This window comes from Lathyrus oleraceus, chromosome 2, assembly GCF_024323335.1.
Source record: "Lathyrus oleraceus cultivar Zhongwan6 chromosome 2, CAAS_Psat_ZW6_1.0, whole genome shotgun sequence".
Lineage (NCBI taxonomy): Eukaryota > Viridiplantae > Streptophyta > Magnoliopsida > Fabales > Fabaceae > Lathyrus > Lathyrus oleraceus.
In genome coordinates, this window is record NC_066580.1 from 176,885,753 (window position 1) to 176,951,845 (window position 66,093).

General features: G+C 35.6%; 1 protein-coding gene and 1 pseudogene across 1 annotated transcript; both read right to left on the reverse strand.

Moving 5' to 3' along the window:
* Positions 1-36,401: 36,401 nt before the first annotated feature.
* LOC127122499 (uncharacterized) lies at positions 36,402-37,503 on the reverse strand (annotated as a pseudogene).
* Positions 37,504-43,681: 6,178 nt separating this feature from the next.
* On the reverse strand, positions 43,682-44,595 carry LOC127121283 (uncharacterized). The gene has a single exon (XM_051051827.1). The coding sequence runs from the start codon at positions 44,507-44,509 to the stop codon at positions 44,036-44,038; it is 474 nt and encodes a 157-aa protein (XP_050907784.1). The 5' UTR covers positions 44,510-44,595; the 3' UTR covers positions 43,682-44,035.
* Positions 44,596-66,093: the final 21,498 nt, after the last annotated feature.

Consider the following 66,093-nt stretch of genomic DNA (forward strand, 5'->3'; position numbering starts at 1 on the left):
ATAGTCTATCAACCCAATCTTGTTGCTAGACAGTTTGGTTTGACCCAAATAAAACCTCGACCCCTATTCCCCAAGAAAGGATCCATCATTTTTTACAACTCCCTTCATACTGAAGATGAGAGCAAAGAATTATCGAAGAAGCTGACTGATGACTCTCTTGACATTCGACCAGTGATCTTTCGACCATCTTTTCTATGTACTCCTGAGTTTGATGAGTGGTGGAAGGATTATTGTTCTACCAGATTTTTTGATGTAGCAGCCTTCACTACACATTTAACAAATGCTTTTGCTTTTGTGCAGGATCAGACCAAAAAAGGTATTCAAAGACACATTAGAGAAATACAAAAATTTCAAAAATATTTCGAAACTGCGTATAGACCTGATGATCTTAGTCGAACCATACACGAAGCAGCAGCAGAATTAAAACGTAAATTGACGGAGAATTTTGAAAAATTGTCATTGCCTTCAAATGTTCGACCAGAGGCGCGCTATGACCTGACTTTCAATTGTCATCCACCAAAATTTCCTCCACTGCCAACTGCTGAATTTGGCGTGGCATTTAGCCCTCCATTTCCAGATTGGTTCGTTTGTGGGGACTATATGAAAATTCTTCGTCAACAGTACAAAAAACCTGCTGAGCGTGTGGTTCCGACTAAGTATCATCTGGACGAATACCAAGGACACCTTCATATTGGAATAGAACACGTTCGCATGGAAGATCCCATTCTTGAAGGTATTCACAGAAAACATGATTTTCCTTTGTTATTCTAACTGTATTATCATGTATCTCTTATATCCGTTTCTGAATCTCCTTTCTTTCCTTAGCCGTAAGGATTCCCACCAAGAAAACTTTTGTCAAAGCGTCACCAAGTGCTGCTAAGAAATATTCGACAAAGGTACAAAACTTTACTCTTCTCATTTATTCTTTTTTCTTTTTAAGAAACTAACTGGCTTTGGTCTGCATGACTAGGTAAGTCGAAAACCCCCATCAGTCCAAAAAAGAAAAAGTGAAGAGGAGAAAGAAGAGGATAAAGTTCCTAATGAAGAATCTGGTGACGAATCTCCAGAGCTAATCCCCCCTCCTCCTCAGAAGAAGAAAATCAAGAAGGTCTCTTCCCAAAGATCCATTGTTAAATCAGCTGGAAAGGATTCTGCAAGTACTCCCACTGCTAACCTTCAGTCGAAGGATACGGAGAATGGGAAATCTAGTTTTAACACTGAGATTCCTGAGGTAAATCTTTATTTCGACTGTATATATTCATCCTCTTTACCTCTTTTTCTTCTAACTTAGAATTATTTTCAGAAACAATTGGCTGTCAAAAGAACACCTGAGAAAACTCTAGAGGAAACAGTCCAAGAAGAAGATATCCCCACAAGTGATCACGACAGGCAAACTGTATCAGAATTCGACGCTACAATGGGTGAAGCTTCTGAAGACGAATCTCCTCCTCATCCAGGATTAAATCCTGGAAATCAGGGTGACGATACTGACATGGAAGCTGGGGTCGAAGATGATCATGAAGACGAAACTGCCAAAGATAGGGATGACCAGTCGAAACAAACAGAGGCTGGGCAAACTTTAGGGCGAAACACTCCGCCCGCTCCTGACCAGACCCAAGGAAGTGGAAAATCAACTGGTTCGACTGGTTTCTCTCGCGAAGAGCTTGAGAGTCTCAAAGTGCAGAAACCCTTATAATATCTGAAGGTTATGCTTAACGCTCGTTTTAATTTTCAAGATTCTTCGCAGAGCAGTTCGACTACTTCTGGGGCCACTTCTGAAGCACCATCTCTTGACAACATTCTGACCAAGATTAAGACGAAAATCCTTGATGTTGATTTGTTCAAAATTTTGGAAGAAAACGCCCTTGCTCATATTGAACTTAAGAAAATTTTGAAACAAATAAACGTCTTGGAAACTTCTGCTGAGGTTGGCAGTTTTGTGATGGAGCTGATGACCCTTATTGTCTTGGCGAATGCAGACCTTCATCGTCAAAGAGATCTTTCCCAGCAAATCTCCTCAAAATCTGAAACTCAAACTGCTTAATGGGATGCTGTTGCAACTTCGACTGACAAAGTTTCAAAGTTGCAGCAGCTTTCTGAAACTTATATCAAAGAAGTTGCTGCTTGTGATGATAATATCCAGAAATGGGAGAAACAAATAGCAGCACTTCAAGAAAAAATCTCCCAAGAGAAAAGACGCAAAGCATCCATATATCAACCTAAGCAGAATGAGATCGATGACGAACTGAAGGTAGGTATTCGACTTGCAGAAAAAGCTCAGCAACTTAGTCAAGAGATTGAGACTCTCTCTACTCATAAAAGTCTTTGTGACCATCGACTCCAGTTTCAGAGGAAGAAATTCGCCACATTGAAGGAAACTTTTGCTATTATCAATTTGTAGTCGAATTAATTTAACAATTCTCAGCCCTTTGAGGCTTTCTCTGTAATAACTTTAGTGCCATTTTCATTTGGCAAAGCTATCACAATTATGTTTACAATTATTCTACTGTTATTTTTACTTCCTGCAATATTGGCTTATATTTTTTTAAATACTTGCCATTTATCTTTAAGATTCTCTCATCTTTCCCTATTTCTTCAATCTCATACGCGCCATTTGAAAAACTTTTCAAAATCTGGAAAGGTCCTTCCCACTTAGGAGACCATTTTCCCATTAACCTATCTTTTCTATCCATAGGAAGGATCACTTTCCAAACAAGATCACCAATTAAGAAGGTCTTGAATTTTACTTTCTTATTGTAAAACTTTTCGACTCTTTCTTTTTGTCTCTTTATTAGATCTAGCGCACGCAGCCTTTCTTTGCCTAGATCAACTAATTCGTCCATCATCATACTCCAATATATATCTGATGGGATTTCATGATGCCTTTGCACTCTAACTGACTGCAAATATATTTCGACTGGTAAAACTGCATCATGTCCATAAGTCAACTTAAATGGAGTCGAATTTGTTGCTTCTTTTGGAGACGTTCGACAAGCCCACAAAACTTGATCTAAAGTTTTATGCCAGTTTCTAGGTTTTATCCCTACATGCTTCTTGATCAAATTTATCACTACCTTGTTGGCTGCTTCAACTTGCCTGTTGGCTTGAGCATAGTAAGGTGTCGAAGTAAGGAGTTTAAAACCTGTTTCTTGTGCAAATTTCTGCATATTTTTACCAGTGAACACAAATCCTTGATCTGTTGTTATTGTTTCAGGTATCCCAAATCTGTAAATTATGTACTTTTGGATAAAATCTATGACTGCTTCTTGATCCACATTTACCAATGGTATAGCTTCAATCCACTTAGTGAAGTAGTCTATCCCAACCAAAATATACTTTTGCCCTTTTGAAGAGGCTGGTCGAATTTCATCAATCAAGTCTAAAGCCCAACCTCTAAATGGCCAAGGCTTTATAATTGAATCCAACTCACTTGCAGGAACGTGGGGTATGCCTGCATGTACTTGACATTCCTGACATCCTTTTGCAAATTCGACACAGTCCTTCAGCATTGTTGGCCAATACATTCCTTGTCGAAATAATAACCACTTCATTTTATGACCTGCTTGGTGTGCGCCACACGCTCCACTGTGCACATTTGACACTGCTATGTAAGCTTCATCTTCACCTAAGCATTTCAACAAGACTCCTTCTACAGTCTTTTTGAACAATTCGTTTCCAAAAAGTACATAACTTAAAGCTCTGTATTTTATCTTTCTTTCTGCTTTCTGATTTGGGTTTTGTAGATAATTCTTGATGGGCTTTCTCCAGTCTGCAATTCCTGAATCATCTATATTGAATATCTCAAAATTCGTCACCGTATCCTAATCTTATTGACTCCAAATCTGATGGGGACAACTTGGTGGATACGACTCTTCCTCTGACTTCAATAGCCTCTTCTAACTTTTCCTTCGACACTTTGTATCCAGACGCCAGTTGAGCAAGGTCATTCGCCTCTTGATTCTCCACCCTGGGAATGTGCCTAAAGGCCACATTGTTGAATTCCTTGAGAAGTCTATTGGCTATTACAAAGTACATGATTAAGTTTTCTTTCACACATTTATATTCTTTAGTCAACTGCTTTATCACCAGTTCAAAGTCACCCATTATTTCGACTCTTGTTGCCCCCAATTTCAACAATATTTCAAGTCCAGCAATCAAAGCTTCATATTCTGCTTCATTATTTGAACACGGGCTTTCAACTTTGTACTTGAATTTTGTTGGAATTTTGTCAGGAGAAATAATCAGCATCCCAACACCAGTTCCATTTTTATGACTGGAACCGTCGAAATACAGTTTCCATGGTTCTAATTCGACATACTCTACATATTCATCTATAGAGTGGTCAGCTATAAAATCAGCAACCACTTGTCCTTTCACAGCCTTTAAAGGCAGATATTTCAAGGAATATTCTGTTAATGCTAAAGCCCATTTCCAATTCGACTATGTAAAATAGATTTAGATAATATATATTTTATTACGTCGAAATGGGAAGAAATGTATACATCAACAGGCTTTATATAATGCTTTAACTTCATACAAGAAAAATATACACATAAACATAATTTTTCTATAATACTATATCTAGTTTCAGCATCATTCAGGATTCTACTAAGATAGTAGATGGCCCTTTCGACGCCATTCTCATCTTCTTGACACAGCATACTTCCTAATGTTTTGTCTGATGCCGAAATGTAGAATCTCATACTTCTTTTTCTACAAGGAGACATTAGAATTGGAGGACTAGCCAGGTATTCTTTGATTTTGTCAAAGGCAGCTTGTTGTTCCTTCCCGCATGCAAAGTCTTCCTTCTTTAGTCGAAGTAGAGGAGAGAAAACTTGCGTTTTTCCACTAAGGTTTGAGATAAATCTTCTGAGAAAGTTGATTTTTCCTAGCAGAGACTGCAACCCTTTTTTCGTTGATGGCGCTCTCGCCTCCATTACGGCTTTGGCTTTGTTTTCATTTATTTTGATCCCCTTCTTGTGGACCACAAAACCTAAGAAATCACCCGCCTGCACACCAAAGGCACATTTAAGTGGATTCATTTTCAAACCAAACTTCCTCATCCTTTCAAAGGATTGTCGAAGATGGTCTATATGACTTTTTCCTGAAACAGACTTGATCACAATATCGTCAATGTACACTTGCATGAAAGTTTCAATAAAGTCATGAAAAATGGAATTCATAGCCCGTTGGTAAGTGGCTCCAGCGTTCTTTAAACCAAAAGGCATTACTACCCATTCGTACGTCCCTATTGCTCCGGGACAACGGAAAGATGTTTTAGGAACATCTTCTTCAACGATAAAAATTTGATTATAGCCAGAGTATCCGTCTAGCATACTTAGATACTCATGGCCTGCTGCAGAATCTATAAGCATTTCTGCCACTAGCATGGGATATTCATCCTTTGGGGTAGCCGAATTTAAGTCTCGAAAATCAATGCATACCCTAAGTTTGCCATTTTTGTTAACTACAGGAACAATATTTGCAATCCATTCGACATACCTGGTTGTACGGATCAACTTGCATTTTAGAAGTCTTTCGACCTCTTCTTTTATTTTCGACAGAATTTCTGGTGCGAAGCGTCGTGGAGTCTGCTTTACTGGCTTCTTTCCTTCCATTATTGGCAACTGCAGTTCGACCAAACTTCTGTCTAGCCCAGGCATCTCGTCGTAATCCCATGTGAAGCAGTCTTTGAACTCTTTCAGCAACTGGACTATTTCGACCTTGAACTGGGGGTCCATTTTTGCGCTTATGTAGGTTGGTCTATTTTCTGCCCCCACTCCTAAATTTATTTCTTCTAATGGATCATGCGCCACCATCTTCTCGTTAGTTGACACTGGATCTTTTTCGAATCCCAGAGGTTCGTCATCATAAATGGCGTCGAGTTTTTGGTGTTGCCATTCGCCCATTTGGTTGTTATCATAATCTTCTGCAACGTCTCTTTGGGGACATTGTTCGTTGGAATTTTCTTTGTTGGCTTCGACAGCCATATATTTTACTTCAGCCTCAAGGGCCTATTTGAGTTTGTTTTCGGCTATGTAAGTCGTAATTCTTTCGAGCGCTGATTCTTTACTCGTCATCGTCAAATTCGCTTCCCCATCCTGTTGGCGCTATATGAGTAGTTCTCCACATGTAAGATTCGCCAATTACTTCTTTGTCCCACTGAAAACCATGTGTAGGATGAAGGTACATGGAGCAGTAGGCGTTGTCTGTTGCTTTTAGGTCGAACTCAGCTGGGCTGCACGGAGGTATGTGAGCCAGGTTCTTGTCGAAACTTTGACTATTGACATTGTTTACTTCTGTCATGAAATAGCTTTGGTCAGCCTCAATATTTTCGACAATCCCGTCTGGCCTCCAAATGGCTATTCGCTGATGCATTGAAGAAGGTACGGCTCCTACACCATGAATCCACTCCCTTCCAAGCAGTAGGTTGTAATTCGCCCTTGAAGCAATGACCATGAACATTGTTGGCCTTGTTATGGTTCCAACAGTCAAATTCACCTGGATAACGCCCATAGTGGTTCCTACTTTTCCTTCGTAGTTCGACAACACCATGTTGTGAGGTTTTGCGTCTGAATCATCCTTCCCAATCTTCTTTAGCATGAAATGAGGCATCAAGTTTACTGCTGCTCCGCCATCTACCAGTATCTTGTTTATACCAACATTCTCAACCTTTCCTTTTACGAACAAAGGCTTCAAATGTGCCTTCATGGAATCATTTGGCCTTTCGAAGAAAGCATTCTGTTCTTCGACGCAACCATTGTTCATGACGTAGTAGCAAACGGGCCTATGTACCATTGTTTCCTCTTCCATCTCATCTTCCTCGTCTTCGACCTCCATGACTCTATCATAATCTCTAGGGAGGACAGAAACCACATTGCAGATCACATTAAAGGACGCTTCTGAGTCAGATTCGAAGTTGTCCGTTATTTCATCGTCTTCTTGCATCTTCTCTTTCGACGCCACTGGTTCGACAATGCTGCCAGGATTGATCTGGTGGGAAGTCTCTTTTCTGCTTACTATTTGAAGATTGTTACTAGATTTTGCTTTGTCTTTGCTGTCAGTGTCTTTTCCATTCACGCTCTTTTCTGCGACCTCTTTTTCTGCCCTCTTCTGCCTCTGGAATCTTCTCCATTGGGATCTTGACATAGGGTTTTTTCCCTTGTAGTTTTCTGAAGGATATGGTCTTGGCTTGTGCTTTTCCACTTCCTCCTTGCCTTCCATCGAAGCGCCTCTCTGAACCTCAAAATTTCTCCATTTTTTCTGCCCTTGGGCATCTCTAATGGGTTGAACCCATTTGTCATTCGTTGCTTTGTTAGATGGTTTGTAAGTGTTATGGTGTCTTTCTCCACGCCTCCATTGGTGATGATCACTTCTCCTTGGGTCATATCTTTTTGTCCCCCAATTTTCTTTCCTCTTGGCTTTATCTAATGCTTCCAGATTGGTTGTTGCCTTCCTGTCGAAGATTGCACTGCAGCGTGGGCATAACATCACTTCAGTCCTCATCTTTTGGCACCTCTCGATGAATGCCACTAGATTTTCCTCTTCTTTAGGATACGCCAGCCTTTGGTACTCCTTTCGACGACGATCTTCACCCACTTCAACTTGGTCTCTCTGAGATACTTCCACCATATTTATCCCAACATTTCGTTCGTCAGCAATGCTTAATTCGTTCATTTTTTTAATGAGTCTTTCTTCTTCGACTTCGACACCTCTTGGTATCTGGTTAAACTCCTTTTCTGGACAGCAATACCAAGACATGTTCCTGGGACCATGTTTGCAACAACACTTGTTCCAACTTCTTTTGGGGTCCTCCATTATCCTGTGCAGGATTCCACTGGTCACAGGCTTCATAGGACCATTCGCAACTTCTGCTTTAATTCTCGTGACCTCTTCACTGAAAGGTCCCATAGTGTTGACGCAGTTTGCGACATCACCTGTCTTCATTTGATCAGGATCAAGGCCCTCAGCAACCTTGTTTTCAATAGTGAGGTCTTCAGTAACCTTCTTTTTGATAATAGGGAGATTCTCAATTGTCTCGATTGTTTTTTCATTGTTGCTTAAAGGTACATCTCCCTAACCAGTTGGTTGGATTGTGTTGATGTCGATATGAGAGCTTGCCGGCGTATTGTATTTCACGAGATAATCGTACTTCCCACTTGGCTGTCAAAAGCAGTCCCAATTTCCTTCTTGTCGAACCATAACATCTTCAGCAATATTGTCATTGTCCTTTTTGTCGAAACCTTCAGTAATTTCCATCTTTTTCTGGTCGTCAAAGCCTTCAGTAACTTCAACTTTGTTCTGGTTTGTGAGATCATCAGCAATCTCAACCATGTTGATATTTGTGTCGAAACCTCCAGCGGCTTCCAACATTTCAAAATTGCCATTAGGAGCAACTTCAACCTCTACCATGTTCACAATGGATGGTTCACCATAATGGGCTTCGACTGGCTGCATGGGATTCGAATAAATCCTCATCTGTTGTTTTGGCTTATCACCAAAATTCAGCCTTCCGTCACGGATAGCATTTTGAGCGAGATCCCTGAAAAGGAAACAACGAGACGTTTTATGGCCTAGAAAGTTATGGTATTTACAAAAAGCTCTCTTTTTCTGTTGTTCCACAGGCGGTTCTTTAGCGCCTGGTGGTTTTATTAATTGACCATCTTTAACCAATAAGTCAAAAATCTCGTCACATTTGGTGATGTCGAAGGTATAAGTTCTTTTAGGAAACTTATCATTAGTTTCGACTGGGTTTCCGTTTGACGGAGTTAGTACTTTACACGAATAAGGTGGACCTTGCTTTAGTTCTACTAAGTCAATCTCTGGTTCGTCGAAGTGGCTTGGTTCATTTTCGTCGAATTCATCATCTTGACAAACCCCTACATAGGCCACCCTTTCTTTTTTATTTTTATTTGCTCTGAATTTTTCGTCTCTTAACCTTTACACTTGTCTCACCCTATCTGCTAATTGCGCCATATCCCTTAGATACTGGGTGTCTAGTTTCTTTCTTATAGAATAATCTAGTCCCCTGCGGCCATTTCGACTAACTCATGTTCTGGCACCGAAGTGAAACATCTAGCCTTTAGCAATCTGAACCTATTTAAATAATCATCTATTGGTTCTGAGTGTTTTCTCTTAACACTGGCTAATTCCTTCAGACTTATTTTGGTTTGTCCCATGTACAATTGTTCATGGAATATCCTTTCTAATTAGGTCCACGTATACACTAAGTTTGCAGGCAAAGATGTAAACCAAGTAAATGCGTTTTTTGTCAAGGAACTAGGGAAATATTTTATTTTCAAATTTTCATTACGGGCTATCTCCCCCGCTTCGATCAGATAACGTGCTACATGTTCTATAGTGGACTCACTAGTATCCCCTGAGAACTTGGTGAACTTAGGAACTTTCCACCTTGGGGGCAATTCCTCCTGCAGGATATACTCCGACAGAGAGGAAGCGTAACTGGGCCTCTGTAATCCCATGTTTACCCCATTTTGCGCCATTATCGTGTCGACCATGGCCGCTAAATTGTTTTCGACAGGCAAGTTATTATGCTGGATTCGCTGTTGCAACGCAGCATCCGCGTCTTGGCCTCTCTGGATTACTATCCTTCTAGGCTCTTGTGGAACAGGGATTTCGACACGAGGCTGTTCGACCACATCCTCTTGGTTTCTGACGTTTAACTGAGGATTGTCTAAAGGTATTTGGTTTATTGTAGGCTCTTTTTGGACCGCTACCACTGGGTTCTGAACCACTTGTTCTCTGTGTCGAGTTTGAGGGACCCCAAAAAAGTCAGCAATGCGCGTCATTTGCACTACCAACAATTGGTTTGTTTGGGTGGTGTTTTGTATTAGAGGGTTAAACACCGCCCCCATTTGTTGCGTCAACATTTGGACCATATCATGATTGCTCTCGTCCATTTATTGTCTAATTACTTGCGCAGATTTATTTGTTATCGCTGGCATGTAAAGTGGTTGTTGGTTTAGTCTATTCACGTTTCCGCCATATCCCGAACCTTGTAGTGGTGAAGACATATTGGCCATAGAATCAGAATACAATGTTGGCGAATTGTGTAAGTTTGCCATTACCGAAGTTGGCATTCCAAATGGTTGTTCCCTACCAGGCGGAGGCATGGTGAAATTTGTCACAAAGGGCCTAGAAGTGTTTCCTATAGGAGGAGGCATCCCAACAGGCATTTGTTGCACCCTAATGAACGAACTAGGCGCATTTTGCGAAATTGAAACCGCCAGTATTGATCCTGTTGACGGAGGTACAGCCTCTGACACAGGGACTGATCCCACATTTCCTCCTGTCGAAGGGATAGGGTTGGATACTGGGATGGCTTCATTTGGGTTAGGATTATTTGGATTATTTGGCTGACTCGCCATTTTTCTTACTATCGTTCTTTTAGGTCTTTCTACGTCAAATACGGCTAATTTACCGCTTCTTAGTCTCATACAACAAAGAAGAAACCTTGACTAACGATTATTTAAGTTTTAGATTTTTGCACTGTCCCACTAGACGTGCCAATTTGTTCGTAGTTGATTTTGGCGAACAACCTTTGGTTTTCCAAAACTTGTCGAATTGGGTTACTTGCAGGATCAACCACACAAATCCTAGGACATGTGAAAATCTAAATAACTTTGTAAATCTCTAGAACAACTTTTGTATCTTTCATTTGGTTCACTAAGTCTTTCATGTCGAAAGATATTGATTACGAATGCTTAAATAAAAGCAAACTTAACAAAATTAAGATAAAATGGCGGAATATAACTGGCGAAACATAAAGTGTCGAAAAGAAAATGCAAAAAAGATAAATGACCGGTAAATGTAAAGGAAAATTGGTAAAGAACTTTGAATTTTATAAAGTAAAACTTTTAAAGAAATGGTGTTCGTTTACACGTACATGTTCCAAATATGACTATTTTCTCTCACACGGGTACTTTGAGTATTTTGCAGGAATTTTGTACAAGTTTTCACACACTTTTTCTGATAACAACTATCCTATTTATATACAAACAAAATAACTATTACTAACGAACAAATCCTAAAACTGTGACACTTGGCTTTCTTCCTTTCGCCAGATGCTTCCACGCGTCTTCTGCCAAACGTCACAACTCTTTTGAATTTGAAATTTCACTTTACGTCGAAATGACGTCTCTCTCCAGACTTTGTCGAATTTTCGAAATACCATAACATCATCCATGTCTGTCAAAGACGTCTTTTCATCTGCAAACATCTTGTCGAAATGTCGAACCACCAATCTGTCGAAGTGTCGAAAACACTTGTCAACTAAACTGTTAATCTCATGGCGTCATTTGTCGAAAGAACCATTCTGCATACTAATCTCATGGCGTCGAAAACCCATGTATACAAAGGTAAAGGAAAAAAAATCAAAATCAATTATCTTCTCTCTTTCAACTCTACTCTAAAACACACCCAACCAATAACTAACCGAATCAGAAGTAACTAATGGAAATCAAATTGAAGAATCTATCGGCGGTGTATCAGAACTAAGGTATGGCGAATTCGGCTGACAGTTGCTTCCTTAAGGCACTGACAACCACCAGAGATGCATATCATGGAGGTCCAAGATTTGAAACAAACATTGATGCAAATATCTTTCTAACCACTGAGCTTGTTGATGAAAGGTGATAAAGAGCGATTTAGGTGGGGAAGGCGACTTCGATCAGGTCGATATCGACATCCAGCAACATAACATAAACGCAATATCAGTACAAACAATTCTCCCACACAAAATGATTTAACAACAACAACAATTATCCAACGCGAAACAAAAATTTGTGAAGATTGAAGTCGAAACGTTCAAAAATCAAAATTCGATGAATGACATTAATTTGTAGAATCGATTGCCTCGTGTACTGCTTGAAGTGTTAAACGTTGTTGCGAATCGGATCTGTTTGTTGTTGTTGCAAAACTTTGTGCTGCCTTGCTACGAGTTATGGTAATGACCACCAATTTGTGTAAGGTTTTGCAGGTAATGTGGTCGTTTGTTGAGATTGTTATGGCCGTGACTTAAAAATGACGAGGAAAGCGAGAGATGAGAAGATATCGAGAGTGATTCATTGTCAGAGTCTCTCAATAGAGGAAGACTAAGAGTACTGTTGTCTGGTGACGATGTCGCTTTAGAGATACGGTTGAGGAGAGATTCACTGCAAGATTCGGTGGTTATGGTGTAGATCAGTAAACAGTTTTTTATAGGAGGGAGAGTAAAGTTGAAGGGGTTATGCAGTTTGCGGTGATGGTTTGTGAAGCTTTGGCGTGGCGGTGATGTGGTATGTTGAAGGTTGGAGTGGATTTTGTGGTGGCGAGTGAAGATGCTGGTTGTCGGAGTGAAGTTGCAAATTGGAGGAAATATGTGTGGAAGGAGAAAGGGGTCGAAGACGTTGAGGAAAAAGAGAAAATATCTTCCTCTCTTTTTTTATTACTTTTTTAGTATCAGAGATCGGTCCATCCTACTTTGGGAATCTGGGAAAAAAACCAAGTGTAATCCCCCTCCTTCCTCTAAGGTCGCATTTGGGGTTCGATAAAAAACCACTTTTTAATTTTGGACACGTGGCTCCTTGTGATTGGTGGACTCTTTTCCTTTACTTAATGAACCAATAAAATGGAAATTATGACAAAAGGTCTCCAACCAAATGAGGACACGTGGCATGTCCTTAATGGAGAGAGAGAGATATATTATGGATTTTTCTAATTTTATTTATTTAACTATTTATACTAGTTATTATTTGATTGGATGAAATGAAGTGGATAAAAAATGCAACTATGGACCATTTATTAATTTGAATCGACGATCCCTGTTAAATCAAAGAAGCGAAAATAATTTAAGATGTCAATGTTGCCCCTTCTAGATGATTTAATTGATTTTAAAAACATTAAATCAATTCAATCAAATAAAATTCACATCTTTCTAAATACACATGATAAAATTAAAATAAAAGCATGAAAAATTTTATTTTATTTTTCGGAATACTTTGACGAAAGAATAAAAATAAAATGACTGATTATGAATAAAAATCGGGCAAAAAAGTGTTTGAAAAATTAAATCGAGTGCACCACAATGATTAGTGTGAAATAAACTTCTCAGAAACATACAGGTTTTGATCAGATTTTGAAATAAATTGTGACCGGTAAAATAGGCATATGCTGATCAAAAAGCGATTGAAAAAGTCGTCGAAAAGTAAAACGAGCACACCAGATTAAACTACGCGGACCGTGGATTAGTAATACCGACGTCTGCAAGCTCGATGTCAAAACTTTTTACCCGCTGATTTTTCATGTATTTGAGAAATAATTCAACCAATCTACCTGTAGATCCGGAAATTTATTATGACCAATATTTTAGGCGTTATTCATGATGAAATGCATGTATTCTATTGTAAGACCCCAACTTTGACCATAAGATCCCTCATGCTATCTCACCATTTGCATTGACTTTGGGATCACACATTGGCATCCTCCTTACCCCTCATTTATTGGGTTTGCATTGGGAGAGATCACCAAATATATTTGATTGTATCATACTTTATTTTCCTTTGTTTACTAACCAAAATACCAAAAATATGTCTATGTATGTCTTTGTTCCTTTTGTAGGTGCGTGTGTGTCCACATGTGCCTCACCAAGCTCATAACTAAGGTTTAAGACCCTCAATGCAAAGAGATCAATCCAACAATGGTTCAATTGAGTCCTAAGCATCATATATGGACCCCCATGTTATTTATTTGTCAATTTGATCAATAATTCACCAAGAGATTGAAGCTTGTTTGCCTTGGAAGGCCTAATTCATTTGGGTATCTTGTGTGACTTCCTTAGCAAGTTTCTTCAACAATTGATAAAATATATTAAGGGATACTTCAAAGAAGTTGGTTCAGAGAAGTTGACCAGGACTAATTCATTTGGGTATCTTGTGTGACTTCCATGAGCCCTAAAGATTAAAATAAGTTCAAGTTTGCAAGTTGGTTCAAAGAAGTTGACCAGAGAAAGTCAATTGGTCAAAACTAGGGTTCCCTAGACCCTATCTCCTATAGTTTTTGTGATATGAAAATTATTCTAAGCATAAACTTACTCCTTATGACATTACAAACAACTTTCATGTTTGTATCAAGAGCTAATTTTTCTTGGAAAGCTATTTTTTATGGTGAAATATTATAGGTCATTTTGTCTGTGCCCTAGTTAGGAGGTCAAATTCCAAGGACCATAACTTGCTCAAATTTTATGATATGAAGACCATCCAAGTTTCATGATTAATTTCAAGATGTCTTATCCAACTTTGATTCTTTAAGAAATATCAAATTTAAATTGCAAGGGCATGTACAAAGAGGAAACATTATAGGTCATTTTTGGCCATTACCATTGGACAAGCAATTTTTCTCAACTTCTAAAATCCATAACTCCCTCATGACAAATCCAAATGGTGTAAAATTTGTGACCAAATTGATAGGTATGGAAGAACTACAACTTTTGTTAAGAAACCATTTTCATTTGAAGCTCATAGCAAAAGTTATTCAAGGTGGAAGAAGTGGTCGTTTGAATTTATACTTAGAAAATTTTCAACCATGTTTGATTTCTCCAACTTCCACTTTAAAATTTATCATGATCCAAGTTCTAAATGGAAAAGTGTTCAACATCAAAGTTGTTCCCCATGATGTCACCTTTCCAAATCATCCAAGATCACTTCACTTTGACAAGAATTGAGGGACTTGCACATGGTTCCTTTGTTGGGTTTTTTTTGGCAACTTTTGCACTCAAATGATTAATTCTTTTTGCACGCTTCCATATGATGACTTCAATATCAAATGTGCACGAATTGGAAGTGGATTATATCATTGGTTGGGACTAATTCAATGCCCTTGAAACCATGCACAACATTGCTATTTTTGACATTTTTTGAATTGGTGTAGAAATGAATCATGTAGTCTATAAATACAAGTGCATTGCTTCAAAAATGACACACACCCTGCCCAAGCCTTGCCGAGCCAACTCAGAACCCTACTCCATAGAATTTCTTGAAGATTTCATTGAAATCAAGTTTGAATTCTCCCTTATGGCTTGGGATTTAAACTCCAAGGAGAACCAAGTGGAATTGCATCAAGATCCAATCAAATCACTACTACCCGAAGGTGAATTTTCCAAAACTTCAAGCCTTCGATTCTCACTCAATTCTCCATCATTCTTCTTATTTATTGGTTGTATGAAGTTCTACCAATGTAGGCAACAAGATTGATTAGATTTGAGGTCAAATCGAAGCAACTCAATTCGTGTACCTCAAAATTCAATCCCTCATATCTCTCGATATATTTGGAATTAAATAAAATTGAGGCCAGATTCGAGCGCCTGAGCTTTTTCTCTTTAAAGTAATGTCCTTACTTTTCATTTTCTTGATGGTTGATGGTGGACCGGTCCGGTGAAGTCCACCAGAGAAGACAACCGGGGCTAGGGCTCCGGTGATGTGTTAGCAGTGTTCCAACCATTTGATCTTGAGTCCACGTTCTAATGAGAGCCCTTCCTTTTGAATATTATCCTTGCGCGCGCATTGACTAAGGCACATGGTGGATGATACGCGCTTGACCATTAGATCTTCCACCTCAATTAAGGAGGGAGATCTGATGGCCCTCGTTTTTTCTATTTTTCTTTTTAATTCTGATTTTTCATTTAATCCCTTTATTTTGTTTAATTCATATTAATTTCATTTTTAATCCAAAAAATATGGGACTTTTATCAAAAATCTTTAAATATTTTCCTCTTTCATATTTTAAATTAAAATCATTTTTTGGATTAATTTTGATATTTTTCATGAATTAAATGATTTTCAACTTATTTTAAATATTTTTTAAATACTTTTGACTTTCCAAAAATCATGAAATTTTTTGTCTAAGGTCCGTTGACCTTGTTTGAACTAGGATAAATCACTTGCCATTTATTTGGTGTTTTGAAGGGATTTGAGGTGTTATCCATTTTAAAATGCATTTTAATTCATTTTTTTATTTAATTTTTAATTGAATAATTGCTTCAAAATTATGTTGAGCCATTTTTATGGTCTTGTGATGTTTGAATTTCTATTTGACCTTGATCATGGTTGATTTGACTTTTGTTTGACCAATACTATTGGATTTAGGGGATTGATGAAATGTACATTTCATCTCCCAAAATGAATGGATAATATTGATCAGATGAATTTCCTTCTATGATCAATTTGGGTTTCTATTTCCCCTTCCCTCTTCATCTTCATCCCAATTCTTCCCCAATCCATCATTGACTAATGAATTCTCTTCATGTATAATGCTAGTTGATTCACCAATAACCTTGTGTCAGATGAATTAACATGAGCCAAACTGAGATAGGTCCCTCCCATTTCTTTTAGTGTGTGGTATGTTTTAGGAGTTTGGTTCTTTGTACAAAATCTCTAACATGCATTAACACCTGCATTTTATTGCCCGACCTCAGATGGTTTTGACTTCTACATAAGTCCAATTACAATTGCTTGACATAGAGCTAAATTTTATCAAGAAGGCATAACATTCTTGTAAGTGAGATTGTAAGTCTCCCATTCTTCATGGCATTGTGTGGAGACTTGACCTTTTTCCTTTCATGAGAGCTAGTGGCATACTTGTTGATTTATCCAAGTTTGAGCCCTTCTCATGGATGATGTCTTGGTTCAAGGATTCATACTTGTGAATGAATGGTTGAGTGTTCTCCAAAGAATGACTTAATAATTAAAACTCTTCACTAACATTTGACTAATACTTTATTAATTTTGGCTTTACTTTCAAGTCATTTACTTAATGCAATTTAAATTTCAGTACATTTATCATTCATCTGCCATTTACATTTCATGCAACTTGTTTATGTTTCAGTCCTTTTCACTTTTCTCACTTGAGCAATATCTTGTGATTGTATATATTGTTTGTTTGGTTTGATTTTGATTGTGGCCTTAGGACCTTAAAACACCTAATAACAACAAAAAAAACCCTAAAAAATATGGTGGTGGACTGTTGGACTTGATCTGAACTTTTGGACTTAGGATAGACAATTTTCCTATGCTTTGAGGACTTGGTCAATACCATTATCTGAGACTGAGTTATCCTTGCATGTATCTTTCATCTGATGTAAGAGCCTTGGTTGACTTTGACTCATCTGTCACTTTGACTTTGTGCTTATTTATTATACTGTCATTATTGTTGATGTCTGATGATTGTTTTGAGTTGACCAATGAATATTTTCATCTGATACATTAGAAGAAATTGAAGACTACTAGCTATTAGATTGCTTGCTTGGATATTCTGGCTATCTTTATTTGATGTCATGGTCTTCATATGGTTTGCTTGGATATTTCTTATGCTTGTTCCTTGCTAAAAGTCTAAAGGGAAATTGGGTTTCTATATGACATTCTTGTCTGTTGGATTGCATCCCATGGGTCAGATCTTTTCAATCCTTAACTCTTAATTTTGTCCAAGATAGTCTCTTTATCTCCTCCCACTTCTTAAGTTTCAAAATCTCTTCCTCTTTTCAGAAACCTTCTTTGTTTTTTTTTTAAATTGGACATGTTTTAGTGATTAGAAACTTTGGCCTTATGCCATTGAATTTTTAAACTTTTTCTTAAATCAAACATGTGAATGAACTTAACCATATTGACTTTAATTTCAAAAAGACAAAAAAAGAACTAACAACCCAATTTAAATTTGTGGCCTTTTGTGCCCTTTTTCTATTAAACTTTTGATTAAAATAAATTCACCAACTTCTTTGAAATTTTTACCACGAACTACGGGGTTTTGATCCCTCATTTTTATATTGGTACGTAGGCATAAGATCGAAGGTCTTGTCAAACACAAAAAAATATAAATTAATGAATTCTTTTCTCATCCCCTCACTCTATATATTTTATCAGACATCATTTTGACCAAATCACTTGCACACTAAAAAAGGCTCCCTAGAAGTACCTAGGACACTTTGGGTGCTAACACTTTCCCTCTGTGTAACTAACCCCCCTACCTGTAATCTCTGACATTTTATTAGTTTTGATTTTAAAACTTCTTATCTTTGGGTTTTGTTCGTACTTTCCCCTTTTTCCTTTGGAAACAATAAGAGCGCGGTGGCGACTCTAGTTTTATTTACGTCAAGTTTATCCATAGCTTGATGGTCATGAATTTATCGCTACAGAAATTAAGTGGCGTCTCTGTTGTGGAGTAGTCCTCAGTGGGTTTAGCCTACTTTTGTGTGTGTATCTATTTGTATATTTGATGTTTATTTGTATATATTGTTGTGTGATACTCTGTCTGTTGTGTTTGGTGATCTCTGTGTGGTGAGATAAGTTATAACCCGAACTTAAGTGGAATCTAAGATATGAGGGTGGTATAGTCATGTTGACTTTGAAGGAGTAGTCCTGAAAGATTTAACATGAGATCCCCCACTCAACGGAGACCTCTTTGGAGTTACTGATGTCACACGAGTAAGTCGTGGATAGACATTACTTTCTCTAAATCTGGGGTCTGAGAAGCTGAGGATCATAGAACATTTAACCCAACTTGGCCTATTTAGGACGTAGTGTGGAGAATGTTCAAGTGTAGACTTGATAACAGTTGTTACGTGATACTACACTCATACGAGTTTCTCTTGAGAATACTATGGGTGGATGAGTTAGTCATCCTAGCCTATAGTACCTGATAGATGGGATCAAGACTCTGGGAACTTTTGTAGAACATGATCTACAGGTTTTTACCCTTAGTACACTCATTTGGGATGGTTCTTAACCTGACTCCATGCTTGTGACTTACAACAAACCCTTTGATTCTTGATTGATTTGATCAAGTATTGTCAATATCAATGGAACTTGGGTGTTGATATGGTGAAATCCATAATCCACCAAAATGGATGATTGATCTTGATGATGACTTTATCCATCCCTTGACCTTTATTTATGGTTTCCTTGTGTGTGATCCCTTGTGTGTGATTGTTGCATTCATGCATACATGGATTATGGACGAAGGAACACTAAGAAGTACAGTTTCAGATGTCCTGATTTGAAAGAGCTAAGGAAGTTGTCATCCTTTGTACTAGATCCCTCGGACTTCAAGCAACGTCATGGGAAGCTCTTATCTGTATTATCTACTAATGTGGTTGAAGGACTTCTAAGTGTCTTGGTTCAGTTCTATGATCCTTTTTATCGGTGCTTCACTTTTCCCGACTATCAGCTTGTACCCACGTTGGAGGAGTATGCCCATCTCTTGGGTATACTTGTATCTGACAAAGCACAGTTTAGTGGATCGGAAGAGATCCCGAGATCTCATGTCATAACTAAAGCTCTTCATATGAAGAAATATGAGATTGATGCTCATTTGGTGAAGAAAGGAGGAATTCTTGGGTTGACTTCTGAGTTTCTCATTGGTAGAGCTATTGTTTTTTCTCAAGCCGGTAGCATGGATGCTTTTGAAGCTATCTTGGTATTTCTCATCTATGGTCTAGCTTTGTTCCCTAACATTGACGGTTTTGTTGATGTTAACACCATTAGAATTTTCTTGATTGAGAATCATGTTCCGACTCTGTTAGGTGACATGTATTTCTCTTTGCATTTGAGGAATTCTAAAGGTGGTGGGACTATTATGTGATGTGTTTCTCTTCGTTACAAGTGTTTTATTTCGCACTTGCCTCAGACGCCTGCTTTCTTAGAGAACCGACAATGTCTATGGTGGTCTCAGAGACTTATGTCTCTCACTAATGATGATATTGTTTGGTATGATTCTACATTGGGTAGCTTGGACATTATTGACAGTTATGGTGAGTTCTCTAACGTGCCTCTCATTGGTACGCAAGTAGGAATTAACTACAATCCAGCATTGGCCCGTCGTTAACTTGGGTTCCCCTTAAGAGATAAGCCTAATAATGTTCAGTTAGAGGGTCTATTTTATCAAGAGGGTCAAGATCCCTAACTTTTGAAGAGTAGGATGGTGCGTGCTTGACACAATGTGCATAAAAAAGGAAGATCTGAGCTTGGCCCATGCAACTGTGTAGCATTGGAAGCTTACACTATTTGGGTGAAGAAGAGGGCTTTGAAGCTCAAGATGTCGTACGCTTGTGAGAGACCTATATCTATGGTTGTGGCTGAGCCATCAACTCTCCCTAACCAAGATGTAGAGGAGTTGGAAGACGCACTTGCCAAGATGAAGCAAGAGACACATTTATGGGAAGAAAGGTTCCATGATTTGAACAGAAAGCATGATGACTTGCAGTTTGAGTCGAGAGACAAAGATGCGCTTATTGAGATTCTTGAGGATTGTGCAGTGAAGAGACAAAGAGAACCAGGGAGTTTATTTTCCTCTAGTATACCTTAGCCTTCCGGTGCTTGGAAGAAGATTGTTGACCAGCTCGTTCTTGAGAAGGCTCAGATGAAGGCATTCTTTGAGTCCGAGATTCGACGCATCCGAAGGAAGTATGCTCCCATATCCAGATTGTTTGATACAGATGATAGGGATCCTTAGGATAATATTTTCCTTTTCTTTTATATTTGTATTTTGGTTTATGAAATTGTACTCAGTATAATCCTTCCAAATTTTATGAATAAAAAGAGATTTTATGGTCAATTGGATTGTTATTATTGATAATTATTATTACTAATTAAAAATATTTGCAAATAAGACTTCATACGTTCCTTGAAATAAAAAATAATCAAAAGAATTGCATTTCATGCATCATTTGCATAACAGGTTTCTTCCGCCAGGTGTCTTATCAGTTCTTCTTCTGTGTATCAGCCAAGCTGACTCATCACTATAACACTGTAGCTAATCGATTGAAGAGAATGGAACACCTTGAACAAGAGAACAGAGAGTTGAAGGACGAGATCTCCAGACTCATAGCCCTGATGGAGCCTGTGATAGCTTCTCATAACCAACAATCTCCACCTCCTACAACTCCTCCTCCTCCTCAGAGGACTGTCATCTCAAAGATTACTTCATCATATGTGCTCGTGGTTGTTAGCCAGGTTATTCCTACCATGCCAGCTGGATTCTTGTGGGGAATGCCATCCAATTTTGTGCTTGAAGGGTACGCACAAACTTTTGCTTATGTGCCGACATCTAGCCCGGTCTTGACTGTACCTCATCCCATTATTCACACTCTGCCTCATGTCGAGGACACCATTTACCACTCTGAGTCGTCTGAAGGTCCAGATGTTTATGAGAAGATGGATGAAATGAAGGATCAATTTCTTGAGTTGCACAAAGAATTGAAAACTCTAAGAGGAAAGGATTTGTTTGGGAAGAGTGTTGTCGAGATGTGCTTAATACCCAATGTCAAAATTTCGGTGAAATTCAAGGTCCCAGACTTTGAAAAGTACAAGGGGAATACTTGTCCGTTGAGTCATCTTGTCATGTATGCTAGAAAGATGTCTACTCAATTCGGCAACGACCAGCTGATTATTCATTATTTCCAGGATAGTATGACTAGAGCTGCCCTCAGATGGTATATGGGCCTGGACATTGCTAGTATTCGTACATTTAACGACTTAGGCGAGGCCTTTGTCAAACAATATAAGTACAATGTTGATATGGCGGCAGATAGGGATCAATTGAGGTTGATGTCTCAGAAGGACAAAGAGACATTCAAAGAATATGCTCAAAGATGGAGGGAGTTAGCTTCTCAGATTAGTCCACCTTTGGAAGAAAAGGAAATGACTAAGATTTTATTAAAGACGCTGAGTTCATTTTACTATGAACGAATGATCGCAAGTTCCCCCAATGATTTTACCGAGATGGTAAACATGGGGATGATATTGGAAGAAGGAGTCTGTGAGGGATGTTTATCCAAAGATGAAGCGTCAACAAGTAAGAAGTATGGCGGGAGCTTCTCCAAAAAGAAGGAAGGAGAAACTAACGAAATATCAGCAGGGAGGTAGAGGAGGCCTCATGTGAGGAAGAATTCTCAATCCCGTCCACATCAACATCAAGTATCATCAGTAATTCCAATTTTTACCAACAACTCAACCAATCAATCAATTTCTATTCAACAACCAACATCAACAACAATAACGTACCAACTACAACAATAACAGTCATCATCAAAACTTTGAGAGGAAGAAGGTCTCTTTTGACCCTATTCCTATGACATATGCAGAGTTGTACCCGTCTTTGGTCGTTAAGAATATTATCCAACCAAGGGACCCTCCTCAAATTCCTGAGCCACTACCATGGTGGTTCAAACTAGATTTACATTGTGCTTTTCACCAGGGAGCCCCTAGTTATGATATTGAGAACTATTATCCCCTGAAGTATGAAGTTCAGAAGCTAGTCAAGAGTGGTATGGTGTCCTTTGAGGACAGAGCACCGAATGTTAAAGCCAACCCATTGCCAGCTCATGGCAACGCTTCTACGAACATGGTGGATGGATGTTCAGGGAATTTTAGAGTATTTGATGTGCGTCGTATCCGTAGGTATTTGGTGGAGATCCATAAATATTTATGCCTGGTAAGCCATTGTGAACATGACCATGACAGTTGTGTCATTTGTAGTGTGAACCCTCATGGCTGATTAATTGTCCAAAAAGATATTCAAAGATTGATGGATGAGAATGTTATTCAAGTTCAACAGTCGAGGTATATGGGAGATGATGTGAACGTTATCGTTCTAGTATCCAAGACCCCTGAGCAGGTAGTCATTCAATTTGATAGCAGCAACAAGAAAGAAAACAGTCTGGTATCGTTGTTGGTTATACGGTTAGCGGGCCATGTCCCCTATGCATATGATAAAGTTGTGCCATACAAGTATAATGCCACCATGATTGAAAAGGGTCAATAGGTTCCTCTCCCATTTGCAGATTTAGTGGTGAGTATTGCGGATGTAGTAAAGATGACCCGTAGTGGTCGTGTGTTTATTCCAGTTTTTCCTAAGATTGTGGGAGATGTTTCCGTAGGGAAAAAGGTAGAGATTCCTCAGTTGATTCGGTTAGTGCTCCAACGTGTCAATCTGGTGAATCTAGCAAGTTGAAGACTAATGATGGTGATGAGGTATTGCACCTAATTAAAAGAAGTGAATTTAATGTTGTGGAGCAATTGCTTCAAACGCCATCAAAGATTTTCGTGTTGTCATTGTTGATGAATTAAGAGGCACACAAAGAAGCCTTGCAGAGGGTATTGGAACAAGCTTATGTGGAACACGATGTGACGGTGGATCAGTTTGACCATATTGTTGCCAACATTACCTCCTGTAACAATCTGATTTTTTGTGATGAAGAACTTCCTGAGGAAGGTAGGAATCACAACTTGGCACTTCATATTTCAATGAATTGTAAAGAGGACGCTTTGTCCAACATGTTGGTTGATACTGGGTCATCATTGAATGTGTTGAGAAAGTTAACTCTAGCAAGACTTTCCTATCAAGGCGCCTCAATGAGGTACAGTGGTGCGATTTCTAAAATGTTTGATGGTTCTCAGAAAACCATCATTGGAGAAATGGACCTTCCTAGTAAGATAGGTCCAATTGATTTTCAAATTACTTTTCAGGTAATGGATATTCACCAGGCCTACAAATATTTGTTGGGAAGGCCTTGGATCCATGAAGTTGGCACTGTGACATCTACTCTACACCAAAAGCTGAAATTTGTGAAGAATAACAAGCTTGTCGTTGTGGGTGGAGAGAAAGCGTTGTTAGTGAGCCATTTGTAATCCTTTACTTATGTAGATACTGAGGAGGAAGTTGGAAAGTCGTTCCAAGGTTTTCTCGTTGCTGATGAATTGAAAAAGGCTAGGGCACCCATGTCTTCTTTAAAGCATGCAAAAGAGATTGTTCATACTGGTAGCAATGACATGAGGGGTCGCGTTGTGGAAGTCATTGAGAATAAGAATATGTCAGGGCTGGGATTTCAGCAAGGGCCGTTCAACACTAATGTCAAGGCCCTGCAAGAAATTTTCCGCAGTGAAGGGTTGATTCACAAGGATGATAAACACTCAACTTCCATTATTGAAGACAGTGATGAAGACGAGGTTTGCGCCAACTTTGTAATGCACGACCAGACTTGCAACAATTGGGTTGCTGTTGATGTTCCTGTTATTATGCATCGTTCGAAGTAATTTGTTTTTTATTATTTTAAGAAAATCCTTCTCCTATGCCTAAGGGAGAAGTGAAACATTGTTGGGCATTTTCTTATTATCATCAATAAAATACAATTTTATTCATCCACATCTAAGATGTTTATTTTACTTTTTGCTTTTCTGAAAACGGTAATCACCAAGAAACATAAATAAGTAATAATCTTTCCATCTGCATAACATTTGTTTGCATTCCAATTCTCTAAAATCAAAATATCAAATCATTATCCAGGTTGGTTCTCAAACCCATTTAATGTAATGATCATACTCCCTCTCCAAACTTTGATTCCCCTGTGTTTGAAGCTGAGGAAGAGAATAATGATGAAGAAGTATCTGATGTGTTTGCCTGGTCCTATCAAGACATGCCTGGTTTTCATTATGAGATTATGGAGTATAGATTGTTGTTGAAGCCAGAATGCCCGCCGGTCAAGCAGAAGTTGAGAAGAACTCATTATGATATAGCAGTAAAGATCAAAGAGGAAGTGCAGAAGCAGATTGACGCTGGTTTCCTTGTTACCTTTGAATATCCATAGTGTGTGGCCAATATTGTGCCTATTCCAAAGAAGGATGGAAGAGTCAGTATGTGTGTTGATTATAGAGATATGAATAAAGCCAGTCTGAAAGATGATTTCCCCCTGCCGCACATTGATATGTTGGTAGACAATACAGATAAATTCAAAGTCTTTTCGTTTATGGACGATTTTTCCGGTTATGATCAAATCAAGATGGCACCCGAAGAAATGGAGAAGACCATATTCGTTACACCTTGGGGAACATTCTGTTATCGAGTGATGCCCTTCGGTTTGAATAATGATGGTGCAACATACCAGAGAGCTATGACCACTCTTTTTCATGATATGATATAGAAATAGATCGAAGTTTATGTTGATGATATGATTGCTAAATCAAGTAAAGAAGAAGAACATGTTGAGCATTTGTTGAAGTTATTCAAGCGTTTGAGGAAGTATAAACTCCGCTTGAATCCCAATAAATGTACTTTTGGTATTCGTTCTGGTAAGTTGTTGGGCTTTATTGTCAGCAAGAAGGGTATTGAAGTTGATCCTGCTAAGGTCAAAGCAATACAAGAGATGTCTGCGCCCAAAATTGAGAAGCAAGTCAGAGGTTTTCTCGGCCGCTTGAACTATATTTCGATATTTATATTGCATATGACTGCGACATGTGCACATATATTCAAGCTTATTCGAAAAGATCTGTCTTGTGATTGGACTGATTGCCAGAAAGCTTTTGATAGTATCAAAGAGTATCTGCTTGAGCCTATGATTCTGTCTTCACCTGTTGAAGGAAGACCGTTGATCATTTATTTGACTGTGCTTGAAGAAAGTATGGGATATGTTCTTGGTTAGCAAGATGAATTTGGGAAGAAAGAATATGAAATTTACTACCTCAGTGAGAAGTTCACCGATTGTGAGACTCAGTATTCTATGCTTGAGAAGACATGTTGCGCATTTGCTTGGGCTGCTAAGCGTCTGCGCCAGTATATGTTGAATCATACTACTTGGTTGATATCCAAAATTGATCCAATCAAGTATATTTTTTAGAAGCCTGCTTTAACTGGGAGAATTGCTCGTTGGCAGATGTTATTATCTGAATATGATATTGAATACCGATCTTAAAAAGCAATTAAATGTAGTGTGTTGGCTGACCATTTGGCTCACCAGCCTATTGAAGATTATCAGTCAGTGCATAATGATTTTCCTGATGAAGAAATTCGGTACTTGAAGATGAAAGATTATGATGAACCATTGCTTAATGAAGGGCCAGGACCTGGTTCCCGTTAGGGCATGGTATTTGATGGAGCTGTTAATTCATATGGTAATGGCATTGGGGCAGTGATTATTACTCCTGAAGGCACTCATTTTCCGTTTACAGCTAGATTGACCTTCAAATGTACAAACAATATGGATGAGTATGAAGCTTGCATTATGGGGCTTGAAAAAGCCATTGATCTCAGAATCAAATATCTTGACATATATGGAGATTCAACTTTGGTTATGAATCAGATCAAAGGCGAATGGGAGATGAATCAACCCGGTTTGATACCATATAGAGATTATGCGAGGATGATATCAAATTTCTTTACAAAGGTTGAGTTTCATCGTATCCCTCGAGATGAAAACTAGATGGCAAATGCTCTTGCAACATTAGCTTCAATGATTATGGTGAAATTTTGGAATGAAGTTCCCAATTTGACCGTGATGCGTCTTGATAGGCCAACTCATTTGTTTGTTGTTGAAGAAGTCAAAGATGAAAAGCCATGGTATTATGATATCAAATGTTTCCTCCAAAGTCAGATTTACCCGTTTGGGGCATCTTTGAAAGATAAGAAGACTTTGAGAAGATTAGATGGTAACTTCTACCTGAATGGTAATGTGCTGTATAAGAGAAATTTCGTGGATAGACACGAAGTAGACCTTTTGATGACTGAAGTCTATGAAGGTTCCTTTAGTATTCATTCTAATGGACATGCTCTAGAAAAGAAGATGTTGAGAGCAGGTTACTATTGGCTAACAATGGAATCTGAATGTTGCAAGTTTGTGAAGAAATTCCATAAGTGTCAAATTTATGCAGATAAGATTCATGTTCCTCCGACAATGTTAAATGTCATTTCCTCTCCATGGCCTTTCTCCATGTGGGGAATTGATATGATTGGTAAGATTGAGCCCAAAGCTTCGAATGAACATCGTTTCATTTTGGTGGCTATTGATTACTTCACAAAGTGGGTTGAAGTGGCATCGTATGCAAATGTGACCAAGCAATTTGTTGTAAGGTTTATCAAGAATCAGATTATATGTCGTTATGGTGTTCCAAGTAAGATCATTACTGATAATGGATTGAACTTGAATAATAATATGGTGGAAGCTCTTTGTAAAGATTTCAAGATTGCACATCATAATTCTTCTCCCTACATACCTAAGATGAATGGGGATATTGAAGCTGCGAATAAAAACATCAAGAAAATCATTCAGAAGATGGTTGTGACGTATAAAGATTGGCATACGATGCTCTCATTTTCTTTACATGGGTACCGTGCATCCGTCCGCACTTCAACATGGGCAACCCCTTTCTCTCTTGTTTATTGCATGGAAGTTGTGCTCCCTGTGGAGGTTGAGATCCCGTCATTGTGTGTATTGATGGAAGCCAAGTTGACAAAAGCTGAATGGTGTCAGACCAGATATGACCACCTGAATTTGATTGAAGAGAAAAGATTGACTGCCATGTGTCATGGTCAGTTATTTCAGCAAAGAATAAAGAAAGATTTTAGTAAGAAGGTCAAGCCTCGTGTGTTCAAAGAAGGTAACCTCATGCTCAAGAATATTATGTCTTTCAAACCTGATGCTAGGGACAAATGGACTCCTAATTATGAATGCTCATATGTTGTTAAGAGAGCCTTTTCAGGTGGTGCTTTGATTCTTACAACTGTGGATGGTGAAGAGTTCACTCGTCCTCTGAATGTCGATGCAGTCAAGAAATACTTCGCCTAAAAAGGAAAAGAACATCTTGCTAGTTGAAAACCCGCAAGGGGGCTTAGGCAAAAATGGGTGCCTCAGTGGATTGAAAACCCGAAAGGGTGATCTAGGCAAAAGTTAGAGACATAAAATAGAAAATTTATCCCGGTAGATTGAGTACCCCACCCTAGGGAAATCTAGGCAAAAATTAGGGATTATGGAAAGTAACTGCATTCGGCTGGTCCTAATCATTGAAGCAGTTTTGAGCATTCATTTGGTTTTGATTCATCATTCTCAATCGAAGACAAACACAATGGATTTTTAAGTTGGTAGGGAGAGTAGTGATCATTGTAATCAATGTAGTCATTTTCCATGTAAATTACCATTTTTAGACTTTGTAAAGATCCATGGAGTCCCATAGTTTTTGGACTACCGTTCTATTAAATAAAGTTGAGCTTTTATCTAATTATTTCGTATTCTTATTTGTTTCTATTTTAAGATTGAATTTTTATGATGATAATTTTGAAATAAATAAATCAATGAATAATCATTTTTCTTAAAATAATAAGGCATTTACTTTAAGAATGATCAATTTCAAAAAAGGAATGTCAACAGCAATCTCAAGAACGGTAAGTCTTGATGTGTGAAGAATTTGTTGGTCTTCCTCGAGAATTTGTTTGGTGACTTTATCCTCCCTAAAAGTTCTTCATTCATCCCCAACATGGTTGATAAGTTTCTCCCCGAGTAACTTATCATCCCCAGTAGAGTTGGTGGGTCTCTTCCCCAACTGAGCTGATGATTTGTTCCCTTTACAATTTATTCTTCCCCGGCTGAGGTATTCATGTTTCTATGTTTCCCCGTTTGTGACTTGATGAATAAACCCTAGATTATCTTGGGACCTTTATTTGGCCTCTAGATCTCCAACGCATTTATTTTTGTTGCATAGCCGTGACAACTTCTCCCCAGCGTGAGTCGGCAGGTCCGGTTGATATTGTTGTGTATTGGGATTGGTTTATTTCTCAATCTCTAAGAAGAATATGATGATTATTAAAGTTTTTGCGGGCTTTGATTTGTTTTGAACAACTCATTGTATCCCCAGTAGAGTGTCTGGTTCTCCTCACTCAGAGTTTTATCTCTTGATCAACGGACTTCCATCTTATGATAGAAGCTCTTCCTCCAATAGTGTTTGGAGAAATATTGTTAACGTCCCCTACAAGGTTGTCTCCCGTGTAATATGGCGGTGACTCAAAATTCCCCGCATCATTGATTTGTTAGGATCCTCGACAGCTCCCTCTTTATCCTCAACATTTTGGGGGTTGTATACATGTTCTTCATGTCCTTCCACAACCAGAATCGATTTCATCTTGCAGTTAGGATTTTATACCCTTGATGATTTATTTTCATCCCTAGCAGGTTCTCTAGTTGGTGCGCCATCTTGTTGAGATTAGTCGAACACCTAGTTGTGATGATTCAGATCTTTGTTATTTGTATCCTTTGTGCTCGCTTGTCAGCATAATCATACACATAATCATGCATATACATGCATAAAACACAATATCAGATATTTCATTGTGCATTTTATCGCATTGATTTTTCTTCTGATCCCCTGCCTTGGTTATATTATCTGCCCATGCAAATTTGGTGTGTCTGTCCTCCTTCAATTATAGAGTGTCAGCCTCTTTAAGCAGAAAAAGTTTATCTTTTCTCCTTTCCCCACTGAGTTATTTCCCTGTGGATGATTATTATTCCAGTTTCCTCCCTAGTTCATTATCTGGATGGAACCACTCCCCTTGAGTTATATCCTCATTGAGTTGGGTCTTGTTTGACCGTTTCTTTCTAGTTCTTACCTAGATAGATATCTTGCTCCCTGAGAGTTTATTACCCAGTAACTGGTAATATTCTTCTTGATGTTGAGTACTTTACCTGTGTTAATTTACCCAGTAAACGGTAAAAGGTAATTTACTTCTTTGATTCTTTTTCCAGTGGATTCATTTTTCGTTTCCCCGACAAGTTTATCCTTGATATGTTCATCTTAACCGATGACAGATACTCTTCCTATGTGGTATTCTACCCAGTAATTGGTAGTTGTAAACCCCATTTCCTGAGCTGAGTCTATACTTGATATGTTCATCTTAATCGGTGATGGATATTCTTCCTCTTTGGTATTCTACCCAGTAAAAGGGTAGTTGTAATTCCTATTTTTCCCTTAGAAGAGTTAATCCTTGATATGTTCACTTTAACCGGTGACAGATTGTCTCTTTCTTTGGTATTCTACCCAGTAACCGGTAGTTGTAATTCCTATTTGCGATATTCTACCCAGTAAATGGTAGATATAAATCCTATTCTCCCCTCATTGTTCATCCTTGATATGTTCACTTTAACCAGTGACAAATTTTCTCTTTTCCTTGGTCTTCTATCCTCACGGATAGTTGTAAACCCTATGTTTCCCGGTAGTTTATCCTTGATACGTTCACTTTAATCGGTGACGGATATTCTTCCTTTGAGTTTATCCTTGATATGTTCACTTTAACCGGTGACAGATACTCTCTCTTTGGTCTTCTGCCCAGTAACAGGTAGTTGTAATTCCTATTTGATTTCTTTTCCCCAGTAGGTCATTCTTACCCAGTAACTAGTAATGAATACACCTCATTTTTCCTCAGCGAGTCATCCTTGATATGTTTACCCTAACCAATAACGGATGTACCTCTGTTCGAGTGTATTATCTTCTTACCCAGTAAGCGGTAATAGATAATATATCTCTTTTACTCCTGTGTTGAAGTTTTTCTTTCCCAGTTGAGTTTGGTTTCGTATTTCTTCGTGAAATCAAATTCCCTTTTTGCGTAAATAGTTTCGCCTTGTTCTGATTTACACATTTTCCCAACAAGTGTCTCTTGTTGTATTGGCGTTATCCCAATACACGCAAATTCCCTTTTTCCCCAACCGGGTCTTTCCACAGATTTATTTTCATGGGAAGTCCCCTTGTGTCTCCAACAGTTTTCAAGTCGTAGTCTGGCATACGTATAACTTTTATCCCCGGAGTCTCTATTTCCCCAATGAGTCTTCCTTATGGAATGCATTATGCTCCTGTGGACTTTCAGTCTCTCCAGATTCTTTTCCTTTGTGGCAACATAGTCCCACAAAGATTATTTTGGCATCCACAACATATGCATCAAGAGGTCTTTTAGGGACCAAAATTTGTTTCTAAATGTTGTTATTTAAGTCCACTATGTTGAGTTAATACGGAGATTTTAACCTTCACATCCTCAGCTAGAATGTCCTTAAATAGGGGCAACTGTAAGACCCCAATTTTGACCCTAAGATCCCTCATGCTATCTCACCATTTGCATTAGCTTTGGGATCACACCTTGGCATCCTCTTTACCCCTCATTCATTGGGTTTTCATTGGGAGAGATCACCAAACACATTTGATTGTATCATACTTTGTTTTCTTTTGTTTACTATCAAAAATACCAAAAATATGTCTATGTATGTCTTTGTTCCTTTTGTAGGTGGGTGTGTGTGTGTGTCCACATGTGCCTCACCAAGCTCACAACTAGGGTTTAAGACCCTCAATGCAAAGAGATCAATACAAAAATGGTCCAATTTATTTATAAGCATAATATATGGATCCCCATATTCTTTATTTGTCAATTTGATCAAGAATTCATCAAGAGATTGAAGCTTGTTTGCCTTGGAAGCCCTAATTCATTTGGGTATCTTGTGTGACTTCCTCAACAAGTTTATTCAATAATTTGTCAAAGACATTAAGGGATACTTCATTTTACATCATCTCAAGCATATATTATCCTCCATGAGCTCCAAATATTAAAATAACTTCAAGTTTGCAAGTTAGTTAAAAGAAGTTGACCAGAGAAAGTCAACTGGTCAAAACTAGGGTTCCCTAGACCCTATCTCCTACAGTTTTTGCCATATGAAAAATCAATACAAGATCAAAGTTACTCCTTATGACATTACAAAAAACTTTCATGTTGGCATCAAGATATAATTTTTCTTGGAAAGTCATTTTTAATGGTGAAAGATTATAGGTCATTTTGTCTGTGCCCTAGTTAGAAGGTCAACTTCTAAGGACCATAACTTGATCAACCTTTATGATATGAATACCATCCAAGTTTCATGATTAATTCCAAGATGCCTTCTCCAACGTTTATTCTTTAAGAAATGTCAAATTCAACTTGAAAGGGCATGTTCCAAGAGGAAACATTATAGGTCATTTTGGGCCATTACCATTGAACAAGCAATTTTCCTCAACTTCTAAAATCGATAGCTCCCTCATGATAAATCCAAATGGTGTCAAATTTGTTACCAAATTGAAGAGGGATGAAATGGATACAACTTTGGTGAAGAAACGATTTTTATTTGAAGCTCATAGCAAACGTTATTCAAGGTGGAAGAAGTGGTCATCTGACTTTGTACTTAGAAAATTTCCAATGATGTTTGATTGCTCCAACTTCCACCTCAAAATTCATCATAATACAAGCTTCAAATGGAAACGTGTTCAACATCAAAGTTGTTCCCCTTGATGTCAGCTTTCTAAAGCATCCAAGATCACTTCATTTGGACAAGAATTGAGGGACTTGTGCATGGTTCCTTTGTTGGGTTTGTTTTGGCAACTTTTGCACATGATTAATTCTTTTTGCATGCTTCCATGTGATGACTTCAATGTTAATTATGCATGAATTGGAAATGGATTGCATTATTGGTTGGGCCTAATTCAATGCCCATGCACAACATTGCTATTTTTGACATTTTTTGGATTGGTGGAGAAATGAATCATGTAGCCTATAAATACAAGTGCACTGCTTCAGAAATGACACACACCCCGCCCAAGTCTTGCTAAGCCAACTCAGAACCCTACTCTATAGTATTTCTTGAAGATTTCTTTGAAATCGAGCTTGAATGCTCCCTTCTATTTTGGGATTTAAACTCCAAGAATTCATATCTATTTTCATCTCAATTGGTCACTACAAGCAAGAGGAGGAAGAACCAAGTGAAATTGCATCAAGATCCAGTCAAATCACTGCTACCCGAAGGTGAATTTTCCAAAACTTCAAGCCTTCGATTCTCACTCAATTCTTCATCATTTTTCTTGTTTATTGGTTGTCTGAAGTCCTACCAATATAGGCAATAAGATTGAGTTACTTTAAGGTCAAATCGAAGCAACTCAGATCGTGTACCTCAAAATTCAATTCCTCATATCTCTCAATATATTTGGAATTAGATAAAATTGAGGCCAGATTCGAGCTCCTGAGCTTTTTCTCTTTAAATTAGTGTCCTTACTTTTCATTTTCTTGATGCTTGATGGTGGACCAGTCCGATGAGGTCCACCGGAGAAGAAAACCGGAGCTAGGGCTCCGGTGATGTGTTAGCAGTGTTCCAACCATTTGATCTCGAGAACACGTTATAATCAAAGCCCTTCCTTTTGAATACCATCCTTGTGTGCGCGTTGACTAAGGCACATGGTGGATGATACACGCTTGGCCATCAGATCTTCCACTTCAATTAATGAGGGAGATCTGATGGCCATCGTTTTTTCTATTTTTCTTTTTAATTCTAATTTTTCATTTAATCCCTTTATTTTGGTTAATTCATATTAATTTCATTTTTAATCAAAAAAATATGGGACTTTTGCCAAAAATCTTTAAATATTTTCCTCTTCCATATTTTAAATTAAAATCATTTTTTGGATTAATTTTGATATTTTTCATGAATTAAATGATTTTCAACTTGTTTTAAATATTTTTAAAATACTTCTGACTTTCCAAAAATCATGAAATTTTTTATCTAAGGCCCTTTAACCTTGTTTGACCTAGGATAAATCCCTTGACCATTTATTTGGTGTTGTGAAGGGATTTGAGGTTTTGTCCATTTTAAAATGCATTTTTATTCATTTTTAATTTGATTTTAAAATTGAATATTTGCTTCAAAATTATGTTGAGCCATTCTTATGGTATTGTGATGTTTGACTTTCTTTTTGGCCTTTATCATGGTTGATTTGACTTTTGTTTGACCGATACTATTGGATTTGGGGGATTGATGAAATGCATATTTCATCTCCCAAAATGAATGGATAGTATTGACCAGATGAATTTCCTCCTCTGATCAATTTAGATTTCTATTTCCCTTTCCCTCTTGATATTCATCCCTATTCTTCCCCAATCCATCATTGACTAATGAATTCTCTTCATGTCTAATGCTAGTTGATTCATCAATGACCTTTTGTCAGATGAATCAACATGAGCCAGACTGAGATAGGTCCCTCCCATTTATTTTAGTGTGTGGTATGTTTTAGGAGATTGGTTTTTTGTACCAAATATTTAACATTCATTAACACCTACATTTTATTGCCCGATCTCAGATAGTTTTGACTTCTAAATAAGTCCAATTACGATCGCTTAACATAGAGCTAAATTTGATCAAGAAGACATAACATTCTTGTAAGTGAGATTGTAAGTATCCCATTCTTCATGGCATTGTGTGGAGACTTGAATTTTTTTCCTTTCATGAGAGCTAGTGACATACTTGTTGATTTATCCAAGCTGGAGCCCTTATCATGGATGATATATTGGTTCAAGGATTCATACTTGTGAATGAATGGTTGAGTGTTCTCCAAAGAATGACTTAATAATTAAAACTATTCACTAACATTTGAATCACACTTTATTAATTTTGGCTTTACTTCAAGTCATTTACTTAATGCAATTTAAATTTCAGTACATTTATCATTCATCTTCCATTTATATTTCATGCAACTTGTTTATGTTTCAGTCCTTTTCACTTTGCTCACTTGAGCCATATCTTGTGATTGTATATATTGTTTGTTTGTTTTGATTTTGATTGTGGTCTTAGGACCTTAAAACACCTAATTACAACCAAAAAACCTAAAAAAATATGTTGGTGGACTGTTGGACTTGGTCTGAACTTTTGGACTTAGGATATGCAACTTTCCTATGCTTTGAGGACTTGGCCAATGCCACTATCTGAGACTGAGTTATCCTTGCCTGTGCCTTTTATCTGATGCAAGACCCTTGATTGACTTTGACCCATCTGTCACTTTGACTTTGTGCTTATTTGTTATACTGTCATTATTGTTGATGTCTGATGTTTGTTCTGAGTTGACCAAGGAATATTTTCATCTGATACATTTGAAGAAACTGAAAACTACTAGCTATTGGATTGCTTGCTTGGATATTCTGGCTATCTTTATTTGATGCCATGGTCTTTATATGGTTTTCTTGGATATTGCTTATGCTTGTTGCTTGCTAAAAGTCCAAAGGAAAATTGGGTTTCTATATGACATTCTTGTCTGTTGGATTGCATCCCATGGGTCAAATATTTTCAACCCTTAACTCTTAATTTTGTCCAGGATAGTCTCTTCATCTCCTCTCACTTCTTAAATTTCAAAATCTCACCCTCTTTTCAGAAACCTTCTTTGTTTGTTTTTTTAAATTAGACATGTTTTAGTGATTAGAAACTTTGGCCTTATGCCATCTTTTAAACTTTTTCTTAAATCAAACTTGTGAATAAACTTAGTCGTATTAACTTTAATTTCAAAAAGACAAAAAAAGCACTAACAACCCCATTCAAATTTTTGTACTTTTGTGCCCTTTTTCTGTTAAACTTTTGATTAAAATCAATTCACCAACTTCTTTGAAATTTTTACCACGAATTACGGGGTTTTGTTGACTTCAAGTTTATCCATAGCTTGATGGTCATGAATTTACCGCTACAACTATGCAGATGATGTAAAGTGAAATAAATTCGAATGTATGAAAATTTTAAAATGGCCTGGACAAAATTGGGGTATGACACTCATGAAGGGACTTCACAGTCTCCTTAGCATGAGATTTCTCCTCCACGACAATGGTGTTTCTTTCCTTATGATGCTTCTTTTCAACCTCCAAAGAAGACTCAAACTCATAAATTATAGTAGCTAAAATAGAAGGGGGCCATGAATCTTTGTATCCTCTTAGAAAGCCTATACACTACAGACCTTTTATTGGAGATCAGACATCTCCTCCTGAAACTTGGAGAATTTCTACTTCATACCTTCACATTTTCCCTTCTAGGTATCCCTCTTCTTAGAAGGAGTACCTATGGCCATAACATCGCCCCGATCAGCGGCAACAAGAGAACATAAATAGGTCGTCCAGTAGGTGTATAAGGTAGTCTAAAAAAAGTTTCATTTCATCTACCTCAGGAAGATTCTGAAGGTAAATCAGATCCTCCTCAGATATAACAACAATGGCTTCCTCGGGAGTGCGAGGAATCCAAGCAAGAATGATGGTCGTCAACTTAAAGAGAGGGTGGTCGATCTTGAAGTACCAATCCCGGACAAACGAGCCTACTTAGGAGAATCTTCCTCTAAGAGGGGACTTTGTTATGGGTTGGGTAAACCCACCAAATCCGGTCAAATTGACCCAAAGTGGTCAAAAAAGTGGGTTTGAACAGGTAAATAGGTTAATATGGTTTTTGAAAAAGAAAAACCATTCAAAATAACTGGGTTTCAGGTAAACCCGGACCCAAGCCATAAAACCCAATCAACCCATAAATATGACAATTAACTATTAGATTTTTTTGTAGGTCTCTTAATGAATTGATATATGAGCTAATATTTATATTTTTATCATTGGAATTTGGTTGAAGATATTAATGTTGAAGTCAAGACTTCTTTTTGAATTGTGGAAGATATTTGAACAAAGTTATTAGCTCTTTTTTATAATTTAACAAGTGATGACTTTGATGTATTTATACTTGATTGCTTCAATTTTAGGCTCTTACTTTGTGAGTCATGATTTTAAATTATTTAGGATGTTGTATTTTAATTATCTGTATGCTAATAGTAGTAAGTTATAAGTAATTAATGTAATTTTAGTTCTAGGTAATATCGTAATACAACTTTGATTTTTGCAAATAATTTTATTTAAAATCTTAGGGTTAAATATACGACACCCCCTACAATGTAAGCGATATTTGGTTTACACTCCTGTAAAAGATTTTTTTTATTCCCTTTTGTAATGTGAAGATTTCATGTCCATGGCCCCTGGGTGCACTATTTATTGACGTGGCTTGTGTATGTGTCATTTAGTTTAATTTCTTATTAGTTTTTTTAAAATCCATGTGGATTTTATTTATTTTTTAAAAATAAATAATTTTAATTTTTTTTTAACACGCTTTACTTGTGGCCTGAGAGGAATTTTAAGAGTGAAATCCTCCTCAAGAACACGAGTATTGTTTCCACGATCATATATAGGGGTAACACTCTTAATTGTCACCTCCCCTTTGCAAACAGACACTCCTTAGCATCTGAATGCAGGTGCAACCATCAATATAAGCACTTCTAATAAAATAGATGACCGCAACAAGTTAAAACAGGCTCATTGGACAGGTCCAAACATATATTACAATAAAAAGTTCCAATCACTGCCACTAGTCATTTCAACATCATCCTTCTTTTGCGAGGCCTCATCCTCCATAACACCATTGTTGTTCTCACATGCTTTCAACGACTCATCATCTTCCACCATTCTCTCCACAACCACCACACTTTCTTCCTTATCCTGTAACCCTGTTCCATTACCCGAATTGACCAAAAAATTGTTCAGCTCAATAGAGATATTGTGAGCTTCAAGTGGGATATAAATATGATGTGCAGGTTCTGGTAGAATTCAATGAACTTGAGCATAAGACTGAGGTAGAATGTGATGAACTTGTTGAGGATAAGGAGGAGAAATCAGAAGTTGCCTCCATCTCCATCTTTGTCTCCCCCTAAGCCTTGCAGCAACTTCGCAAATTTGTTGAAGAGGCTCCTCAATCCAATCATCCAAGTTCGAAGCCTCAATGGTTATGGACCTAGTTGGTGGTTCTAGGTCTGGACCCAGATTCAAATCAAGGTTCATTGCATCAGAACTTTCCTCCCCCATCACAGATCTTCAAACTTGCTTTAATTACCAATACCAAGCAGCTACTATTACAATAACAACAACAAAAACAATAAAACCTAAAAATTAAAACTTTAATACAAATGGAGGAAACTCAAGGTTTAAGTGGGGTGATTTTGATTTATCAAACAAAATTATACTTACCGAGAGAAACGAACATTTGGAAATGAAAATTAACAAAAATTAGGGAAAATAAAAACCCAAATCTAGTAGAAAATACAAACAATTATAGATCTAGTGAAGAAGGTAGGCCATATAATGGGTGGTGAATTACTAGAATTGAACTTAAGCTGAATTAAATTAGTGAACAGTTCTAGGTTAATGCTCGAAAATTAAGGGTTTTACGATGAAGAAAAAGAAAAGAAAATAGAAAAGATGAAAACGGAAAGGAAAGAGAAGAAGGAAGACCTTAGAGCAGGGTGAGGGTTTTGGTCAGAGAGGATTCTACTATTATTATTGGCATTGTTGGATCTTGTGAGTTTGTGAGGAAGGGAAGAGGGAAGGGTTTTGAGACAAAAAGAGGAGGAAAAAGATTGAGGAAGCACAAAGTGTATGCGTGTTGGGTGGTCCTGACACATAGACAAGTCACGTCAGTAAATAGTGCACCTAAGGGCCATAGACATGGAATATTTACATTACAAGGGGGAATAAAATAAATCTTACTGTAAAAATTTCTGGAAAATAGGGTACCTGGGAAATACTGTAAAAAAATCTTAATGCTGAATATATGGAAAAAGCTTGAGGTAAATAGGGTACTTGGAAAAAGCGGAATCTGACTAAAAGGTAAAGTTCAATTGGGGAAGTGAAGACCTTGTTTAAGGAATAACAACCACTATGAGAAATAATCCTAGAGGAAAAAAAGAAAGATGCTCTCAAGTAGAAACTAATTCTCAATGGTAGCAAAGAGTTCTCTCAAAGATCGAAAATCCTCATATGTAGATGAAAGCAATCAACAAACCACATGAACATGAATGAGAAGTTATATATCAATGGCTGATTGTCTCCTAGGAAATGAAGACGAACTCAAGTTCACTCAAATGCACTATGGGGAAGCGTCATACCCTTAGTTGGTAACCTAAAACCGCGGGTAGGAAAAATCAACGAAACATTTCAATGATGGGAAAACATTTAATGCACTTGTTTTCCACTAGTTTTGTAACTGGTCCAAAACAATCTCGCTTCTCTCCAAGGTCGGATACCATTGCTAGAGGCCAGTTGTGACATCAAAGATTTCCCCGACTGGTTTTCACACAACAAAGTCTTGAGCAACTGTTCTACGTCAGCCAAAGGCCTAAAGCAAATAACCAACCAGATGCACACCCAATCAAAATAATCCAACATATATAATCAGCACATGTGAAATTCAAGGTACACTTTTTTAATCTTCATCTTTCACTATACTCATCTTAGGCTCTAAACTAATTCAGACATTAGAGTACTAACCTTACCTCGCACGACTACATTGGAGATCAACACCATCGATTTAGGATCTTCCATCATCGATCAATATCGATTCTAGTTCCAATACACAGCATAAATTAATATTTATAATTAAAAAAAGAATATAGACCTATATGATTACCCACAAAATGTATAAATTCATATCTTTCGCCCCTCTATTAAAAAGTAAACTAACTCTCTTGATCTTCTGACCTAACTTAGCCATTTTTTAAGACATTAAATTTTATTTTTATACCTTTACATCATTAATTTGTAAAATTGAAATAACAATACAGTTGAAGTTATCATGATTTTAACAATAAATTAAATCAATAATTTATTAAAATAATTACAATATATTAATATAAGTTAGAGCACTGATATTCTTAAACCAACATCATAATATATATTAAATATTGTTTATCGTATTTATACGCTGAACAATGTTTTTATTGTTATTTTTATTTTTATTAATAAAAAAATAATATTTATAAAAATATCTAATAAAATATTTTACCTATAATTTATTAATCAAATTCACTATTTTATTAACTAATAAAATATCTAATATTAACCAAATTTTGATATTAAAATATAAAATATATTAATAGCATTGCTCCACTCTATTAACCAAGTTTGATAATAAAGCAAATAAAATTGATTAATAGAATGATAAAATTGATTATTATATTTTATGTTTTAATGTTAAAACTCGGTTAATGCTATATAATTATTGATTAATAAAGTACTACATTTGTTTAATAAATTATAAATAAAATATGTGATTAATAATATTGATTAATAATAAATTTTATATTTATATTATAAAAATAAAAATACTTTTTGTAAAATATTATTATTTTTATTTTATAAAAATAAAATAAAAACATTATTCATCATGTAAAGAATGTTTGGTGTTTGATCTAAGTATTAGGTTAACCGTATAAGAATTAGTGTAAAAAAAAACAGCATTCTATAACTTATGACTAACTTTGCGGTAGCAGCAAAAGCCAGCGCAGAAGTGAGGAATGGAGCTTTTATATGAAAATTCAGCGGTTTTTAATGCCATTGTCCGTTCACACAAACACAGTTGTCTCCACCAAAGCTTTTGCTGTTTTTTTTAAAATTCCTTTTCACATTATACCCTTTAGAATTCAAACTCACATAGCTAGCTAGTGCTGCAAAAAATAATTTAGTAGTAGTAAATAAGATAACGAGATACTATTTAATATTTATTCCTTTTACTGAATAAAATATATATGAATTATTTATTTTTAAAAATACATATTATATAAAGTAATAAAATTCATGTGCCTTAGTCAATAAATTAATAAATATTAGAAAATATATTAAAAAATTATGCTTACCATTTTTTCTTATTAGCATTCCTCGTATATAATGTATTTCTCTTGCATATAATTGTAACTAAAATGGATATTTTTTTTAATTTTTTAAAAAGATATTTTATTTTAATCTTCGACAAACTAAAAATTGAACATCCAACACATATTAAACGGCAAGAGGATGAATACTAAATACACATTTTCGAAAATACACTTCAAAATTCACAAACTCTGTATAAAATGAGGGAGTCATATTTGTTTATATTGATTTTTTAATTTTTTATATTTTAAGAAAAAAGTACAAAACAATAAAATTGGGTGCTATCGTTATTTGATTATTATTTATTTTTTTGTGTTAACTTTAGCATTTTTAGTTTTTATTTTTAGCATTTTTTATTTCAATTTCGATTTTAGTAATATGGACATTGTTGAAATTGTGTAATGTTGTTCGGTCATACTTTATTTGATTCAAATAGTAAATTTAATAATCATAATATCGATGAACCTCAAAGAACTTTTAAGAGAATTTGATGCATATGATATTACTTATAATGCATTGTGTATTGAATATCTTGAATTTGTTGTCCCATTTGAATCTAAAACTAGTTACCAAAGTTTAGTATTGGAGATAAGGATCCTCATGAGGACTTGAGAAATTTCAGGTAGTGTGCTTTACACCACTGAAGCGGGGGGGGGGGGGGGGGGGGGGGGGGGGGGGGGGTAGAAGACCATATCAAGGTGAGAGCATTCTCATTCTCGCTTTAATGTGGTGCAAAACATTGGTTGTATTACCTTCAACCAAATTCTGTTACAAACTGGAATAACTTGAAGAAAGTGTTCATAGAAAGATCATTTTCTTCTTCAATAGCTACCTCGATCAGAAAAGAAATATGTGGAATTAGACAAATTGACAGAGAATCTTTGAATGAGTATTGTGAGAGAATCAAGAAACTAGTATCTAGTTGAACTCAACATTAAGAAACTAATGTTTCAATGAAGTGATCTAATCCTCTCCCCAAGAAATCCTTCTTGAGAGCTTTTAGTATGATATGAGCTTTTTACAAGCTTTGCCCGTGAACTTACTTTTACAAAGATTTGAATTTTTCAATGGCTAACAACTCAATCAAGACAAAGTTTTAAGTACAGAGACCTACACAACCAACTGAGATCTTTTTAACAACAGGTTAAGCTCACGAACTGATAGCGAGTTTTAACTACGGAGACCTCCCTAACTAATACGAGGTTTAAATTGGTTTACCTCAATAACTAAAAGAGATCTTTTTACTTGGTTTTGTTCGCAACGAAAACCATTTTTCTCTTAATGAAAATTTACAATAATGCCCTACGCAAGACAAAAATATCCTCATAGATATAATATTTCACTCTCAAAAGCACTAGGGCAAATCTGAAAAATAAGAGAGAAAGAGGGGAGTGGGAGAAAGGCATGTGAAATACGTCTTCTGGTGTGTTAAAAATGAGAAAAGAACCATTTATTTATATGACAAATGGTGACTCAAATATGGAAATAATTTATGGCCTTCTCAATGCTAATAATCGATTACCACAAGTGCATAATCGATTATTACAATTATAATAATTGATTATCACAATATTATATATAACTTTAGCACTTAACTGAAACCTTGAATCTTCATATGATAAGTCTTTAGACAACTCTTCATGAAATTTTTTATCATTAGATAAACCACCTTATTAGGGATCTCCGCTGACTTCATCGAACGCCACTTGACATTAGTTTTTTTTTCATAGATAGCCATTGATAGATTGATCTCCTAGCACTTGATCAACACAACTTAATTTACACGACTTGATCAACACATCTCGAAATTCAATTATCCCCACAACTTGATATTCAAGAACATCCATTTAATCACTATATCAGACGATCTTCATACTTCACCTTCATCAACATATCTTGATCAACACATCTTGAGCTTGAAGCATTAAACACCATAACTTGGTCATATTAAGCACCATCACTTGATCCACACATCAAACATCATCACCTGATTCACATATCAAGCACCACCACTTGATCCACATATCAAGCATGATTGCTTGATTAACAACATGTCAAACACCATCACTTGATCAACATATCAAGCAATGTCACTTGATCAATATTAAAGCACCATCACTTGCATCAACATATCATATAATATCATCTGTACTAACATGCCTTGAACAAAAGAATTGTCTTAATAATGTTGTCTACATCAAAATCGAATCAACATGTAGTTGTAGTCTTCATATCTACAAGCACATAATTCCACAACATATACCATCCTAGATGGAAAAACCATCAAAAACTGAGATATGGAATTTCGTCTGCACAAAAACAACCTAGGCAACATCAAAATAACCCATCAATTGCTAGATCAGAACCTTCACAAGAGGACATTATCAAGCAAATGATCGTCCAAAATCTACAATTTAAACAAAGAACAAAGGCTATCGTTCAAAATTTAGAGATCAAGATTGGACAATTTGTCACTTTAATTAATCATATACAGGCTCAAGGACCGAACCAACTACATGCCCATTAACCTGGTAAATAGAAATAATGCTCGCCCAACTAGATCTAGGTGTATATTTCTACTAATATTTCTACTAACAAAATTGATGTTCTAGATGTAGCTCCTACTACAACCAAAAATTTATTAGCAATCACCTATTTTACCAAAATATTATTAGGTACTCCCTTATAACTTTATTGATTCTAAACTTAGGTAATTGAATTAGGAGTCCTTACGATACGACTCGGGTGTTGCTTCTCTAGATACATTTTTAATAACTCATTTTTTATATATGTGCACCGTTAGATCAAATTTGCATTGTGCGGGGATTCTCTAATAATATTAGCCAATAAAATCCTAGTTTTAACGTCCTACTAGTAATACTAAAATTTGTTTTATTTTGTTGACTTACAAGGTTATAATGTAGTGGTAAGTATTCTTGCGTGTATCTGCGAGTGACCTATAAATTATTGTTTTAGATTGTTCTAAATTTTTTCCATAAAATAATAAATTTCTTGATTTTAGTTATGGGACTCCCTTCAATGAGTTAAAAATTTGTCTTAACAAATAAGACTCCGTCATTTACATATTCCTAACTAACTTATTGAACAAGTCGGAAGTTAGGTCTTTCATTCGAAACCGTGAATTGGTTCGATCGAGGGTTTGGACCTAATCTGATGTCCATCCTAATATATTATTAAAAAATGTAGTTAATATAAATAATATAAAATAATAAAATATTTAAAAACGTATATAATACTACATTTTCAATAGTGTATTAGTTTTATGAAGTAGTAATTAGAAAGTTGATGTATTAGCTTAGTTTGCAATAGTGAAATCTTGTAAGTTCAAAATATTAAATTTGATTTTTCTTTTAAAAAAAAGTTATTATATTCTTTGAATTAATAATAACTTTTCTATGTCCTATTTTTTTTTTAAATTGCACATGATTTCTTCATGTTTATGCAACCAAAAAAAAATATTAACAAGAATATATTCACACACAAGAATAAAATAATCTAAATTCTAAACAATAGAACGTATTTAAGTTGTAATGAAGTGGTAAATTGCCTGTTCCTAATCCTAATCTGTTTGATGTATATATCTGTCAACTTTTTCATCTCTTAGCTAACATTTGATGATGAAATTAAAGTTCATTAAGGAACCATCTTCTTTTTTCTCTCTCTTTTGAGATTAACCTTCAATTCTCTTTCTTTTAACATGAAACAACTTGAACCAAAATCCACATGTTTTATTTCCATGTCCAACAGCATCTTCACATTTTCTTCTTCCAAATGACTTGTTCTTTATAATTTCATTTTGGCCACGAACCAAGAAGATCGATAATGAGGTACTCTTTCCATCACTATTAAAACAAAAACAATGCAAAGGAGAAGCACGAGAAGAAACAGAAGATGAAGACAATGAAGAAACATAGGAAGAAGAACAAGAGGAACTTGAATTAGAACTATGATCATTAGCAAGAACTAAGAATTTTCTTTGTTTGCTAAAAGAAGAAAGTTGAATAAGCTTTTCACTTAAACAAAGAGAACACACGCCAGGTGATTGGTTGTGTTTTGGATGTTTTTTGCAACGACCTATCGGTTTGATTCGACCAATTGTGTCATTTTCTTTCTTTGTGAAGGCTTGTGATCTTAGGTTTCTCATTTTGATTGTTTCTCATTTGGAATAATGTGCAAATTTGGATTATATTTATAGTAGAGAAAAGAAAGTATTTGAGAAATTCAATGGAGTTGAGGTGTGGTTGTAAATTGTAATGTGGTTGGAGTGTGTTTTCACTTTCCTTGATGCTTCATGGTAGTTTCCTTTGTGTTATTTGGAAAATATCAAAAGGTATTTTATTTTTCGATGGTTTAATTTATAACTATTAATTAATTAAGTTGATACGTAATTCTTAAAGAGTACGTTGATATCTATGTTGGCAAGATGGGCCCACAAGCTGACGGTGTTTTTCAAACAATTCTTTAGTTGGTGGTATTATTCAAGTTTTAAGTATAAAACTAATCACATTTTCGTACAGTGCAATATAAATTTATTTGATGCGGTATAAAATATATTTAAATATATAAATAAATTTAAATAATTAATTAATTTCAAAATAAATAATTATTATATAAAAAGGAAAAGGAAAAAAATGATTAATGAAATAAAGGAAAAAACAAAGTTGACATTAATAAAAATATTATTTTTCAAATAAAGATAATTATTAATTAAAATAAAATAGATATTATGCTAGTAACTCATAAAAAAAAGTTAATTGTCTAAATTACTATATAATATTATTCAATTTGATAAAATAAAATTTTAATTTTATAAAAATTAAAAAATAGATCAATTAGTCTTTTTAGTGATAATAAACAAATAGAATTGATCAAATATATTGTAAATATAAAAAAATTCAAACTCATATTTATATAAATTTAAACTAAACAATATATTACAAAAAATAATCTTTACAATAAAATGTTATTAAAATATTTAAAATATCATTTGATTATACTTATTTAAAAATCTTTAATTTATTAACAAAAATTTAAATCATCGAACTCATATTTGAATACTAACTCCATATTTATAAAAAAAAAAGACCTTTACCATGTCTCAATAAAGAAATACACGTTTAAAAAACACATTTAGATAACTAATTATTTGATATAATTTAATAAAAATTAAATAATTAAAAAATATTTTTTTTGAATTACTGTTAAATTGCAAAAAAAAAAAAACAATATAAAAGCATTAAATTACTAGATTTTTAGTTCATAATAGATGATAAAATATATATTAAATAATTTTTTTTTAACACAAGACAAGATATATCTTACCAATCATATTTTCAATTAACTAATAAATGATAATATTCTTTGAATTCATTAGAATATATATTTGCTTTTATTATACATACTAAAATATCATTAAATCCATTAGGATACATAATTATTGTTTTTATTGTATACTAAAATATTTGATTATGAGATATTGAATTAAGAATTATGTTTAATTTTAATGGAAAGAATAATAGTGCATATGCTAGTACAAATACGAAGCACATTTAATAAACCAAACATAGGCTAAATTGAGTTCGTACAATTTTCTTTTTGAAATAGAAAAATAAATTGACTTGATAACCAAATAATGGCATAAGTAATGCCAAGAATAGGAAGTTTGCATGTACAAATACAAACAGATATAATTAGAAACCATGTTTTCACTTTCCTTCACAAAACCATCTGCTGTCCGGTCTTTATCATATAGCAATCCTTTCACTTTCTTTCACAAGACCATAGCCATGCATCATAACGCGGCCGCTGCATACCTGCAAGTTATAAAAGATGGTCTATTATTTGATATAGTTTGAATAAACTACCTAATTAAGCGTTTATAGTGCTTATCACATGACTGATTTATGTATAAATATTTATCACAACATAAATCATGTTCAAGACCGAAGAGCATCAGACTATAAAATATTGACACAAACACGATACTGATGTGTAGACGTTAGACATCAACCATGATTTAAAAACAAAGTGATTTAATATAACCATATTTGTGGGATTCACATTTGCTATGTGTCGCATCTCGAAAAAACGCACACATAAAACAGAGTCGCCACCAATGTTATTTATTCCAAGAGCGGGAAAGGAAAAACTGAATAAACCTATAAAAAGGATGAATCTAATGATCTCGCAACTAAAAGATGGGTAAGAGAGTCGATTACGCAATGGGAGGGTATTAGCACCCCTCACGTTTGTAGTACTCTACAGGATCCACTCTTTTTGTTATAATCTAAAGGGTGTATTTATTCTAAAAGTTACTGACTAAAAGAGAATGCATGCAAAAAGATTGAATTATAAATAAAAGGAAAGTTTTTATTATTGCGCTCACTTAGGTTTTGCAACTCAATGCCTACGTATCAATAAAGAATCAGAGCACCGTAGTTCTTCTCAATAATTTAGGTTTATTGGTGCTTTTTATGGGTAATCACCCTTATTGAAAATTTTCGTAAAAAAAGACAAGTGGCAAAAGAAGTTTGATTGATTGAGTATTTTATTGAAAGAATACATCAAATGATCCACCTAAAGCATGGGGTATTGAGTACTTCTCTCTTATTGTTGAAATAGTTCGAGTAGTATTTAAAATATTTTTGGATTTTGATTGAGAAAAGGTTTTTGTTTTAGAATGAATGCAAAAAAGGAAAATGGAAAATCTAAGGGAATTATAAAGATAACCCCTAATGTTGGCACGCAATAATGGTCCTAAAGTTAGGATAAAAGGGGATATCTATCTAAATTAGCATGCAAAGATTGATCTAGGGTTAAGGATCCAAGGGTCTACCTAATGTTGTCATGCTTGGTTATCAAACCTAAGGTGTACTTTAATTCAATCTTAACAAAGAATGAACCAAAGAAATTCTATGGGGAACATGTTATCCACACTAGAAAAAGAGATGAAAGAAGAGGACAAATCCATATCAAGTCATGGACAAATAGATAAAAGATAAACTATGGCATATCAAGTCATGCAGAACACAATGCAATATCATATAAAGTCATGGGAGTACAGGAAAGCAATAACAAAGTAATCCATATCAAATCATGGTGAAAATTGAAACAATCCATATCAAGTCATGGAACAATAAATAATGCAATACCATATCAAGTCATGGGAGTAAAGAAAAAGTAATAGCAATAGTAATCCATATCAAGTCATAGTGAAAATTAAAACAATCCATATTAAGTCAAAGAAAATAAGAAGAAAGCAAATCAGACAGGAAAGATATAGAAGGTGAATTCTCAAGCTTAAACATGCTTTAAGACATCACAAATTATCACCAAAGAGTCATGTGTTAACAAATAGCAACTACTCACTCAAACTAGTCATGAAATAGGGGGACAAAATTCAAACAAATTGAGGAAACAACTTAAGCAAGCAACTAGTTAACAAACCCAAAATGGGAAGCAACATCCTATCAAAATAATCATGAGTACATGTCATTCAAATAACTGAAGTCTCTAGATCAAGAAAGAGTTAAAACAAAAATTGAATCCATGGTATAAGCACCAAAGTACATAAACATCATTCAAAGTTGTAAAGGAAAATGTGAGTAACTAAACATGGCAAAACCCATAAAATGAATGAGATCAAAAGCATAGACATGATATTAATTTTCATAAGTAAACTCAAGACATCACAAAGGCATCACATCAAAGTATAATCAAAGGTTGAGATAAGTAATGATCAAAATCAAAACCCTAGGCATGCTCCTAAAGGGCAATGCATTTCAAGCAAGCATAGATGAAGTAGAATTATGGTAAAAAGGGCATCAAACCACATAAGTCAGAAGTGTATAGCATATTAAATTCCATATACAAGTCACTCAAGCCTCATGGATGACTCACGCAATCTATGCTCCAAGATAGGCCAAAAGATGGGCAAACAATCACACAAGTTCACACAAGCTATGCTCCTAAGAGCTTCACCATCTACTAAACTCAAAACTAGGTCAATGAAAGAGGAATGTAGCTCTTAATGTGTCATCATGATGAATGGTAATGAAATACCACTCAAAGAATCATAAGAGCGAGATATAAGGTTGCCAAGACCAAGGAAAACATAAGTGTAGGAAATAGGGAATACAACCCATTAGGTTCATGGTATTCAAAACTAGAATTCACAAGACAAAATCCAACTAGGATCTCAAAAGTAAGCAAGAAGTACTCAAGACAAGCAAGCAAAGAAACATCAAATGGATATGCCCAAAATGGTTCTCATGGGTGAATTTAGGACTCCTAAATAATGATGATGAGGTCAAGAGATAATGGGAAAGAGATCCCTAATGGTTGCACAAGTGCATTCCAAAATAATTTATTAAATGTAAAAGGTATCTCAAAGAAACAAGTATGCCCTGAATAACTTAAGAAAAATAGCTAGGAGTATAGAAAAATTATGAAAAATTAGGCCTGGAAAGATGAAATAAAAAGTTCAAAATGTCTCAAAGATATATCCAAAATTATGTGTAAAAGGTGCCCAAACAAACCCATCATTCAAGCAATGCACCATTGATCGACCAAACCAAACCATCTTCAAAAATAAGTTCAAAAATAATCCAAAATTGATTATCCAAACATCAAATGACCTAAATACAAATTTCTACAAATGCACAACATACTGGGTCAAAAATCAAATGGAAAATTAAGAATCAAAACCCTAATAAATAAAGTTAGCTTAATTAGACACATATAATTAAAAACACAAAATAAATATTAAAAATAAATCAAAAATCAAAATAAAAAATATGGAAAATTAAATAACATTCCAAATGTCAATCATGAATTAATTCAGAATTTTTGGTCCAAGGAAAACATTTTAAATAAAATTAAATAAAATTAAATAATAATAATAATAATAAAAGTGAAAATGGAAAGGGGGTGCATTAGAAAATTGGAAATGAACTAGGAAATAGTTTAAAACGCAAATGGGCCTAAAGCAGGGGGATGGAGAAAGCGGAACTTAAAGGCCCACGATCCAAACCTTAAACTCTGATTAAAAAAAGGTGTGACACTTAAACAATAAAATGAACAAAAGGCCATGTAACACGACATCAATTGGTCACCCTCACTTAAGTCACCAACAGACAAAAACGCGCCTAACTAACCATAAACTGCCAACACTCGTCTTCAACCTCTGATCATGCATATATGAATCCTAATCCCGACCTTAACATTTCAACTTCTAAGCCACACAACTCCATCCACAATGAATAAAAATGAATGAAATTAAAAGCAAAAATGTAGGTATCATGGAGTAGAACAATAACACATCAAACAAAACTTAAAAATATGAATTGAACATGGAGAAAATTGGTGCGAAAGTTAGGTAAAACACATTGTTTCAAGAAATTCAGCAAGCTCAAACATCTCATATTCAAGTAGACAAACAAAACCAAAATGATGGATCAACTTCATACATCACCCTCAAGTGGTTTATGGCATGTGCATCTCAAAAATAAAAGAGGTGAGGTGGGAACAAGATTTACCTAGTGGAAAAGATCCACTGCTTCTTGAGCTTGATGAAGCTTCAGAAGCTCCTCCAATGAATCTTGGCGTTCTTTTGGAAATAAAAATGCAGTTGAGTGAATGGTGAAAGCTAGCTCAAAAATGAAGAAAAGTCTTTAAGCTTCAGTGTTGCAACCTTCAAGTTCTCTCTCTTCAGTGACCTCTCCCCTCGAAATTAGGTTAAGGATTGTTTATATATCATGTTAGTGATGAGGTGAGATGCTTTTCAAGGTGAAAGAACCGTTGGAGGGTAAGTTTGGCAGTTTGTGCAAAGTTTGAAGAGTGGCATGCAAGGCTGCATTTTGGATGCAAAGAGTGCATGCTTTGTGTCGTTTTAGGGAGCCTGAGGTGGAGTGAAAGACCTCGGTATTTGTGTGACTTGGAGGCAGTGGAGAGAGAAATGGAGACAAACAAAAAAATTTCCTCTTTTGGCCAAATTAGGACATGATATTCATGCATACAATACGTGTGTTGTTGGTCTATTCAATGCAAGAAATGGTGTGTTGTTCGTGTGGAACAAAACATGTTGTAAGCAAAGGCAACATCATGCATAGTTCCAACAACAAGTGTGATAATGGAGATTGAATATCATTCATCTCTAAGCCAATATAACTCCATAGCCTCTTGGCCAAATGGAGTGAATTAGGGCATTTTGGAAAGAGGGTAATGAGGGAAACATGTTTGATGTTGGAGGCAATTTGAAACAAAACCTTGAGCTCCTTCAAAAATGAGCACGAAAATGGCTGCTTGATACTGCATGTCAAAGTTTCAATTACAGGTCATCCTAAGGACCTAACTTACCATGCCCATAACTTATTCCCTAAGCTACCAAATAGGAATTTTTTTGAAGCAAAAGTGAAGAGGAGATGATGTTCTACAACTCTCATGTTAGGGTTAGATCCAAATGGAACTTGCAACCTTATGAAAATTGGACATGAAGTGGGTTGCTTGAGATGATCAAATCCTTAGAAAAATTTCCACTAAGTATAAACCCAAATCAACAATCCAAGGTCATGACTTTAGAGGATGGTATCCTAAGTTGTGGTCAACCAATTGAGATATTCTTGGAACCAATGGAAAGAGGAAACTTGACACTATAATTTTCATCTAGGAAGAACCTTGAGATGGAGCCCCTAACATCCCTTAAAACTGCGATGATCATGCTTGGGATCCTGACTTGGGATACTTAGAAATTTTCTAAGTCTTGGGACAATTGAATGAATTTGAAATATCCAATTTTCAATTATCATATCTTGAGATATGATGATCCAAATGATTCAATCTTGGTACCTACTTAAAACTTGGAGAAAGGAGAAAAAATGTCATGTTAAGGTCTGTAAGACCCTAATTTTGACCCTAAGATCCCTCATGGCATCATAGCACTGCATTTGCATGGCCTCAAGGATCATAAGCATCTTGGCTCTTTCCCTTTGGGGTGGGATCTCTTGTGAGTTGGTTTGAGATCACCAAGCATACTTGAATTGTATATTATTGCTTTTCTCATTTCATTTACTAACCAAAAGCACAAAAATATGTCACTAACATCTCTTGTTTGTAGCTTGAGCAGTCACAAGGTTTAAAGCTTCTAGGAGATCCTATGTGCATTGATATGGCCAAGAGAAGATGAAAGCAAGCATGGAAATGGTTACCAAATATCTCATCCATCAAATATGCCTCCCAAGTGTCACCATTCATCATTTTGATCAAATAAAATCAAAGGGCTTGAGGCTTGTTTCCCAAGGAAACCCTAATTCATCTTTGCACCAACTGTGCCTTGCTCATGAAGCAACCTCAACCCATGGTAAAATGAAATCAAGGGAAGTTCCTTAATTCATCATTTCATGCATATTTGGACTTATTTTAGTGTCTTCAATCATCAATTCATCAAGATATGAGGTTTGGACTTGAGAAGTTGATCAGTCAATTCATCTGACTATTTCGAAATGCACTGAGACCTAACTTTTTATGTGTTTGTCAAATGGAGGTGACCCCAAGAGAGAAAAATGTTCTTAAGGAATATATAAACAACTTTCATGTTCATCAAAAAATGATTTGAAGCTTTTAAGATCATCATCCATTCCAAGACATTATAGGTCATTTTGACTGAAACCCTAATTTTGGGTCAACTTCCCAAGGACATAACTCCTTCATTTTTCATGATTTTGAGGTTATATCAAATGCATTGGAAAGCTTAAGATGTCTAATTCAAATGTTATGTTTAGAAAAATTTCAAAATCTCAAAAGAAATACATGTGATAATGCAAAACATTATAGGTCACTTTGGACCAAATGCATTGAAATGTGAAAAAGTCCAACTTCAAGTGCCCATAACTTCTTCATTAAAAATCCAAATGATGCAAAATTTGAGTCCAAATTGATTGTATTGAAAATATATACAATTTTTATGTTGAAGATTTTGTCATTTGGAGCTTGCATCATTGAAACAGAAGGGCTTGAACTTTGGCAAATTTTGAAAATCTCACATATGCATGTTTTGCACCCTACACTTCAAGTCCATTTTCCATTAATTGCCAAGGCCCAAATGGAGTTTTGACCAACATAACATTTGTTCCTTATGCAATAAGCTTTCCAACCATTACTCATGAGATAGTGTTCCTATTTTTTACATGGCATTTTCAAAGACTTGAATGTTATAGTGCATTTTGGGAAAATCATTTCAATTGCCATGCATGAGCTAATACAGTCCAATCTGCACGTCCATTCTCATTTCCTTTGGCATAAGCTTGCAAATCCAAGTGGAATTGGGCCCTCCATGCGCCTGTACAGGCCCATGCATGGAGGCCCTTTCCATCCATGCACATGATTTGTTCATGCAACTCAGCCTTGCTCAACTATAAATACAATGCCATGGCATCTCATTTTAGCAACCTTATGGCGCCCTAATTGCTGCTCAACTGAAATCCTAGCCATCACTAAAGGAACTAATCCATTTTTCTTCAAATTTTTTCAGATCTGAATTTTGATTTCATTGATCAATCTTCAGATCTCAAAGTTCCTAAACCTTCTCTCCTTGATCCATAGTGTCTACTGTAAGAAAAAGCATCCAAAGATCGTGACTCAAAGCCTTGCAATTCAAAGGTTTACTTCAACTGTTATTTGCTTCGAATCAGCTTGTATAGTGCTCTATTTTCATTGTTGTTGTGTGATCTGAAGTCCTCTGCATAGAGGCAACATTGCTATGCTTTTAATTTTTGAAAATCATGAAGTTCACATGAACACCACAAAATTTCCACTTCTGATTTCTCTCAATATAGAGATCTAGAATGGAATTGAGTGGAACAGGGGTGATGTACATCACCCCGGCTCTCGAATGATGCCTGGATCGTGCCATTTGGTTACTATTTTAATTTCTGCAAATTTTGGTTTGGCTGGAAGTTGGCCGGAGAAGACGGTGGCGCTGGCCACCGTCTGGTCTCCAGATTCAATCAGGAGCGTCCATCTCTATTTCCAGATTGAATCTCATGCATCCAATGTTATGACTTCTTTAATGGCTCAGTGTGATGCGTTTGACTCGCGTGTATGGTGAGCGTGCGTTTCTTGGCCGTGTGATGATCCACGTCAATTAATGAGAGATCATCCAATGGCTCACGCTTTTTCTCTTTTTCTATTTTCTGATTTTATTTTCCTTTTATTATTTTAATTCCATTTCACTTTAAAAATTCATATCTCTCTCATTATTGGTCCAAAAATTATGGGACCAATTTCATTCTTCTCCTTTTAATTTCTACTTTCTAAAAATGATTTTTAATATTTTTTATTTTATCATTTGATATTTTTTAGTAATTTTCTCTTTTCTGGTTATTTTTAATTCATTTAAAATAGTTTTTGATATTCAAAAAATACAAAAATATTTTTCCAACCTCTTTGAATGATGATAGATCTATGAAAAATATTCTCATCAATTTATTAATTGATTTGAGATTTATTTGAGATTTTAGTTCAACTAGGTTATTTTTATGCATTTTTAATTGATTTAAAATAGTTTCTGACTTTTAAAAATGTTGAAATTTTTTGTCAAACTTTGTTTGAACTTGTTGAACTTAGGATAATTCACTTGGACTTTTCAAAGTTGATTTAAAGTGAGTTTGAAGTTTGACCTTTCTTTATTATTTTAATTCAAGTTTTATTTTAATATTAAAAAATGCCAAAAATATTTTAATTGTTTCTTGTCTTCTAATCTTCATCTTGCTTCTGTTTTCTATTGTTTGACCTTGATCTTCTCTATCTTTGGTCAATGCTTGTTGATTAATACATACCATTTCCATTAATGCACTTTAATTCTTCATTTTCTTCTTCTTCTTCTTCTTCTTCTTCTTCTTCTTCTTTCTTCTTTTTGATCAATGAGTTAAAGATTGGTGGTTAGCATTGCTACATGGAGGTTTAATGTTCCTTGATTCAAATCTAATTCATCTTGATCATAGATCAAGTGAATGGCTTTGCATTAAGGATAGGTTGCTTCCTAAATCATGCAAAGAACCTAAATCAATACAAGATCATTTCTCATCTTCTTTTTGGCATGGCAAGTTGTTGGAGTTTGATTCACTAATCAAGACCTCTAACTTGTGTTGTTGCCTACATTATTATTGACCGACCTCAGATAGTTGTGACTTCTACATAAGTCCAATTACGATTGCTTAACATAGCGCTAAATTTGCCTTATGGCACACTAACTATTAACACTAACCATTAACCATTAACATTTACTTCTCGCTCTTTACATTTATGAAATTTACTATTCTTATACATATTATTCATTTGTTTTGCTCTTTTCTCACTTGAGCACATGTTTATGTTAATGCAATTTGCCTTTTGCTCACTTGAGCACATAATTGTGTATATATCATTGTGCTTGTGTTTTGTTTTGATTGTCGTGGACCAAATGCAAAGAAATAGACAAATGGACTTAGACTTTAGGACTTTCCCTATGCAAATTGGAGTAAAAGGACCTTAATGTTGAAGATGGATTAGAAGAACCAAATCTCTAAACCCACTATTGTCCATTCTTGATTTACTTCATAGAACTTTTTGATGTGTGTGCTTTTGTGCTAGGGGATCCTATATGAGCTCAAGTTGAAGAACCATTTCCATGTTCATCCAAAGTGAAAGATACAAGGGACATTGGGAATCTTCTAAGAGCTTGTTTGACTTATGTTGATTGCTTGAGCTTACACTTATTTTGCTTGCCAAAGGATGAGAGCTACTCGGATCATCAATATGATCTCAAGAGAGGAACTCCATTTGTGGTCTTGTTTCTTATCCTTCATCTCTTGTATGATTAGGACTTTAGCCATTCTTCTTCTTCCCTCCACTCTAACCCAAGCCAAAACTTTTGTGCAAACATTTAACACTTCTTTTCAAACATTAGAAACCTAAGCCTTATGCTTTTGATTTTCAAACTTTCTTTTCATAACACTTATTTTGAATTGAATCTTTAAGTCAACTTTGACCATATTTTGTAAATACTTTTCATTGGTAATGACTCATTCAAATACTTTTGTGGTTTCAATGACCACTTCCATAATCAAAACTTTTCATAACCTTTAGCTATTAGGTTTGAGTTATCCTTGAGGTAGATTTAATACTCACCTATATCCTTAGTGATGGACAATAAGTCTTTCATGCTTATTATAGGGTTAACCCCTCACTAGCATCTTGAAGCTATCCTCACATGGTGGGTTTGTGGTTTTAGGTTGAGTTTTCTCCCTTGGATAACAAAAGACCTTAAGGCTTTTGGACCAATCAATTCACCAACTCATTTTGAGATTTTTACCCCGAACTACGAGGTTTTGATCCTAACCTTTTTTTAAGATGGTACGTAGGCAATGTGTTTATCCATCCAAACACAAATTGTAAATAATTTGTATATTCTCTTCTCACCTCTTCAATCATGTTTGCAAAACAAATTTTCACAAAATACCAACCTTACAACAAGTGTGAAAAGGGCTCCCTAGGAGTACCTAGGATGTTTTGGGTGCTTAACACCTTCCCATTGCATAACCAACCCCCTTACCCCGATCTCTGACATTTTTACTAGTTTTTGATTCGATAAAACTTTTAGGTTTTTGTTCGCTTTCTAACCATTCCTTTGGATAAATAGAAGTGCGGTGGTGACTCGACTTGTATGGTTTACCTTGAATTTAGTCAATATCTCTAATGGTAATGAATACCCCGCTACAAGGTCAACTTGATTTGGAGTCTTGATCATAGAGAACATTGGCCATGAAGGTAGCTGCTTACTAACACCAAACTTGCCAAAAATAGCAAGTTTCTAAAACCCTAATTTCCAATTTAGGTAACTTTCCATAATTCTTGATTTTTGATGAATATTTTGACTTTTCTTGATTAAATTTCAACCATAGACCATACTTGACTTGAGGAATAAAAATTTGACCCAAGGAATCAAAAGTTAACTTTTTTCCTACCCAGTTGACTTTTCCCCAATTGAATCAAAACATTGGTCATCTGAGCAATTGAACCTCTTATCAATAAAATTGATAGTCAATATTTTACACAAAAACACTTGGAGATCCATAGAATACCATGGAATCATGTATTTCTCAAAAATAAGAAATAAACTGATTTTATCACAAACCCTAATTTCAGCCAAAATGACAGGAGATGGGTGCCCCACTTCATAACTTGGATTCCCCTAGGGAAAGTGGAGATACCTTTGAACAAATATCTCTTGTATAATGATATGAAAATGATGATTCAAAAATTGTTCATGGGTATGCCGCATACTTAGATAATCAACACTCCTAGCTTCAGGGATCAAGAGATAAGAGAGTGTGATCAACTTCCATTCTCTTGCAGTTCTCATTCAATTGATGAAGTAATGGATCATTTGAAATGTCTTAGAGCATAATAAACCCCTTGTAGTTTGGATGATTATAAAGTTGAGTATATCCCACCCTCCTTGCACTAATTGTCACTTTTCTTCCTTCTAAAGCTTGAAGAAGGTCACAAGAGGGATGCCTTGATCCCAAAACCATAGAAACCAATGATATGCATGAATGTATATGATGATAAAATATAAGCCAATTATGATTTGAGAAAAGAGGGTAAATTTTGGGGTACAACACTATGGCATCAGACAAGCAATGATAATAGTATTGGAATGCAAGATTGCAAATTTAAACATGGAACCGAGCAGACCAAATGTATCAAAAGGGCCTAAAATTGATTCTTGCATCATACTTGGACAATATTTGCACTAAGAAGAATAAAATCATTAGCATCACCACCTTTCTCTGTAATACCCCAAAATTTACCCTTCATTTTTTGTGGAAGCATGGGATTATGTTTCACATTGCATTAGCATCATACTAGGTCATACTCATTGCATACTGCATCAGTGACTTGGAAATCAGGGTTTGATTGACCATTCCTTAACAGAAGGAGCCCACACAAAGCAAGACTGAGAATTGAACTTCATTCTCCAAGTATACAAGTCTTAAGGCGGTCCAGGTATCTTATTGTGGTCCTCAGTGCATCAGTGGAGGATTCAGAGCTCTCAAAATGTGCATATGGATTTAATCAGGAAACTAGGGTTTCATGGCTATCTAAAACAAGCAATGTTTGGTGGGAAGAAAAAGGGGATAATTCATGTCATGATTATAGAGGCATCTTGGTCTAAGAAGATCCACAATTACCTCAGAAAGATCCATTGACAAGCAGTGCAATCAATTCCTAGTCATTTTTTGCCTTAAACAAGGGTTTGGTATAAAATCAATCTATTTCTGATTCCTTGGGTGAAACTCATTTCCATGGCCCTCCATATATCCACAAGGGTCTACATACAAAAAATCAGCTCTTCATTTGAGCCAGAGGTGCTTCAATTGATCAATGGAATCAGAAATCAGACAGTTTGGGAAAAGTCAACTGTGGGGCCAGAAAAGTCAACTCCTGACATTTCGAAAGTGGAATCTCAAAATTCATGCCTAAGGGAGCCTACATGTGAAATTTGATCAAGTTTGGATCATGGATTCATCATTTAATCAGGAGTTGGAAAAGTTACCAAATTTGGAAATAGTTGACTTTCCATTTAAGGCAAGTTTTTATGGTTTTTGCACCCACTTTAAGCCTATATTCCATCAAGATTAAAGCTTCATTTGAAAATTTCTCCAACATGAAAGTTGTTCCTCTTGTTCCAAGCTTTCTAGAGATATAAAGTTTGTTTCATTTGGATTAAAATTGAGAAAGTTATGCTTGGTCAAAGTAAGACATTATTTTAAAACACTTAGAAAATTTTCTAAGTCCAAAATCTTCAAGATTTGTCAAGACTTATGGGCCAGTTTTCTTGCACTTCAAGGCATCTTTTGAAAATACTTTCTTCATGAAAGTTGTACCTTGCTATGTTCTCTTTCACATCCTTTTGGAATCATCCCATTTGGATCATTGGTTTGAAAGATATACTCATCTAAAGCTGGTATCATAGACTGAATTTTTTGACAGCATTTAGGCCAAACTGGCCCAACCATTCTGCAGCTATGGAACCTGAACTTTATGGCCATTTTTCACCTCTTTCCACTCATCATTTCAACTTGTGTTCAACATGAAAGATGTTAAGCTACATGCCCTCTTTCTACTGTTTGCATTTCCTTGCCATTTGAACATGTTTTCATCAAGATACAAAGTCTTAAAGTCACCCTGTTGGACTTATTTCCATGCCATGCTGCACAAACCAAAAATGACCAACACACACTTTTTACCTCATTTGGCCATTTGCTTTTGGTTCACTCACTTAAGCTTAGCCACAATTAGATCTTATAATACACCTCACTTTTGGCACATGTTGCACATAATCAAAACAAACCTTTCAAGCCCGTTTAGAACACTTAAATCCAACATATATAAACACAAGAAACCCTAACTTGAAGGGCGGTGGCTGCAAAACTTCAGAGCAAGCAAACAAAGGCAGGGTCAAGATCTGTTTTCTCCATTCCTTCTCCATTGCACAAGCACTCAAAGTAGCATTTTTCTCTTTCCATTTCCTCCACACCAAGAAGTAGTGGACTGTTTTCCACTAGGTAAGCATCCTATGACTTGTTCATTATTGCTTTACTATGCTTGCCATGTTTGTTCATCAGGTTGTTCATGCCATTGTCATACTTATTCATGCCTTTACCATGCTTACTTTTCCATTATGCCATGTTTTTTTTCATGCTCTTTTTTTCATGTTAATGTTATGCTATGCATGCTTGTAAAGTCCTCACCATGAGACATTATTGTTGAACTTAAGTTTGTGTTGTTAAATTTTTTGTGAATCCATGTGCGTGTAGCTCCCTTGTTGTTCACTTTTCACCATGTTTAAATTACTATTTTTCATGAAACAAAGCACCATTGTGTTCTAGTCATTTAGTACTAGAACTTTGGTTTTTACTTCATCTCATTTGGAGCACTGTAACATGAGATATGTTAGTTGGAAGATGAGCAAGCGTTACCGTTTTTTTCCGCTTTTCACTAGCTGCATGGGCTTAGATTTTACGTTACATGAAGGAAGGAAAACGTGTCATGCTGTGGCCGTTCGATCGCGCGCTTGGAATTTGATCACAACCGTCCAACTTTTTTTTTTGTCATTTTGTGGTTTTAATGAAACAGGACCGGTTGACATAAGTGACATGCATCTTTTTAATAAAACGTTACTTTTTTTTATGTCACATGCTGCTTTTTATTCTCATGGGCTAGGCCTCAGCGCCAATCACTTGTTGTTCGCCCCCCCCCCCCCCCCCCCCCCCCACCCACACACACACACATTCAGGCCCATTTTTCCATTTTATTTTTCATTTCCATTCTTTTATTCATTTTTTTATTCTGTTTTGTTTTTAATTATTAAAAATATTTTATTTATTCATAAAAATACCAAAAAATATTTTTTACTTTCCTTAATGTTTTATTTAATTTATTTAATTTTTATTTTTATATTTTATTTAATGTTAATATTTTATTTCAATTATTTATTTCAAATGGTTCATTTTAATACACATTTTTTCATTTATTTTATTTTCATGACTTAGAATTATTTTTAAATTCTGATTTTTGGGATGAGGGTTGACCAATGTCTCATGGTCAACCTGACCTTTTATTGGAAATTTATTTCCCATTTTTAATTTATTTTGGATTTATTTTTGACCTAGTTTGCTTGGTTGACTTTTCATTTAACTTCTGTTTTATTTCAATTAATTTATACAATAATTCACATTATTTTTAAAATCTTTTTGGGGGATGATGATGTCCTGACCCCACCTTACTTTGTTTAATTTTTCATAATTTTCTTGATTAATTTACTATTTATTTCATAATTTTTAAGTTGAGTTGACTTTACAGTTGACTTTTCCATGATTGATGTTTGACGTAGGGATTGCTTAGGGCAATTGAAGAGATGTTTTGATCCTCCCTTATTCATCTCATATGCCATGTATTAGAGGCCTTTCTCCATGATTTTATTTGATCCTTGCATCATTTCCCGATTAAATTATCCAGTGATCCTTTGTGTGCATAGTTTCATTTGTCTGATTCATCTGATATTTTTTATACTTGTTTCTTTCATCCATGCTTCTATTGTTTGATTGCTTAACATGTTTATACATCTCATGTATTGTCTAATGCTCATTCATTTCATTCTTTGATTATTTGATTTGATCATATACTTGTTTATATATCTGATTGTTTATTAATTGTGGCCTACTTGTATGTTGTATGAGGCACATATTACTATTGTTTGATTGTCATGAACAATCCCCATTCTTAACAAATGTATACCTCTCCCATGAATTGTATAATGTTTATTCTTTCATTTTTATTCATCTGTTAATACAATAATTAAAACGAACAATTCGATAACCATTTCAAAACAAGATCAAAACCTCGACCCAACGTCGAGTAATCATTTTCAAAACTTAACAGAACCAGCATGTATTCATCCGTCCTTTTGTAAGTCGATTGCTTCATGCATCGCTATTTCTTTTGTAAGTCGATTGCTTCATGCATCACCATTTCTCTTGTAAGTCGATTGCTTCAGGCATCACCATCTACCACCTGTAAGTCGATTGCTTCATGCATCACCATCTACCTTTATCCATGATTCTTCTCCTTGCCCCATTCGTCGACTCTCGTTCCGTTTAGGTAGCACCCGTTAGGTAGAACCCTTTGTATGATAACATAGGTAGTATTCCCTTATTCTTTTGTATGATAACATAGGTAGTATTCCCTTATTCTTTTGTATGATAACATAGGTAAAATTCCCTCTTTCTTTGCATGCTAACATTAGGTAGATGTTCCCATTTGTAAATCCTAACACATAGGTCCATATTGCATGACAACTCTAGGGCAGAGCTTCCCCATTTTTAGACCTTCCGTGCGTCTCCGATCCTGTGGCATGTCACTCCGTCCTATTGCAAAGAGGTAACTGCCTAAGACTCGATTCAGCGAGCTGCGACACCTGCTGCTAGGACGTGAACACATTGCCCACTCTCCTTTGACACAAATGCTGTCCCCCTTTGTAAGTCCATGTTAAGATGGCAACCCATAGTTAGTCGAACTACGACAACTCTGATTCTCATGTTCAGATGAGATACGTAGGCACGAGATGCAATGTCTTGCCGAGTTCTTTGTTTTTCAACTAACAACTAACAACTAACAACTAATCCTTGTTTGCTTTCGCCCTAGTTGCGATTCCTTTTCTCTCGCCCTCGTTGCGATCGAGACCTTCCCTTTCTCTCGCCCTCTTTGCGATTGAGACCTTCCCTTTCTCTTGCCCTAGTTGCAATCGAGACCCTTATTCCCGTAGTTAGCTGAACTACGTTTTGCTCTGATTCTCATTCCAGATGAGATACGTAGGCATAAGACGCGATGTCTTAGCGAGCACACATCTCTTTCACCCATAGGTAGCCGAGCTACGAAGACTCTGATTCTCATACTCAGATGAGATACGTATGCAGTGGATGCGATATCCGTGCGAGTCATTTTCTTTTGACCCCTCTTTTAGTAAGTAGTACATTAGATAAACACACACCCTTTAGACAAGAACAACAAGAGTGGATCCCGTAGAGTACTACGGATGCGTAGGGGTGCTAATACCTTCCCTTCGCATAATCGACTCCCGAACCCAAGATTTGGTTGCGAGACCTTGTCTTTTCCTTTCCTTTCTCCAGGTTTACTTCGAGCGTTTCCTTTCCCTCCTTTGGGATAAATAACGCACGGTGGAGACTCTTCTGTCATTTCTTTTTTCGCCAGTTGTTTCTTTTCGCATTTAGGTTGCGACATTCTCAACACCGCCAATGGCAGAAAGTGAATAGTTCTCATTATCAAACTCTGCTTTCATCATTTTTGCAATACTCATAACCTTACCAAGGGAGATTAGATGGACCGCCTTCTCAGAATAATCGTCTGGAGTTAAATACCTGACGTAAAAATTTAGAGAAATCAGGTGATTGAAAAAACAAAGCAGAACTGTGAATTTGGTGTGAGTGAGATTGCAAACCCCTCACCACAAGGCTCGAGATGTATAATATCCAGATTGATTCCCATCACGCTCATTATTGTATTTATAGCAGCTATTTCTCCATATCCTGAACTTAGAGCAACCCTTGTTGGCTATAAGCTAAAGAATCCCCGAAGTTACAAACATGATAATCATGAAAAATATAAAGGATAACTATAACAAAGGGACACGATTCGATGCAAACCTGTGAAATATCACTTATGTTGGGAGTCATCTTGGCCCAAACTGAAAAATGGTTTAATTACTAATGTCGTATATTACAACATACAGATATACTACAAATTTTTTACATTATACAATACATGTTTGATCAGTTCGATGGAATATCAGAGTCAATTGACTTACTGTTGGGGATGGAGTTCCAGCCTTCAAAAACCCCATGTTAATAAAAATAACTTCCCCATCAGCCTTCAAGCCGGCCTTGATCAAGTCAAACTGCGGGGCACAGTACCTTCAGATGCTTTCAATACTCTTCAAAATATTCTCCATAGTGAGTTATCATAAAGCTTGGCCCCATGTCCCGGAATCCCAACGACCTTGATTTTTAGCCACCACAGACTCATATCTGCATAGAATGTCCTGTAATGGTCGTTCGGAGAAGGCAACCCTGTGTATTTGTAAGTGAATACAATGTTAAAATGAATTAAGTAATGAGTAAAAATTCAAATCAATTCTCCACAAACAATTACATATAAATTAGCTTATAACTTATAAGTGTTTATCTATATAAGTGTATATTCTATACTTTCATCAAGCATTATACCAACATTCAAATCCTGAAAACCCTTAGAAAGAGAAAACTTGTCAGCACCATCATTTCCACCAATTTCCTCCTCAGGAGCAAAAGCCAGATAAATACTTCTTTTTGGTTGAAACCTCTATTCTTTAAGCTTCCGAACAATTTCAAGATACTGCATTCCAACGCACTTTAGTATGTAGCAAGTGTTAGTAAAAACCATTTATATTTAAGACCAAACTTCATAAACTTTAAAAGACATTTACCTCACCTTGACATAAACTTATGCAATGCTCAAATCAAGAGAAATGATATTACCAGTAACCAACAACTTCATTCCACATTCATCCTCAAGAAGACCTAACAAATCAAACAGATGTACATAACAACACATACAACTAATACCATATTAATCAACACAAACATGAATGAAACAAATGATAATCAAGTAGAAGAAAAACCAGAAAATCAGCATAATATACATAGTAGAAAATCAATAGCAAGCTTACTTTTTCATGTCATTTCAACAAAACCCCAAAAGAAAAAAGATATGTAGATTTCAATAGATCTCCATTTTCTTCTTGCTTGAAATAAAAACCACAACCCATAAGATCTCCATCTTCTTCTTTGCTTGAAATCAAAATGCAACCCATAAACAGATCTACATGAAAGAAGGAAGAAGAGAAAAAATAGGTAGATCAGTGGATAGTTTAGAAACGAAAAACACATATTAAAGCATGAAAGTGGATTAGGGGATGCACTTACTGACAACTAGAGAAGAATAAAACTTCAAATGTGAGCCCATGAAAAAAATTTGTTCTTGAAAAGAGGGGGGGGGGGGTAGGGTTGGAGAGAATAAGAGAAGTGTGTACTTTGAGAGAGAAAAAGAGAGACGCGGGAGTTTAGTTTGAGAGAAGAAAAGAAAAACTATTTTGTGTTAGATTTATTTGTGAATCGTTAATGGACATTTGGTATGAAGTTAGAGGTTAGGGTTATATTTATTTGAGACATTTTCTAATTACCCATTTATCCAAATGGTAGTGTAATTTGAAAAACTTGGAAATGTTAATTGGTCAAACTATGCAATCTTTTTTTGAAGGGTTGATAGTAGATTATATATTTATCTTTTTATAACGATATATTTAATAGTTTTAATTGATATAAGTAGTCATTTTCCAAGGATTAACCTATTTGGTCTCTACTTCTCTTCTTTTGTTTTTTAAGGTTTACATAGTTTACAAGATTTTAGGATCTTTTTCCGACCACTTTCTAATCACTGATGGTTTTAAAAGAGGATTTTTCAACATGATAATTCACAATTTTTGTTTCAAAAGGAGTGTTCTTTTCCAAAATTCCTTTCTTTATGAAATAAACTTTGGATCTCCTGTCCCTTAATCTAAGATCCCACCTTTTGTTTCCTACCTTCAAGTCAGCCTTCTAGGGCATATTCATAGGTCAAAGAAGTCCATAGTATCCCCGAAAGAAAAGAACACATGTCAGTAACAAGAAAAACTAATTTACAGAAAAATGTTGAGTAATAAAGTTCACAATGGAATTCTTCCTCATCAAAAACCTTTTTTTATCTCCTCCTTAGTACCCATCTCGATTATCAAAACAGATTTCAATATAAAAATTTTCTTCTTGGGAGGATCAAAACCTTCATGATCCACCTCTTCAATGATCCCAACATTATTCTATAATTTCATGAAGGCCTTCTTCAAAAATGCCTCATCATCATACAAATCAGTGCCCTTGTATACGCACATCCCCGAAGGCACAACAAAGTAATATCTATCTTTGAAGCCTTTAAAGTTGTTCATATATACATTCAACATATTTCGGCCTACTTTAAAAAATATCAACCATTAGAGTAGATATGAGTTAGTAGAAGTTCTCAAAATATTAAATAAATTAAAGAAGAATGTCAACATAGGAAAGTTATCTTGTATTCACACTAATGTTGGAAATTTTTTAGATAGGCTCAACTCAGAGGGTACAACTATGAGGGAGAATCTCAAAATGTTTTAGAATTACAACTTCAAAGTCATTAAAGGGAAGGGTGAAATTTGTTCTAGAGAACAAGAACTCTTGTAGAGACAATCCCATATTTTATATTGACTACACAAGCACTTACCATCTCCGAGGATGATTATCTTCCAATATGAAAACGGACACACATCATAGTGACAAAGATCCATTATATCTTCATTTATGTACCAAGATGGAGCCCTTAAGATTTCATCGTCTATCCAAGGATATTAGTTAACATCCTCATGAATATCAAAAGTCAATGGCACATTTTCCCCATGTTTGTCTCACCGTCAAGAAATAAAAAATGCATGCCATGAGTATAAAACCTTGATCTTTATTCGAACCAACACATAATATCACTCTCAGTAGCCTCCTAAATAAACGAATTCCTTATAAACCTTGAAACACTTTAAGTTGCTTGTTCCTCCATGACATTCTCCACATGTATCAAAACAACCATTGAAATTTCACTAAAGGTAATCCAACACCAACATTCCTCATTTCTATCTTAAAAAGTGTAGGTTCTCTACTATTTGGGCTAGTCATTCCTGAGTTCGCCACCATTGATTTTATCACTTATGGGTCAATCACCTCCACCTCAGTTTGAAATGATGTGTCACTAGTCTCTATGTCGTTACTAAGATTGAAAAAAGAGTATTTAATTATGGTTTTCTTAAATGAGCCATAAGTGAAATACTAACAAAAAAAAATCATGAAATAATGAATGGGTACTTTGCACTTTAATACACGTTTTGAAGATTCAAGAGGAAAGCAATTTGATTCAACGCAAAAATGGCTTTAATCCTAGAAAACTTCAACAATGATAGAAATTGAAAGAGAATTGGTATCACTCAAGAACGAATGAAACCTTAAAAATGTAACC

Bases quoted from the DNA above. Each gene is read 5' to 3' on its own strand.
- LOC127121283 (XM_051051827.1), bottom strand. From the start codon at position 44,509: ATGAGAAACCTAAGATCACAAGCCTTCACAAAGAAAGAAAATGACACA.